The sequence below is a fragment of the Rhinopithecus bieti genome, unplaced genomic scaffold, assembly GCF_001698545.2.
Source record: "Rhinopithecus bieti isolate Rb0 unplaced genomic scaffold, ASM169854v2 scaffold_15146, whole genome shotgun sequence".
Lineage (NCBI taxonomy): Eukaryota > Metazoa > Chordata > Mammalia > Primates > Cercopithecidae > Rhinopithecus > Rhinopithecus bieti.
Genome location: NW_016808195.1, coordinates 1 through 72,089, shown reverse-complemented (window position 1 = coordinate 72,089; position 72,089 = coordinate 1). Strand labels below are relative to the sequence as shown.

At 38.4% G+C, this 72,089-nt stretch overlaps 1 protein-coding gene and 2 long non-coding RNA genes across 5 annotated transcripts; 1 reads left to right on the top strand and 2 right to left on the bottom strand.

Moving 5' to 3' along the window:
• Positions 1 to 24,760: 24,760 nt before the first annotated feature.
• On the bottom strand, positions 24,761 to 60,963 carry UBLCP1 (ubiquitin like domain containing CTD phosphatase 1). Of its 2 annotated transcripts, none has more exons than XM_017885729.1 (11): positions 60,302 to 60,963; positions 41,804 to 42,002; positions 40,883 to 40,974; positions 40,440 to 40,522; positions 39,887 to 40,005; positions 38,442 to 38,540; positions 36,167 to 36,204; positions 35,537 to 35,635; positions 32,734 to 32,850; positions 27,430 to 27,557; positions 24,761 to 25,870 (listed from the first exon to the last, which is right to left on the bottom strand). In XM_017885729.1, exons 2-11 carry the CDS (start codon positions 41,955 to 41,957, stop codon positions 25,843 to 25,845), a joined length of 957 nt encoding a protein of 318 aa, XP_017741218.1. In that variant the 5' UTR covers positions 41,958 to 42,002; positions 60,302 to 60,963; the 3' UTR covers positions 24,761 to 25,842. The 2 variants fall into 2 exon arrangements, with proteins under 2 accessions (XP_017741218.1, XP_017741217.1); XM_017885728.1 differs by lacking the exon at positions 60,302 to 60,963 and adding an exon at positions 47,504 to 47,584.
• On the top strand, positions 47,681 to 70,625 carry LOC108537951 (uncharacterized). Of its 2 annotated transcripts, none has more exons than XR_001887965.1 (3): positions 47,681 to 47,772; positions 51,742 to 51,835; positions 70,540 to 70,625. It is a non-coding gene; the product is annotated as an uncharacterized LOC108537951 (long non-coding RNA). The 2 variants fall into 2 exon arrangements; XR_001887964.1 differs by lacking the exon at positions 70,540 to 70,625 and adding an exon at positions 65,462 to 65,928.
• On the bottom strand, positions 61,828 to 70,675 carry LOC108537952 (uncharacterized). Its single transcript, XR_001887967.1, has 4 exons — positions 70,610 to 70,675; positions 68,048 to 68,244; positions 62,942 to 63,018; positions 61,828 to 62,848 (listed from the first exon to the last, which is right to left on the bottom strand). It is a non-coding gene; the product is annotated as an uncharacterized LOC108537952 (long non-coding RNA).
• Between the last annotated feature and the right edge of the window lie 1,414 nt (positions 70,676 to 72,089).

Below are 72,089 nucleotides of genomic sequence, written 5' to 3'. Positions count from 1 at the left end.
ATTTTTTGCATAATTAAAAATTAATTTTTTATAAAGTTCTATATATAAAGTAGGCAAAAGCAGAGCTGCTCTGGCTGAAGCCTCACATCCACTCATTCCCTGTCCCCTATTCACCACTGAGAGCCCTAAGGCCTCTTCTCAACAGTCCTAAAGTCTGCAGGACACAGTTTTATAGATGATGAAACTGAAGGACAGAGTTTGGTGCCATGTCAAAACACCCGGAGTCTGATTAATGCCAGGGATGAAACTTGAGCCTGGGTCTCCTGACTCCCATTTTGGCTGTTCCTGTTTGTAATTCCCAGAAGATTGCCAACTAAAGATACTTTTGTTTGGACGAACGGAGGCAAGATGGCGCACTTTCCGGTTCTTCTTCACCAACTTTTCCCGCGTGCTCGAAAATGCAGCCCGCGACCTGGGAAGGTGCAGACCAACCCGGCATGCGCCAGGTGACGTCAATCCGAAGAGACCAAGATTTACCTGGTCGCACCTGCGGAACGCCCCCTGACACGCCCGTGCCCCGCCTATTGCCCTCCCACTCCTAGAAAAGCTGCTCGGGACAGACGCCACGCGCGGACTTCCCAGCCCCACTCCTGTGGGGATGTCGGGACTGCAGGAACTCCTTCCTAGAGCTCTACGGGGCGACTCTGCCGGCCTCCTTTGCTGGAGGCTGACAGACCTCTCCCCCACACCTTAAGTGACCAAAAATAAATTTGCAGTTTTGCTCCTACCCTTGCCTACTCGCTGGTTCTTTTGTGCCCGCTCTGCTGGTCTTAGAAAAACAAATCAACTTTCTTTTCAACTTTTCATTCTGAATTCATTTCAGACTTAGAAAAATATGGCCAAAATAGTTCACAGAAGTCCCATATTACTATCACCCGGTTTCTCTAATGTTAACATAAACATGGTATAATTATCCAAAACAGGAAATTAACATTGGTCAATACTACTGCCTAATAGATAGATCTTATTCGAATTTTGTGAATTTTTCCACCAATGTGCTTTTCCTGGTCCAGGATACAATCTAAGACCCAACATTAAATTTAGTTTCACGCCCTATAATCACCTCAAGTCTGGGGCAGTGCCTCGGTCTTCCTTAATCATGCATTACCTCGACACATTTGAAGAGCTGGGAGCAGTTATTTTGGAAAATGTCCCTCAAGTGAGATTTGCCTCATGTTTCTTCATGATTAAATTTGGGTTCTACATTTTTGTCAAGAATCCTCCACCAGTATACTGTGCCCTTCTCAGTGTATCTCATCAGGAGGGGCATGAAATCAATGTCTCTCAGTACTGGTGAAATTAACTTTGATCACTTTGTTTAGGTGGTGTCTGACCACCAGTATTCTCCCCTGTAGTACTCTTCCTTCTTTTGGAATTAACATATCTTGTGGAGAGACACTTTAAGACTATGTCAATACTGTTTTTCTCATCATACATCTACCAACAGATTTTGTCATACTTAGATGATACTTGCTTGCAAGCATCAGTAATTTCGCCTAATGGTGATTTTCTATTTCCATCCTTCTTTCTACATTCATTAGTTTGAATTCTACTGTAAACAAGAATTCTTTGTTCTTCCTATATTCTTTTTAGTAAAACATTCCTAACTTTTGATGTTATCAGAGACCATCATGTTGACTCCATAGAACCCTTGGTATCTGACTCTTGGGTCTGCCCAGTTTTGAGGTATTCACTTCTGTGCCACCATAAGGAAAAATGCCTTCTTTATTTTGCATTTAAACCTTATTATTTTAGTTGCCATTAATAGAATTTTTGAGAGAGGAGTGTGCTACATGCTTTGCAGGGTGAAGAGGATGTTTTAATTATTCAAGAAAACTGCTTTTATGCAATTCGGATGTACCCATTTACACATAAAAATTAATGCTAAATAGATATAATTTCCATCTATTCATTAAAACAAATACCAAAGCAGTCCAGAAATCCTTAGTAGCCTAATGTTATTCTTAGCACTTGGAAACAAAACTACTTTTCTTAAAGAAGGAAAACCATAACCTGTGTTTTATAAAACACTTATTCCCACTAATGGTGGCCTTCTTGCTCCTTTTTTCCAAGTACCTTCCCTGTTTCCAAGCAACCATTCACTCAACAGTATTTTACTGAGAACCTACTGTGTGCCAGCCCCTTTTCTAAATTCTGGGGCCAAATCAGTGGACAAAACAGACCTGAACTCCCTGCTTTTGAGCTTCCAGTTTATTCGAGGGAGATAGACTACAAACAAATTCTTTAAGTGGTAGCTGCTTTGCAGTGACATTAAGAATCACAGGGGCAGAGAAACCTCTAATTTAGATAGCATGAACAAGGAAAGCACCTCAGAAGAGGTAGGTGTGGTGAGATTTGAACAGAGAACAGAACGAAGTGAGGGAGAATCTGTGTGTCTTGGGGCAGGAGGCGCATTTCAGGAAAGGAGCAGCAAATGCAAGCTTCTGTTTTAGGGGCAATGATTGGGCTGCATTTGCTAGTGGGAGGGGCTGTTGTGTGTCCCCTTTTGCTGTAGGTACACAGCCTTCTTTTGCTAAGTCTTTCATTTTTAGTGTCTTCCCATCTACTTCTCTCTGCTTAATTTTTTCAACATGTAGTTTTGAATATATTTCCTTGAGGTCTGATATAGGGATAGATAGATAGATAGATAGATAGATAGATAGATAGATAGATAGATAGATAAACATTAATATAATGTATATATAGAGAGAGTCTGACTCCTTTTTTTTGATATGTGACTGCGGGCAGCTTTTAACCTTGCTCTCCCTCTTACCTCTCTGTACCACACCCACACCTGGGCAAGCTGCTCAGAAAGCCTGGGTGTGCCCTCCTTTGGTAGAGCATCTGAGCCAAATTTGGGGTAAAGATTCACAACACACACCCATCTCTGCTGGTCAGTACAATAGGCGCCAACCATAGCTATTGAGCAGCTCAATTGGAAACATGGCGGGATGTGCTATACATACAAAATACACTCTGGATCTCAAAGACAATATGAAAGAGGCTGGACAACATACAGACCCTGTCTCTACAAAAAACGAAACAATTAGCCCAGCGTAGTGGTGCATGTCTGTTGTCCTAGCTACTTGGGAGGCTGAGGCTGGAGGATTGCTTAAGTCTGAGAGGTCTGAGCTGCAGTGAGCTATGATCACACCAGTATATTCCAGCCTGGGTGACCCTGTCTCTAAAATAAATTAAAATGATAAAAAACAAAGATTATATGAATGAGTGTAAAATATCCTGTTAATAATTTTTAAGTTGCTGGGCATGGTGGCTCAGGGCTATAATCCCAGCACTTTGGGAGGTCAAGGTGGGTGGATCACCTGAGGTCAGGAGTTCGAGACCAGCCTGGCCAACATGGTGAAACTCTGTCTCTACTAAAAAATTAAAAAATTAGCAGGGCGTGGTGACAGGTGCCTGTAAACTCAGCTACTTGGGAGGCTGAAGCAGGAGAATTGCTGGAACCCAGGGCGGAGGTTGCCATGAGCCAAGATCGTACCATTGCACTCTAACCCGGCCCAACAACAGCGAGACTCCGTCTCAAAAATAATAATAATAATAATATTAAAGTTGATTGTATGATAAAATAATATTACATATATCAAGTTTAAAGTATTATTAACATTAATTTCACCTTTTTAAATATTTTTTAATATGAGTACAATATTTTTGTTTTGTAGAGCTAGGGGTTCTCATTACGTTGCTCAGGTTGGTCTTGACCTCCTAGGCTCAAGCAGTCCTCCCATCTTGGCCTCCCAAAGTGCTGGGATTATGGGCATGAACACTGCACCTGGCTACATGAAAATTTGTAATTAAATATGTGGCTCATATTTGTCATTCACCTTCTACTTCTGTTAGATAGCATTATTGTATACCAAAGTAGTAACAATGACTATGTCTTAGTTCGTTATTTTTTTTTTAATTCCTTCTTTTGGATTCTTTGTATTCTCTGAGCATGCATTTAAAAATAAAAAGACGTTTCTTGGAGTTGGTGGTGGTGGAGGTAGGAAGGACTTTTGGAGGATCTGAGAAGGAAAGTTCTCCCACCCAAAAAGTCCAGAGAGGGAAAACATTTTCCAATCAGCCATGATTCTGAAACTAACATCTGCCCTCTCTCAACTGTTTAATTAATCTAAACTTGACCTGAGGCTGCCTCTGTACCTTGAGTCCCTACGTAATGAACTGCAACCTAACTTGGAATGAACTGACTGAAAGCTAATTTAATATATTTTTGTAGCTAATAGCTGAACCTCAGCAGTAAAACACAGCAGCAAACCTCCAATCAGTCATAGGCTACCAACTGATCAGACCATGCCCAAATAAATCAAACACCTAGCTGTAACCAATCAAGCTGTCTCTGTACCTCACTTCCGTTTTCTGTTCATAAATGCTGTCAGCCCATATTGTGGAGCAGAGTTGTCCGAACTTCTGCTGGTTCTGAGAGCTGCCCCACTGACAAGTCATTCTTCGCTCAATTAAATTTGGTTAAATTTAACTTATCTAAAGATTTATTTTCAACACTGCACATATACTGTTAGAGACAAGCAGCTTCTCTCTACAAGTATTGGAGGAAATGACTTTCTAATGCTGACTCTGGAGTTTGCAAATGCATTGGTGTGCCTTGGCCTGCAAGCCCTGGCTCCTTAGCACTGATGTGCTGCTGTCATCACCTTCAGGCATCACCTGAAGCCCAAGGTGTGGCTGACTATGACTTCCCTGTGTGCATCTCTAGGGTTGGCATTTGTGCTTAATCCAATCCATATCTACTCTCTACAAGCCCTCAGTGTCCCAGATCCTTGTCCATGAACCTGGAGGACCAAGCTGGGGATGGCCGTCCAAGCATGGATCAGCCTGCTTTGCAGCCTGCTTTGCAGGGTAATGTTTTGGAACAAACTGTACAGACTTAATCATGCAAAATGTTATTGTATTGAAGAGGTCAGAATTCAGAACACACATGGCTGATCCAGCAACTGAATTTTACTACTACAGACTCTGATGAACAGAAAACAACCCTGCCACCTGTACACAGGCAGTCAACTCTTTCTACCAGGAGAGGAATGGACAGTAAGAGAAGGCAGAACAGGGGGAAGAAATCAAATGGATTTAACTAGATTGTCATATAAAAACTGCAAATGTCCTCTCATTTTTCAGAAAGAGTCAATATCTGCTTTCAAAGGATTTTACTATATGTATTTTCTTTACACAAGTACATTTTAAAATTTAAGTCTGAGTACTTTCAGTTCTGTAAATTTTGAAATTTCAGTGAGTAAGAAAAGTACTGACTACTGACCCTCAAGAGGCAAGTCTACACAAATAGGCAAATTTGTAAATTTATTGCTGGGGCTCTGAAAATGATACCCCAAAGTATGGAGCTTTCATGCAGAGTGCTTTGAACTAAGAGAGAACCAAAGCCTCCCTGAACTTCTGCCCTGCTGTCTCTCACCCTCGTTTCAAAAGCACAGGGAAGGAAGGGTGCTCCCTGAACTTGCCTTATCTGCCTAAAGATAGATCTTCCAAAAAGGCACTCAATTGTCATGAGTTTCCTCCCCAGGAATCTCATTAATTAGGAAAAATTAACTGTATCACAGGAGGAGAACAGACTGAAGGTAAGTGCCACACCCAGACATTGTCACAAACTATCACCTATTCTTCAGAGGGCTGCTCCAAGACAAACTTTATGACTCGGGAGACACTTTATCTGCATAACAAGACAACTTTTATTCACCATGCATTTCCTCTCCTTACCCTCCCATAATTTGTGTTATGCCCCACCCCCAAATTAAGCTCCAAGCCCCAATTCCTTTCTGTAGCTCTGGATGCTATATAAACTTTAATCATCTAGCCTTTCTTTGAGTCTCATATTTTGTGAGATTCCCATGCCTATGCACATAACTAAAATTGTTTTTTTACTGTTAATCTGTCTACTGTCTATTTACTTCCCAGACTCAATGATCAAAGCTTAAGAGTGTAGAGAGAAAGGTTTTCTCCTTTACATTACATTCCACCCAAGATCCACAAAAAGAGAAAATTTTACTTTTAGATAACGAAAAAGTTACCCAAAATATACAAACCCTCATATCTGACTTTACTCTTCTAACTCTGCAAACTGAAGCCACCACTAGCTACTACAATTTGACCACCAACGTATACATTTTTCTAACAACTGTAATGAGGTATAGTTCACATACTATACAAGTGACTCTTTTAAAGTGTCTAATTCAATGGCTTTTATACACTCACACAGTTGTGCACCCATCACAATAAATTTTAGAATATTTTCAATACCCCAAAAAGAAACCCAGCACCCCTTCATCATCAACACCTGATATGGTTTGCATACTTGTCACCTCCAAATCTCATGTTGAAATTTGATCCCTAATATTGGAAGTGGGACCCGATGAGAGCTGTTTGGGTCATGGGAGTGGAACCCTCATGAATGGCTTAAGCCATCCTCTTGGTGATGAATGAACTCTTGCTCTATTAGTTTACATGACAGCTAATTGTTTAAAGGAGCCTGGGACCTCTTCCCTCTCTCTCACTTCCCCTCTTGCCATATGATATGCCAGCTCCCACTTTGCCTTCTACCATAATTGTAAGCTCCCTGAGGCCTCACCAGAAAGAGAGCGGATGCTGACACCATGCTTCCTGGACAGCCGCAGAACCATGAGCCAAATAAACCTCTTTTCTTTACAAACTACTCAGCCTTAGGTATTCCATTATAGTAATACAAACTAGACTAACACAACTCCCAATCCCAGTATCCCTCCTCCTCTGCATAGTCCTAGGCAACCACAATCTACTTTCTGTCTCTGTGGGTTTGTCTATTCTGAACATTTTATATAAATTGAATTATATAATATGTGGTCCTTTGTGACTTTCTTCTTTACTTAGCATAATATTTTCAAGGTTCATACATGTTGCAGCATGTATCAGTACTTCATTCCCTTTATTCCTGAACAATATTTGATTGCATTGATATGCCACATTTTATTTACCCATTTATCAGTTGATGGACATTTGGGTTGTTTCCACTTCTTTACTATTATGGCTAATGCTGCTATGAATATTCATGTACCTAAGCATAATTTTAAATTTCAGTAATTCTTGCCTAAGGCTTAGGATACATCTCCCCAAAAATGAGAATAAAGCAAAGTTTTACAAAGCAGCAAAGCAGAACTTTACTGTATCGGTGATTGCCACTCTTAAGTCACCTTTTCCCATGGAAGATAGTCCTTAACAGCCTGATTTAGGAACATCAAAAGAGATCCATCTAAAAATGTTGTGTTAGGCAGATTCAAACACACATTCTTTTATTTTTGAGACTGAGTTTCACTGTTGTTGCCCAGGCTGGAGTACAATGGTGTGATCTCAGCTCACTGCAACCTCTGCCTCCCGGGTTCAAGTGATTCTCCTGACACATGTTGAATAGTGAGTTCTACATTTCTCTTAAAAGAATCAGCATGTCAGTATGTTCAGGTCTTTGTTCTCCATTTTAAAGTTTAACTTCCTCATTCTCCTTGCCCCTAGTTTCAGTAAACAACTTGTTCCACCAGTTCTAATCAGTAGTTCACATCTGTTCCCCTGGTCACCTGCTCCATCCTGAGTCACCCCAGGTCACCTGCTCTGACCTTAATCATCCTGAGTCAACTTTTCTGTAACTGTCCTTCCCACCAAACTACTCACCCCACCACTCTGACTTGTACCCCCGCTCTCTTTAAAAGAGCTAATCAGAATTACATTAGACTGTGCGGTCCAACCCTAGCCAATAGGGGAACAAGACAGCAGTGGGGGCTACCTGCATCAGGACTAAAAACCCCCTCTACTCCCTTGTTCAGGTGTGCTCTTGCCATTGCTTCATCTGCAAGTCACACTCTTCTATAGAAGTAAAATTGCCTTGCTGAGAAAATTAAATTTATGTTTGAGTGCTATTTCTTTTGCTGCACCAAAAATTTATTTATAACACTCAGCTTCCCAAGTAGCTGGAATTACAGGCATGCACCACCATGCCCAGATAATTCTGTATTTTTATTAGAGCTGAGGTTTCATCATGTTGGTCACCCTGGTTTCAAACTCCTGACTTCAAGTCATCTGCCTGCCTTGACCTCCCAAAGTGCTGGAATTACAGACATGAGCCACTACACCCAGCCTCAAACACATGCACTTATTGCATGTCTAATGTAAGGGAGAAAAAATCATTTTCTTCTACCTTTCATGATTTTAGCTGATGTAACTAAAATTCCTATAAGAAAAGACAGATTAACAACAGAAAAACAAACAGAAGTTAATTAACATGTATGTCTCATTTATACCATGGGAGATACACAGGGAAAATGAGTAATTCTCTAAGAGGTGGTTTAAATTCCATCTACTGAAACAAAAAAATAGGGGCGGGGTGTGGGGAAGGTCCAGTTTCGCCAAGATGGCCAAGCAAAACACCATAAAATAGCTTTAGGTTTATTATGCAGATTTAAGTCAGTATCTTCGCCATTGATAGGTATGTCTAATGATGTACAGTCATCCTTCTCTTCCTGGTGCAGAGAGGAAAACACTCTTACAATTGGAGTTTTCGTTTGTAAATGTAAATTTTCCTTATAAAAGGGTAACCTCTACTCTTGTTTTCAGAGCTTCTCCTAGGTCTTCTATTTCTTAAAATAATTAGATCAACGTAATCCTTATGCTAAAGAAGCACATTTTGGGGTGATATATTCTGGTCTAATACAGTCATATTTTGGGGTGATGTGTCTTGAACCTCATCCCTAATAAATAAAAACTGCTATTTGTAGTGGGTAAATAATTTTTAAATATTTAGAATTTTTTTCTATATATGTTTTGTACCTCTTGGTCCTCCTCTGCATCCCTACCCCCATTCAGTCATTCATTGCCTCAAAGAATAGATAACTCAGAGGATGGCAGAGAACAAAGGCTTTTGGATTTGTTATTGAACCGAGCTTGGGTCTGCTCACTTGGCACAGCAAAGCCAAATGCTGACATCAAGATTTGCTGTGAGATACTGCAGCTGTAGGTAAACAGCAGTAACAAAAACAAAATAATTTATTCATTAGTTATAAAAAAGATATTCAATGAGAGAAAGAAAAGGATTTATTGTAGGATGTCAAGCAAGGAGAATTGGTCGGGTAATGCTTAAGGCCCAAACTCCCCATGGCTTATAAGCAAGACATTTTAAGAGCAGGGGTACATTTCAGGAAAGCAGAAGTTATAGGCAAAATTGTAAATCAATACATGGAGGTTATACATTGGTTTGGCTCAAAAAGACAGGATATTTTGAAGCCGGGACTCATAGGTCATAGGTAGATTCAACAATTCTTTGATTTGCAGTTGGTTAAGAAAACAAAACTGTGTCTTAAAAGTTTGGGGTCCACAGAAAGGAATGTTCAGGTTTGGACTGTGGGCGTGACTTTCTTCAGGCCCCTCAGGAAAAAATTTAGAACAAGGAATGGCAGTCAGAGTTCAGTCTATGTGACAGCCTTTGTGACATTTTCCATCTGGTGGGAATCTGGATTTCTGAAAAATAACTCAAGGACATATGTCAAGATGTTATCTCTAGTTTTTATAGGGAACCAAATATCTGTGTCTCTAACTTACTTGGGTAGCTATTGTTTTAAATTATTATTACCTTTTTGCTTATCAGGTTGCTCATTTATTTCTCAAGGCTAGCCAAGTGCCTGGAATTTCCCCTGAGAGGACTCAAAGTTTTCCTTTATTTCCATGCTTGGGGGAGGGGGCAGTGGCGCAAAAGGGACCTGAAAGGGGCCTCCTGCTCTCAGATTTTCAATCTTGGAAACCAGGCAATAAATTTGAGAACATATGTGATGAGTTCGATCAAAGTGATGCATTAGATCAAAGTTTTCTATCCTTCCCCCATCAATTAAATTAAGTTCTTCCAGAATTGAGGAAGAAAGAATGTATGAGGGAAAAGTGAGCCCAGAAAGGAACCCCTGGAGAACCACAGGAAGGTTTATGGGATTACAGAGCAAAGTAATTGTGTGTCTCTCTCCCCTGGCAGAGCCTAAAAGAGGTGCCACAACCTCAGAGAATAAATGACTTCAGGGTGTGCCTAGACAGAGGGAACCTAAACATCCTTGTAAGAGTTTCCCCTTAACTCAGCACAGAGTGATGACAAAAATGTGACTTGATGCTGCTAAGAGTGGCTCTGAAGTACCACAGGGTTTTAGCTCCACTTAATATCCTAGGGTTGAGGGAAGCACAAGAATTCTATGCATTCAGCAGAAGTATAGATGTAACAAGGAACATTCATCGACCTGACTTAGAACAAGGGATGATGTAGCAGTGACCTATGTGGATCAGTGGCCAAGGTCCAGGGCAGATTTTGGAGATCTTAGCAGATGCCAGCATGACTAGTGATATGGTTCTGTGTCCCTACCCATATCTCATCTTATAGCTCCCATAATTCCCATGTGTTGTGGAAGGGACCTGGTGGGAGATGATTGAATCATGGGATGGGTGATTCCCATGTTGTTCTCTTGATAGTGAATGAGTCTCATGAGATCTGATGGTTTTAGAAATGGGAGTTTCTCTGCACAAGCTCTGTTTGCCTGCTTTCATCCACATAAGATGTGACTTGTTCCTCCTTGCCTTCTGCCATGAATGTGAGGCCTCCCCAGCCATGTGGAACTGTAAGACCAATAAACCTCTTTCTTTTGTAAATTGCCCAGTCTCAGGTATGTTGTTATCAGCAGTGTGAAAATGGACTAATATAGTAAATTGGTACCAGGAGTGGGGTTCTGATGAAAAGATAACCAAAAGTATGGAGATGACTTTGGAACTGGGTAGTAGGCAGAGGTTGGAATAGTTTGGAGGGCTTAGAAGAAAACAGAAAAACGTGGGAAAGTTTGGAACTCCCTAGAGAGTTGTTGAATGGCTTTGCCCAAAATGCTGATAGTGATATGGACAATAGAGTCCAGGCTGAGGTGGACTCAGGTGGAAATGAGGAACTTGTTGGAAACTAGAGTAAAGGTGACTCTTCTTATAGCAAAGAGACTGGTGGCATTTTGTCCCCATCCTAGAGATTTGTAGAACTTTTAACTTGAGAGAGATGATTTAGGGTATCTGGTGGAAGAAATTTCTAAGCAGCAAAGCATTCAAGAGGTGACTTGGGTGCTGTTAAAAGCATTCAGTTTTATAAGGGAGGCAGAGCATAAAAGTTGAGAAAATTTGCAGCCTGACAATGATAGAAAAAAAAAAATCCCATTTTCTGAGGAGAAATTCAAGCTGGCTGCAGAAATAAGTAACAAGGAACCAAATGTTAATCCCCAAGATAATGAAGAAAATGTCTCCAGGGCATGTCACAGGTCTTCACTGCACCCCCTCCCATCACAGGCCGGGAAGCCTAGGAGGAAAAGACGGTTTCATGAGCCAGGCCCAGGGTCCCCATGCTGTGTGTAGCCTAGGGACTTGGTGCCCTGTGTCCCAACCACTCCAGCCATGACTGAAAGAGGCCAACATACAGCTCAGGCTGTGGCTTCAGATGGTCCAACTCTCAAGCCTTGGCAGCTTCCACATGGTGTTGAGCCTGCAAGTGCACAGAAGTCAAGAACTGAGGTTTGGGAACCTGTGCCTAGATTTCAGAAGATGTACAAAAATGCCTGGATGCCCAGGCAGAAGTTTGCTGTAGGGGTGGAGTCCTCATGGAGAACCTCTGCTAGGGTAGTGTGGAAGGGAATTGTGGGGTTGGACCCACCACACAATTGGACCTACTGGGGCACAACCTAGTGAAGCTGTGAGAAAAGGGCCACCATCCTCCAGACCCCAGAATGGTAGATCCATTGACAGCTTGCACTGTGCACCTGGAAAAGCCACAGACACTCAATGCCAGATTGTGAAGGCAGCTGGGAGGGAGGCTGTACCTTGCAAAGTCACAGGGGCAGAGCTGCCCAAGACCTTGGGAACCTACTTCAGCGTGACCTGAATGTGAGACATGGAGTCAAAGAAGATCATTCTGGATCTTTAAGATTTGACTGCCCCGCTGGATTTTGGACTTGCATGGGGCCTGTAGCCCCTTTGTTTTGGCCAATTTCTCTTATTTGGAATGGCTGTATTTATGCAATGCCTGTACCCCCATTGTATCTAAGAAGTAACTAACTTGCTTCTCATTTCACAGGTTCATAGGTGGAAGATACTTGCCTTGCCTTGGATGAGAATTTGGACTGTGAACTTTTGCATTAATGCTGAAATGAGTTGAGACTTTGGGGGACTAATGGGAAGGCATGATTGGTTTTGAAATATGAAGATATGAAATTTGGGATGGGTCAGGGGCAGAATGATATTGTTAGGTTCTGTGTCCCCACACAAATTTCATCATGTAGCTCCCATAATTCCTACATGTTGTGGGAAGGACCCAGTAGGAGATGACTGAATCATGGGGCAGGTCTTCCCCATGCTGTTCTCTTGATAGTGAATGAGTCTCACAAGATCTGATAGTTTTAAAAACAAGAGTTTCTCTGCAAAAAGTTTCTTTGCCTGCTGCCATCCACGTACGATGTGAGTTGCTCCTCCTTGCCTTCCACCCTGACTGTGAGGCCTCCTCAGCAATGTGGAACTGTAAGTCCATAAACCTCTTTCTTTTGTAAATTGTCCAGTCTCAGGTATGTCTTTACCAGCAGCGTGAAAACAGACTAATACAGTAGGTGACAACTAAAGACCAGATACTTCTTCATCTCAATCCCATATTCCCAATGTCTTGGTATGATGTAAGACCCCAGTGCTTAGACCCAACACTGGGGAAGACAGGAAACCTCATATTGACCAAGATTAAGTTTCTGCTACTCAGAAGAATAAGGGATCTTAAAATAAATTTTCTATAGAAAAATAAAATCATATTTCTGAATTAACAGTCTGAGATTTGTACAAGTGAAATTTTTAAGAGTAATTCCAAGATCCCAGGAACTTGGCTCCAATGTTGTCCAAGTTCTGATTCCCCAGATCCTAAGATTTCACTTCTTTTTTAGAGATAGCCTAACTCTTCTCATTTGACCCCAAAATCTTGCTTATCTTCCTGTGCCTCACCTCTCCCTCTTCCCTACTTTGTTATGTCCTCCTATAATATACACCCCATACTCAAAATTATTCTTTTAATACCTTAATTTTAATGGCTGTGAGCTCCATGAGGTACCATATATGTCTTATTCACCTGGCACATAACACAATGTCTGATATGTAATAAGCTGTCGATAAATGGCTGTACAACTTTTCCTACAAAACACAAAAGAGCATAAGAATATATCTAGAAGGATGTCCACTGCAGCATTGCTGGTGATAATAAAAATTACATTCAAACTAAAAGTCCATCAAGGGGGAAAGAGTAAATGAATTAGGGTAATTAGCATACCTCTGTGATATGGAATAGTATGTGTGCGCAAAACAATCAGGGAAAGAAAAAATTTTATTTCAAAGTCAAGTTAGATATTTTCCTGAATTATATCCTGCCTTAGACAATCAATTCCATCACCCTCCTCTCCATGTCATGTAGATAACTGAGTTGACCATTATCCTTTGAGAGAGTCAAGTTCAAAACTTGAAATTTCTCATATTGTGGTGAGTGCTTAGAAAGACATACATGATTTAAGATTATAGGCATCTATCAGGATACCCATTGGTTATCACCAATGATTATCATTGTTACCATCATCAGTGACATTTATTGAATGCTCACTATGTGCCAAGTACCATGTAAACACTCAATATATGTTATCTCGTTTTGAATTCACGTAACAACTCTCTGAAGTAGGTATTTTTATACCAACTTTAAAGAATGAGTTCAGGGATTGTGGCAAACAGACTGTAGCCTAATCCTCAATGTTTCTCCTTCTGCTGGCTCACACATTTGTGTAATCCCCTCTCCTGAGTGTAGGTGGGACCTGTCACTTGACACTAAGAGAATTTGGCAAACGTGGTGAAGTGTCACTTCCATAATTATTTCACGTAATACAAGACAACTCCATTTCAGTAGACTGGAGCCAGAGACTCTCTTGGGGTAGAAAAGCAGCCATATTAGAGGTTCATGTGGCAAGGATCATGGGAACCTCAGGGCAGCTACAACTGACAAAAAGGCACAGGCTTCAGACATATGTTCAGTCACACGACCTCAAGGAATTGAAGTCCACCAGCAATCCACAGGAGTCTGGAAGCAGATTCTTGCCAGTCAAGCTTTCAGATAGACACAAGCCTGGCTGATACCTTGATTGCAGGCTTGTGAGACCCTGAATAGAGGATCCAGCTAAGCTGATCCTGACTGTGGAAGCCACAAGATAATAAATGTGTGTGATTATAAGACACCAGGTGTGTGGTAACTGGTTATGCAGCAATAGAAAACTAATACAGGGAGGTGAAGTTTCTAGCTCTAGATCCCACAGGAGTCATGGGACTAGATATCCATCCCAGGTCAGTTTGCCTCAAAGCCCTTGTTCAACAGGGCATCCATGCCCTGCCCTCTTGCTCCCAGATGGTACTTTCAAGATTGTTCTACGTATGAGTCTGCATCCTAAAACATGACTCAGCTGAATTCCCCTCATCAACTCAAATCAAAGGATCTTCCCTCACCTGTATCACCTAGCCGATTCCACTATCTTTTCATATATATTGAGCTGCCTGATAGAGGAACAATAATGCGGGCTCACTTTGGGCACTATTGGGAAAGTTTTAGTAACCTGTGGCCCTGGTAGGACCTCCTTGAAGATATGGGGCTTCCATATATGTTCACGGCACACCACTGTGGGGTTGGATGTGTAACTGCTTAATTACTCAGTGAACTGGATGGGCAGCCAGCAAATGGTAGCACTTGGCTTTAAATGATTTGCTGCTCGACAGCACCAACATAACACCTACCAGTGTCCTATTAACCAGGATGGACGGTAATCTCAAGCTCCCAGAATTCCCAGAGAATAACAATTTATGATAAATAATTATGGCATTTAGATATGGTGCTGTGCCCTTCCGTTTTTTTTATTTTATTTTATTTTTGAAAAGGAGTCTCGCCTTGCTGCCCAGGCTGGAGTGCCATGGTGCAATTTTGGCTCACTGCAAGCTCTGCCTCCTGGGTGCACGCCATTCTCCTGCCTCAGCCTCCCAAGTAGCTGGGACTACAGGTGCCCGCCCCCCCCCCGGGGTAATTTTTTTTTTTTTTTTTTTTTTTTTTTTGTATTTTTAGTAGAGACGGAGTTTCACCGTGTTAGCCAGGACGGTCTTGATCTCCTGACCTCGTGATTCGCCCGCCTCAGCCTCCCAAAATGCTGGAATTACAGGCTGAGCCACCGTGCCCGGCCTGTGCCCTTCTATTATTCTCTTGTGAAAGCATTTGTAAACTACATGAATCAGTTGACTCTTACACTAAAGGCAGAATGCATTTAAGAGATGAATGAAAATACCCCTCATACATCATGGAGACATAAAACTATAGTAGTTCACCCATCCAACATTACATCAGTAACCAGAATTTTAAAATTTTCTCTTGTTATAAGCCATCATAAAAATATTTTCCTTATATCAATATATCCTCCTAAATGGTAGACTGAAAATCAATAAGCCAGGATGCAAAAGAAAAGGGAAATAAATATGTGTTATATTTTTGTCATTACTCTCATCACAGAGAGAAGCATTTAAAGAAGCAAATGTTATTAAAATAGTGACATTAAATAAGTACCTATTTTATGGCTTGTCTGTGTATACATTCATTTGTTAATTTAACTCAGGTTGATCATATATCTATCAAGTTCAAAGGCTTACTATGTACCCGGGAAGAACACCAAAAAAATAGACATACAGTCTTTGCTTCCTGAGGCTTTCAACTATATGCATCTAACAATAACCATTTGGACTAATTCAAGCACAGAGAGCCACTGAGACATACCTCTCCATTTTTGCACACATATATATATATATATATATTTTATTTTATTTTTTGAGACGGAGTCTCGCTCTGTCGCCCAGGCTGGAGTGCAGTGACCAGATGTCAGCTCACTGCAAGCTCTGCCTCCCAGGTTTATGCCATTCTCCTGCCTCAGCCTCCCGAGTAGCTGCACATATATTTTATCAGTACACATAGGCATAGAAAAAAGCCCAGAAGGATATATATCACAATGTAAACCATTGTTGCCTCTGGGTGGTGAGATTCCATGTAATTTTAAAAAATTGTATTTCTTAAACAAATAGAAATTGCCCATGAAAATAAAAATAATCATGTATAGCTATTAAAGATTGTTAAGGCTCAGAACACTATCCTCCAAAGTATGGCACTTTGGCATGCTGAGTACTTTGAACTGTAAAAGATGGGAAGGATCTCAGAAGCAAGAAGTTCCCTTTGGCCTTCTCCACACTCCTTTCTCCTTCTCCTGTTTTCCTCCCAGTCAGGTCATGGGAATGAGAATTCCTCTCCCCCAAAGCAGGTCATAGACACTAGAACCTCTCTCTCCTGAAGCAAGCCATAAAACCTAGAGAGGTCATTCTCTGACCTACCTCCTCTGAAAGCAGGCCATAGGACCCTCATTCCAGAAGGGTCTTGCCCCATACCCAGCAGGGAAAAAATTCTGTACGAAGAGGCCAAGAAGGATCCGAACAAACAGGCCTTGCTGGGGTCCCCTGTTTATTACCATTAGAACATACCCTTTTTGTCTGATCATATTTCTATATGGCTGTTCATTCTTCATTGAACCTAAGCATAAAAATACAATTTTCCCTGGGTCTTTGGGCCTTCATTTCTGAAGGCTCTTGTGTCACATGAAACTCGGTTGAGTCTGTTACACTTTTCTCTTGCTAACCTGTATTTCCTATAGAAATGTTGGCTGTGGACCTCAAAATGAGTGAGGGAAAGGTATTACACCTTTTTGCTCCAAGATCTTTTAAGCCATTAGGTCTGACATTAATTAAACAGGTCCACTAAATCCACCAAAACAATCATGCAAATTTTTCTTTGAGTGAAGAACCAACTAAGGGAAAATAAAGAATATTTAGTCCACATTCTTTTTTTCATTATTACTATCAGTTATGGGGTACATGTGCAGAACTTGCAGGTTTATTACATAGGTATACATGTGCCATGGTGGTTTGCTGCACCCATCAACCTGTCATCTACATTAGGTATTTCTCCTAATGCTATCCCTCCCCTAGCCCTCCACCCTCTGACAGGCCCCAGTGTGTGATGTTCCCCTCCCTGTGTCTATGTGTCCACATACACCCTCCCAAGACTAAATCAGGAAGAAGTCAAATCCCTAGATAGACCAATAACAAGTTCTGAAATTGAGGCAGTAATTAATAGCCTATCAACCAAAAAAAGTTCAGGACCAGATGGATTCACAGCCAAATTCTACCAGAGGTACCAAGAGGAGGTGGTACTGTTCCTTCTGAAACTCTTCAAAACTATAGAAAAAGAGGGAATCCTCCCTAACTCATTTTATGAGGCCAGCATCATCCTGATACCAAAACCTGGCAGAGACACAACAAAAAAATAAAATTTCAGGCCAATATCCCTGACGAACGTTTATGTGAAAATTCTCAATAAAATACTGGCAAACCAAATCCAGCAGCACATCAAAAAGCTTATCCACCAAGATCAAGTCGGCTGCATCCCTGGGATGCAAGGCTGGTTCGACATATGCAAATCAATAAACATAATCAATCACATAAACAGAACCAAGGACAAAAACCACAGGGTTATCTCAATAGATGCAGAAAAGGCCTTTGACAAAATTCAACAGCCCTTCATGCTAAAAACTCTCAATAAACTAGGTATTGATGGAAGGTATCTCAAAATAATAAGAGCTATTTAGGACAAACCCACAGTCCATATCATACTGAATGGGCAAAAACTGGAGGCATTACCTTTGAAAACTGGCACAAGACAAGGATGGCCTCTCTCACCACTCCTATTCAATATAGTGTTGGAAGTTCTGGCCAGGGCAATCACGAAAGAGAAAGAAATCAAGGGTATTCGAATAGGAAGAGAGGAAGTCAAATTGTTTCTGTTTTCAGATGACATGATTATCTATTTAGAAAACCCCATCGTCTCAGCCCAAAATCTCCTTAAGCTGATAAGCAACTTCAGCAAGTCTCAGGATCCAAAATCAATGTGCAAAAATCACAAGCATTCCTATGCACCAATAATAGTCAAACAGAGAGCCAAATCATGAGTGAACTCTCATTNCAGTCCATATCATACTGAATGGGCAAAAACTGGAGGCATTACCTTTGAAAACTGGCACAAGACAAGGATGGCCTCTCTCACCACTCCTATTCAATATAGTGTTGGAAGTTCTGGCCAGGGCAATTAGGCAAGAGAAAGAAATAAAGGGTATTCGAATAGGAAGAGAGGAAGTCAAATTGTTTCTGTTTTCAGATGACATGATTATCTATTTAGAAAACCCCATCGTCTCAGCCCAAAATCTCCTTAAGCTGATAAGCAACTTCAGCAAGTCTCAGGATCCAAAATCAATGTGCAAAAATCACAAGCATTCCTATGCACCAATAATAGTCAAACAGAGAGCCAAATCATGAGTGAACTCTCATTCACAATTGCTAGAAAGAGAATAAAATACCTAGGAATACAACTTACAAGGGATGTGAAGGACCTCTTCAAGGAGAACTACAAACCACTGCTCAAGAAAATAAGAGAGGACACAAACAAATGGAAAAACATTCCATACTCATGGATAGGAAGAATCAGTCTCATGAAAATGGCCATACTGCCCAAACTAATTTACAGATTCAATGCTACTCCAATCACCATTGACTTTCTTCACAGAATTAGAAAAAAATTACTTTAAATTTCATATGAAACCAAAAAAGAGCCTGCATAGCGAAGACAATCCAAAGCAAAAAGAACAAAACTGGATGCATCATGCTACCTGACTTCAAACTATACTACAAGGCTACAGTAACCAAAACAGAATGGTACTGGTACCAAAACAGATATACAGACTACCATCAGCGAATACTATAAACACCTATATGTAAATAAACTAGAAAGTCTAGAAGAAATAGATAAATTCCTGGACACATACACCCTTCCAAGTCTAAACCAGGAAGTAGTCCACATTCTTTTAAAAAAATATGTCTTCTTAAAATTAAGCATTATCTGCAATAGTGCTTAAGAGCTCCTTCATTATTTTCCCCTCAGGGGATGTTTAGGCTTATTTTTTTGTTTTGTTTTGCTTTAACTAAAATTTCAAAAGCTTTTAGCAGTATGTGTCCTGAAAGATCAGATTGCAACAAAGCACCTTTTAATCAGTTTGCAAGATGAGCCACAGGAATGCTGGAGGGAGGGGTTCGGGGCATCAGGAGCTGGAGGAAACTTCTGGCAGCAGAATTTAACCACAAACAGAGTACACGCTGCAGCCCCCATTAGGTACTGGGGAAGAAATAACGAGTGAAAGTGCACAAATGAAAAATGCTCTGTAAATGACTGTCTATTTCTCGGCTGTCCATGTGTGAAATAGCTAGAAGGGGATGTTCTTGCTGGAACACTCTGGAGAGAAAAAATGGCAGGAGGCCTTTGATCTATCTTCCCATGTGTGCAGACCTCTGCTGTGCCCATGCTGGCACAGGCTATGCATGCCCAAGCTGGACACTGAATCCTGGGTCTGGCCTCTGCGCAAAAGGGTTGGATGGAATCACAGAGGGCTTTTTCATTGTGGGCGTAGGTGGGTGAGAAAGATTTTTCATATGTTGACTTTGATATATTGAATTCTCTATTCTTCAAATTGCATCACTTACCCAGTGGTAAAGTTGGAAGGGTTATGTTTGTGGTACACACAGTCTTGTAGCTGCGTGCTCCCATAGGGCAGGAGTCATATCTGTCTTCTTTACCATGGAAGACGTGGCACCTCACATGTGGCCTGGTACAGCACAGGGGCTCAATAGGTAGCTGGAAGATGATGCTACAAGGGAGTGAAGAAATGCATACTTTCTCCTGGTCACATTGAAAATCTCTCACCTCCTAATGGGTCTTGTCCTTTCTACTTTTGCCCTTCAATAACCCATTCTCACACAAGAACCAGAATGATGTTTTTAAAAACAAATCAGGTTCTAAAATTAGCTTACAGTGATGGTTGTACAACTCTCTACATATACTAAAAACCATTGAACTACATACTGCAAATGGGTAAATTTTGTAGTATGTAAATTCTATCTCAATAAGGCTGTTAAAAAAAATTAGATTGTCATTCTATGCTTAACACCCTTCACTGGTTCCTGACATTTCACGTAGAATTCGCCAGACTGCTTATTGTGATGTACAACATCCTATCTTTCCCACAAGCTCTGCCTGCCTCTCCAACCTCACCTCACACCAGGCCACGGCTTACCTCCCACTCTTCACTGAATCTGCCTAGCTTGATCCTGCCTTCCACAATATTCTGTCCACAATATTCTTCATACTTTTTTCTTTTCTTCCTTTTATTTGCACCGTAAGATTTCCACATCCTCTCTCTGTACATTCCAAATGGTGGCTCTCATTCAGATCTCAGCTCAAATTCCATCTTCCCGCCTTAGGTCATGTAATTGTGAATCACCATCATTTTCTCTCATATTATTATATTTTTATAGGGCTTCTACTTGAAATTATCTTGTTTCTTCATTGTTTCCCTTACTCAAATATAAGCTCTGTGGGGTAGAAAATATTGTGTTTTAACCCCTGAAGAACTGCCTCAGACATAGTAGGAACTGATAAATATACATTAAATGTTGACTGCCCGGTTCCTGCATGGTTTATTCTACCAAACTTGTCAGAAAACAAACAAACAAACAAACAAACCCATGAATGTTTACACCTGAGCATATCTTTACAAGAAAAAAAGTTTTAAAACTCATTGCTTTTGAATGACTTTTCATTTTTACATGGCACAGCAAAATAAGCAAGCTTCTATCTGGGAACAATTGATTTCCAAAGTTAGAAGACTAAAATCATGTAAATATTTCACTATACAAGATGTATTATAATGCTGTTAAGGTTCAGTCGCAGTCACTTTAAGGATGGGGGGTGGAGGGAGAGGGACAGCTGGACTTCCAGTCCAGACCAATACTAAATGGCATTTGCAGACACAAAAGCAGCTGGATACTTACCAAAAGATCTAGGTCATAAGAGGTTTCCTTATTCTCTTTCCGTTGATTATTTAGAAATCTTAGGAGAACCAAGATAATATTTGTAAAATTATCAAGAAAAGTCTTCCTTTTAAAACTTCACTTTTGGTAACTATATTTCAGGAATGATAGGGCTCAATGATAGCCACATGCTCTGAACTGCTTTTAACATCTGACATTCTCATATGCCTTTGCTGCTTCGAAGTCCTTCCACAGGAACTGTCTCAATTGACTTCACCACAGCCTATGGGAAAGGCAGACAGGTGTAGAACTTTTTTTAAGGAGAAGGAAGCAAAGTTCAAAGAATTGAAATGACTTGCCCAAGGTACTGTTGCCAATAAAGAGGGATTCTAGTCACGTGTTTTTCTGACAAACCACTGGCTCTTTCAAAAGCCTTATTTAGGAAGCTACAGCAGTTCTCCTCACAGATTATCCAACAAGAAGTGATAGTGATAGCAATCAGTGTTTCAGAGAACTAAGAACTGGGAATAAAAGTAAGAGGGATTTGTATTCAACTAAATAATTGATTCACCTCATTTTAATAATGTATAGATTTCTGAAAAGTCATCAGTTTGGCCTTTAGTGTAACAAATTATACACATACACTATTTAACTTGTGTTCTTCACAGCCATATTGGTTTATGGAAAAATCATTAAAGCTTAGCAATCTTTTGATATTTTAAGGTTTTGTTTCTACTGTTTACAAATGTTCTTGAAAGCTGTAAGTTCAAGGCCGGGCGTGGTGGCTCCCGCCTGTAATCCCAGCACTTTGGGAGGCCTAGGCGGGTGGATCACAAGGTTAGGAGATCGAGACCATCCTGGCTAACACGGTGAAACCCCATCTCTATTAAAAATACAAAAAACTTAGCTGGGTGTGGTGGCAGGTGCCTGTAGTCCCAGCTACTCGGGAGGCTGAGGCAGGAGAATGACATGAACCCAGAAGGCAGAGCTTGCAGTGAGCTGAGATCCAGCCACTGCACTCCAGCCTGGGTGACAGAGTGAGACTGTCTCAAAAAAAAAAAAAATACAGCTGTAAGTTCAGGTTTTAAAGCTTTCCAGAAGCAAACCAGCATTTTAATGAGTAACATTTCATGTCAGGTAATATCCTTAGGCTTGCATTTAAGTGCTTGCTTACTTCCAAAGTGTTTTTATGAAATTATTAATGTGGGAGGCGTGTAAGATTTTACACTTTACATGGAAGCTCATTGACATTACTAGATAGATAACTGACACCATTTTTAGCCCAACAGGATGCTTCATATTGATTTGTTTCAGTTCTTATAAGGCACTAACTTCTCAGAAGTCTTTGCTAAATCTATGAAACTAATTATGAAAAGATTCTCTTAAAATTCAAGCACCAAGCACTCTAAAGAAATGTCTGCAATCGCATGATCACTGCAGCATTATTTACAATAGCCAAGATATAGAAAAAAAACAAAGTACTCATCAACAGATGAATGGATTTTAAAAAATGATGTACACATATAGATAGATAGATAGATAGATAGATAGATAGATAGATAGATACTATTCAGCCTCAAAAAAATAACAAATTCTGTCATTTGTGACATGGATGAAGCTAAAGGACATTATGATAAATGAAATAAGCCAGGTAGAGAGAGACACAATACGATCTCACTTATATGTAGAATCTAAAGAAGTCAAACTCACAGAAACAGACAGTAAAAGTGGTTACCAGTGGCTGGGGAGGGCAGTGGTGGTGGACGGGGAAAGATGAGATGTTGGTCAAAGGGTACAAAGTTTCAGTTAAATAAGAGGAATATATTCTGGTGATCTACTGCACAGCATAATGACTACAGTTAATAATAATGTATACTTCAAAGCAGCTAAAAAGGGGATTTTAAATGTTTTCACTACCAAGAAGTATTTGAGGTGATGAATGTGCTAATTAGCCTGATTCAATCATTCCACATTGGATATATGTATCAAAACACCATATTCTACCCCATAAACAATTGTCAATTAAAAATTTAAAATACTCAGCTGTCTCACCAAGACTCACATAGCAAAACTTAATCTTTACATAAATATCTAAGCATTTAATCTTCACAGACATTTCTTGGGCTATTCTAGTTCTTAAGAAGATTGAATTTTGATGTAAAATACTTCATTGGAGACCATAATGGTTTGTCCCTTGAGAGAGCTCTGTTGAGTACTTGGGATGAGAAAACTCAACAGTTTATTATTTATGTTTTATTACTATTCTGACTACCCATTTGTTATTAATACCTAAAAACCAAGCAATAACTTAAAATGCAACTAATCTGCATTATTTTGCATATCCTTTTTTCCCAGTCCCTATCCCTGTACAGTTCCTCTTCCTCTCAAGCAACTATTTTACTTTCCATGAATAAAGAATAAGTTTCAGTTGCTTACTGTAACAACCTGTTTTTCCATTCCTTACCTTTTACACTGAAGAGCTGCTATAGGTATCATTAGTCCAATAACTGATTTCCATAACAAAGACCTGAGAGGAAACTAGAAACTTCCCTCTGAATCAAAGATTTACTGATGTTCAGTAGTTTTTAGGCTACATATACTTCGTATAATACTGTTTTAATGCTTAACACATATATCTGGTAAAAATAACTTGTGGGTTCACCAAAATACACATCTGAATTGGGGAGGGGGGACGGGGGAGGGATGGCATTGGCAGTTATACCTGATGTAAATGACAAGTTAATGGGTGCTGGGGAGTTGATGGGTGCAGCACACCAACATGGCACATGTATACATATGTAACAAACCTGCACATTGGGCACATGTACCCTAGAACTTAAAGTATAATAAAAAAATTTAAAAAAATATACATCTGAATTAAGTGATCTATTGACTCAGCTGTGTGTGCCACACACATAGATATATAGAGATGGAACTGTTCAATAAGCCATGAGATGCAGAAGACAAAGGAAAACTCCCGTACTCTCTGATGGTATTAATCACATATAGCGTGTTATCTCAACAAGTTCAATAACAATGTTCTCCAGAGTGGCTTAATTAAGCACAGCAGCTAAGAAGCTTTGGTTTGGGCACCACCTAATGGCAGAAAATGTTTTTGTAAAACTCTACTTGGCTTGCTGTGACTTGCTAACTTTTTGTATTTTAGTTTACACTGCTTTAGAAAATGTCAAAAAAAAAAAAAAAAAAAAAGAAGAAAATGTCTGCCTTTTCTTGACCTGTTAATAAAGTGTTCCATTTTCTTGAGAAGATTAAGTCCTTTCCATGCGTACTTTGGAATAAGTTGTCTTTTATGGTGGGAAAAATGTACCAATGAAATGAATACTCGAAAATTTCTATTCTATCTTTAAATATTTAAATTACTTCATAATTAAGAACTACATTTTAATTGAATCGCTTTGAGTCCTCAAACTCTTCTGCACTGTATATCCTCATAATAACCTGTCACAAAGAAAACAGCATACATTTCTGAAAAAAGGTACTTATTAGAATTCAGTAATTTTATGTATCTGATTAGCTGCTAAAACTACTCCTGAATGTATAAATAGTGATATACACACCTTTAACATCACCATACACATTTAAGTTTTTGCAAGAGATCCTTGCCTGAACATAATGTTCATTTTGTCATTCAACAGAGGTAAAATATCTGTGGTAATATAGAACAGATAATCAATGTTTTAAGAAAAGATATTTATTATTTACACCACTGAAATTAGTCCTGTAAGAACAATATACACCATGTTTCTTTAAAAGGATCAATTCCTTTCAAATACAAGAACTGTATAAAGCAATATTGTCAACACAAAACAGTGGTCACATTACATATCTGCAGGCTTAAGCATTGCAAATAATATATTTTTTTAATCTTATGGCTAGATATTTTCACTGAAACAGTGTTAGCACTTAGACAAGATGTAGCTGGAACAGAACAAAAGCTTTTGTTCATGCTTTTAGGAATCAATCAGTGATATGTCCCTTTTAAAATTTATTGCCTTTAACTGCTTTTATGACAATGGTTTTAGGCAGATTATACTTAGCCACCAAAAGAGACTCATTTTTGTTCCTTAGTTTTTATTCTTCAGTCTTCTGTTTCTCATACTAAGACAGAGCTGTATCAAGACTGACGTTTTCCAGCTTTACTTGGACATGTACACACATACAGGCCTAACTGAGACCGCTCAGAATTTAGAAATGTAACTAGTGGCATACAGAAGAGAAATTGTGTCTATGACAAAGGAATAAAAAATTCTTGATAATTTTAAGCATAACAAACTGGGTTCTTTGATCAAAAACTTTTTTTTTTTTTGGTTTTAAAGGGGAAAGCACTAGTTTCAACATGGGTTTGGTCTTAGATTTAGTCAGACAATAACACAATGAGACAAAAACACAAAACATAACTTGTTTCCAAAGTCACAAAATGACATTGTTGAGCATACATTTTTCTCCAGTGTGTGTGTGTGTGTGTGTGTGTGTGTTTGTGTGTGGTTGGGGGGTAGGGGGTAGGGGTCAGCAACCAACGCTGGAGAAAATATTTTTCAAGAGTAACAGAATATTCATATAGGGGACAAGCATTTTTTTAGCATATTGCTATCATCTTCAAAAAATATAAAATTAAATTTACAAAAAACTGGAAGACCAAGTATAAGCATTATGGTATTTGCTTCAGTGTCCAGCACTATCATAATGATTTCTAGCATAAAAGCAAGAAGTTCTTGGATCTTAAGTATCTTCAATAACTGTCAGTATAACTTGTAACTACTGTCCTTGCTTCTTTGAGAGATATCTGCAAGAAATAAAATAAAGATATCAAAGCTGTATCATGCTAAATTCATGAAGATAACCTAACTTTCCTCCCAAAGGAGTTTATTCTAATAACGAAACATTTCAAGATGAGTATTCTTAATAATCACTTATATCTACCGATTATGTGCATGCACAGTTCTAAGTACAGGTATTAGCTTATTTAGTCTTCACAACAGCTGTAAGGAGTTTCTATTAGAATTATTCCTACTTTACAGGCACAAAGAAGTTAAGCAATTTGTCCAAATTCACACAGCTACAAAGTGGAAGAGCCTAGATTCAAAACAAGGCTCCAGAGGTGGTACTCACTGACTATCACTCCATACTGCCTTACTTCCAATGTGAAGGTCACTCTATTAACTAGTATTGTAACTTCCAAATACAGCTCCAACTCCATAAAGATCTTATTTTTCTTACAGCAAGACAGTGGGCAAAAGATGCTAAAGGTCTTTGATCAAGAGTGTAAAAGATACAAGACATTAACTTACTAAGCAAATGTTTTTCATTTTGTTTAATAGAAATCTACCACTAAATTAAAAATGTGATCTCTATTTCTCACATTTACAAATTACTATAATTGGTGGTGTGGGGATGGGGAAAGAGTTCCTAAAATCAGCAAACTTGAACATGTTTTGCTGGTACAATTTGCTCACTTTGTGGCACTGCACTAAGCATTTACTATCTTCTTGACTCAGTTACATTATCTGCAATGCAAAGATGGGGGTAAAAATGTCTGCTTTGTCTTCCTATTAGGATTATAGACTCTTAGAAGACTTGTGTCAAAGTGATCTGAAAAGTCAAAAGTGGAATCTGAAAAGCCAAAGTGTTATTATTACACAAATAGTTTCTTTTGGTGCTGTATTACTGGAACCAGATCCCTAAAGATCTAATTCCCCCCAAAATACTTGTAATACATAGTAACACCTTCCACTTATCCGGGGGCTTTTCTCTGTCTCAAAACCTTCATGTTTATATGCAACACCTATATAGATTTGTGTATACATTTGAGTTTAGATAAAAGACTGAAAGACTATATACCAAGATGGTAACAGTGGTTATCTTTAAAAAGGAAAATTATGAGTAATTGTTTTTTTTAGTGGGATAAAGTTTTCTACCTTTTCTGCTACACACAAGTTACTTGTAATTTTTAATAAATAAATACATGAAATTTTTACATGTGTTTTATTTTATCTTTACATTATGTTACAGTATGAGAAGAGGGATTACGTGATTCATAAAGGAGTAGCCTACCTAACATCACAAAATAATTTACAGGCGGCATCATCAACATATGCTAGTCTCTCAAGTTCTCTCTTCTAGAAGTATTAAAGAGCTTACAAGAGGTATGTTTATGAACAAGTTAGAGGTTAAGATGAAAGGGGAAAATACTTTCGGGGTAGATCACTGGATTAGAAAATGTTTTAGAAGTCACCTATTTTAAATAAAATTAAGACAGCTATATAAATACTGGGGTCACTGATGAAAATGATAATTTTTTCTTCATTGATGTAAGAAGAAAATAAATAAGCAATTAAAACTTACCTTTCCCAATATTTGTGATTTAGATCCAAAAAGTCATCTAATTTTGCTATTTCCTTGAGGTACTGAGTTAATTTTAAAAGTTCTTTGTCTTTATCTCGATTTAGGTGCGCTTTCATAAAAGGCCTTATCTATTAGGAAACAAACATTACTCAACACATCACAATGTGATAAGGAAAACTAACAAATCTATACTATCATTTCAATTAGAGTTAATGAGATTAAAATATCACCAAGAACATAAATACTAAAAATTACTTTTATATTAGCTTAAGTAGAAAGTCATGTATAATGTTTACAAATGACAAACTCTCCCACCTATTTTACCAAACATTATCTTTTCAATCTGAACCTGACAACACCAGCTTTCTTATAGCACTTGAATCCATACATAGCTACTCTACTTTGCAAAACTACTTAGCCCTTCCTGCTTCCTATCATTCTAGTTGCTTCTAATTAATTTCATTCATATTTTATTCATAAAAATTTAACCCAAATACCAGCTTGATCTAACAGTAGTGAGATACATTTTAACAATGATGATTTTATTTTATTTTCTATTAAATTTTATATAGCTGATATCATTATACATTTATATAACCTGTTTCCTCCTACACTTTATCATAAGCATTTTATCATTAAATTCTCCATTAAAATCATTTTAATTATGCAAGAGTTTTCCATAAAAGAACTGTCATATTTTCCAAATGTTTAAGGCTGATTTATTTTATGATGAAAACAGTTTAAAAAGCATTATTTCAAACCACACAAGTCAGAATAATAGACCGAGGTAGGGGGCTGCAATTAGTAAGGAATAACATATCTTGACTTGAGTGGCGGTGCTATGAATGCATATGTTTATATGCAATCTTTATCTAGATTTTTGCATATATCTATGCTTAGAAAAGACTAGAGGACTATACATCAAGATGGTAATAGTGTTTATCTTTGAAAAGGAAAATCATGAGTAATTTTAGTGGAATAAAATTTTTTACAAGAATTACCTTTACAGTTTGTTAAACTATAATCGTATGCACTTTTTCTTATTTTACAGCTTCAATAAAGAATTCTGCTGTTTTGTGAAAGACATCTGCTCAAATATCTTCATACAACTCAAGATAGTCTTTCAATAATTTTAAATTAATTTTAGATAATATGATACAACTAAGAGTTACTTCAAAATATTGAGAGGGAAGTAGGGTATAGAGTAAACAATAACCATCCATGAATTAATAAGCTAACTTAAACTGAATAATATCTACATGGGGGTTTAAGCAATTTTATATAGTTCTGTTTATATTTGAATTTTTCTGTTATCTTTAAAAGAAAATCATACATATTCCTAAAGCACACATATTCTTAAAGCACACATGTAAGCACTGATTTCATCATACTTAGCAAAGTATTAATATAGTCTTTTGATTTGGAGAAAATGAAAATTGGTCATTAGTTATTAATTTTACACAGTTAACACTGAAAAATGAATGATATTTAATCACTGTCACTTACTGAGAAGCAAGAACAATGAGTGAGCCCAAAGGAGTCTACTACCATATCTATCAGGCGTAGGGAAGGGTTTAAGTATTTTTTACATACTTTACTTCTGTCAGTGGAAAAACACCACCAGTCTGAAATGGACAGAAGAAAATTTTCCCAGGTGTTCTACTCTCATCAGAACAGCTTGGTGCCAGTGACCTCCACACTGTTAGCGGGCTCCCATACTGCTTGAAGGGCACCAGTCAGAGCTGTCAAAGGGAGTCTTCTCAGAAATCAGCATTTGTGGGAGATACCACTTCCAGAAAGGCAGTGCAGCAGTGCTGTCTCCCAGCAGCATTGAATGTGGGGGATGAAGACGATGCTTTATAGGGCCTTGCTTAGGCCCTGGGGATGGGAGTAAACAGAGGCATGATATGAGGATGTAGTGAAATGAGTTTCTGCATAATCCTGGGTGATATGGTAATGTTTTAAAGTATTCCTTCATTCACTTCCTAAGGACTGAAAGGCAACAGATTAACTTTTAAACAATACATAATGTACTAAAGTGTCCAAATTTAAACAGCAGGAAATTACAGGGTTGGTGGGTAGTAAATAAGATTTTCAACCCAAGGCTCTGCTAAGTTATTTTTACTTTCCAAACATTTGCTCTTAAGCACTATTAAACAACAAAACTAAAATATTCTAATGATTCTGGTTCTAAAATTTAAAATAAATTAAGGGTGAAAATCTATTCACCTAATTGACTTCACTTGCTCCAGTATAACCACTGTTTACTGTATATTTTTAAATATTGATCTAAGTGATCACTAAAAGGACAGGAAACCACCCTCTTGTCTCAGGTCAAGGAAGTATTTTTAGAAACTTAGATCGTCCAGATTAGCTGAATTCTCCTATATCACAATTTCCTTGTATGGACAATAAAAATGGAGTTTTCAGCCGATAAGCTGCTTTATCCGTGAACAAGATTCACATTCTTTTAGTGTAATTCTAAATTCATATTCACAGTACCTTCCATATATTTCAAACCTTATGACTGACAAACTTATGTTTAATAGAACTATTTTCAAAATAAGCAGTCTTATTTTTAAGATCTACATGAAATCTTTGAGATTTCTACCAAGCGCATTATGAAAGCATGATAACAAAACACAGTATTTGAGGATATTTCTCCATTTTAGAACTGTTTCTGGACTGGGCAAAGTCGCTTATGCCTGTAATCCCAGCACTTTGAAAGGCTGAGACAGGTGGCTCACCTGAGCTCAGGAGTTCGAGACCAGCCTAGGTAGGCAATGTGGCAAAACCTTGTCTCTACCAAAAATACAAAAAGTAGCCAGGTGTGGTGGTGTGCACCTGTAGTGCACCCAGCTACTCGGGAGGCTGACATGTGAGGATCACTGAAGCAAGGGAAGTCGAGGCTGCAATAAGCTATGACCATGCCACTGCACTCCAGCCTGGGTGACAGAGCAAGACCCTGTTTCAAGAAACAAACAACAAAAAACCCTATCTGTCTCTATGATGGTGTGGGCATATCTTTAACCTTAATCTTAACCTTTAATCTTTAACCTTAAAAGAGGTTTTCACGAAGTGTTATCTTGGGTAGATTAATTTTATAAAAAAGAGGTTTTCATGGCCAGGCGCGGTGGCTCAAGCCTGTAATCCCAGCACTTCGGGAGGCCGAGACGGGCGGATCACGAGGTCAGGAGATCAAGACCATCCCTGGCTAACATGGTGAAACCCCGTCTCTACTAAAAAAAATACAAAAAACTAGCCGGGCGAGGTGGCGGGCGCCTGTAGTCCCAGCTACTCCGGAGGCTGAGGCAGGAGAATGGCGTAAACCCGGGAGGCGGAGCTTGCAGTGAGCCGAGATCCGGCCACTGCACTCCAGCCAGCCAGGGCGACAGAGCGAGACTCCGTCTCAAAAAAAAAAAAAAAAAAGAGGTTTTCAATAAAAGACACACAAGGACCACCCGTGGAGCGTCTAAATCTACCTCTGGAATTGGAATTTAGGGGATGGGGACATATTTTTTTTAGGAATTCCTTTAGTGGGTCTACTAAGTATGGTCTTTTAGAAACCCTACTGTAAAGTAATATAAAGAAGCAGACATTTACAATAACATCTCTCCCTGCATCAAGAGATGAATGGAACTCAAATGTTCGTTAGGAAAACAAAGTTTCTTCTAAACAAACATGAAACTAATGATAGTATTTTTTTAAAAAAAAGCTAAAGGTCTCCTCAAAAATTACTCCTTGACCATCATGGGCTCACCTCCTTGCAAGAATAGGTAATAACCATTAGTTTCACAGACAAGTTTACATCAATCACATTTCTTCTCAAGACTCAAGAATACATTTTTGTACCTTATACCTGGTGAAGCACATGTAAGAAAAGCACTTCTCCCCAAACCTTAAACAGAAACCATTAAGGACAACATAATCACTTTTCTTCCAAGTCAATAGTTTTTATACTTGTGGCAATTCACTACCTAGATTAGCATTCTTTCCCTAAAATATCCTCATTGTAAACAAAAAATCAAATCAACAAAAGAAAGGTTTAAAAAATGTACTTTAAGTTTTTCCCTCTTGCCTTTTAGAACTACCAAGGACCCAGCTAGTAGAAAAGTTTAGGATTGAGGATAAAAACATCTCAGTGTCAGGACTGCGACTTCAAACGGAGACTCCATATGCAATAGTGCCATAGTACAGAGTTATCTCTTCCATTTTCATATTGCGCCAACATGTAATCAACTATGGGTACCAGAAACTTTTAAGTTTCAAATTTCACTCTTACCAATTTTACACTGTTACCAAGATGAAATGTCACATAAGATTGAATGCAATTGCATGCTAGGATTGTCACTGACCTAGGAACCAAGTCACTAGAGTTTAACCCAAATTCTGCCATTAGCCAGTTACATACACAATCTTGGGCAAGTCAGGAACTTCTTCAACCTCAGACTGTTTCCAAAGTTAAGAAGGTGGGCAAGAGATGACTGTGGTTCCTTCTAGCTCTAGCAACGTCTAATTCTAAGATCTGTACTTGCCCTCTAGGAATTTTCAAAAACGTCTTTAGTTTCAGTTTAAAAAGAAAAAACAAAGTACCCTTACTGCCATTTCTCAAGCTAACCAGAATGTTTAAAATGCCAAGATTTGTATACCTAAAAAAATAACTAATGATTTTACTTTTGATGCTAAAAGTCAATATTGGGAAGCCCATGTTGCTCCCACAGAGCTAATTAAAAATAAAATACTTGGGCCAGGCACAGTGGCTCAAGCCTGTAATCTCAGTACTTTGGGAGGCCGATGTGGGCAGATCACGAGGTCAGGAGTCCTAGATCAGCCTGGCCAACATGGTGAAACTTATCTACTAAATATACAAAAGTATATACTAGTTCAGTATATATAAGTATCTACTAAATATACAAAAATTAGCTGGATGTGGTGGTGCGCTCCTGTAATCCTAGCTACTCAGGAGGCTGAGGCAGAAGAATCACTTGAACCCAGGAGGTGGAGGCTGCAGCGAGCCGATATTGCACCACCGCACTCTAGCCTGGGCGACAGAGCGAGATTCCGTCTCAAAAACAAACAAACAAACAAACAAACAAATACTTGGATGAACTAGCTAACTATGGAGACATCAATGCAAAAAAGACAAAGGTCAATTTCTACATGAATTGTTCTTAAACTTTTCTTGCCTGTGACGTAAGAATACAGTACTTCCAAAAATATATGAAATTCAACAGTGCTTACTACAAAAGTTCTACCACACAGTCCAGATTACGTGAGCACATAACAAGTAAAAGTATGTCTTACCTTTAGTCCATTCTGTGGGTTCATTAGAAAATTTCTCCCAATGTCATCAAACATAATGGTGTTTTTCTTGCTGTAAAACTCCGAAAACTTTCCCCATATAACACCAAGAGGCTTTACCTTAGAACAAAAGTTTACATTTAACTCAAATTTTATCAATATTTCATCCTGTCTTAAAAGCAGGAATACTGCAAACTGCCTTGCAGAACAATGCCAAAGCGTTCCTTTCCTCCTGTGAGACAGGTGTGAACTAATTATTAAATGCAACCCACTTTAAAGCACAATGCATTTTGCAATACTGAAACTTCTGAAAGGTTGGTTCATGTCCAACTGAACTACACCCATTATAAAACTTTCCATAATTTTAACGTGAAGATTTTGGGTAAAATAGATTATTTAATTTTTTAAAAATCCAAAGTAATTGTTTAGATGTCTGCTATGCAGTCACATGACTTCCTTGGTTAACACATTCCTTCTCAGAGCTTGGGAGTCACATGGAGTCTGCTTTCCAAACTAGAACACCTTAGTCAAAAAAAAATGTATTTGGCTCTTTCAATTGATAATTTAAATATTTTGTAGAGGAAAACCTCATTTTATCTTTAACTCAGTGGCACAGGTGCATAATTTCTAGGGAATTTGATTGCTTAACTTCAGAAGCGCCATATTTTACAAATTCTTACTCTTATTTCTGAATTGTTAAACTGAAGCTTCAAAGAGATAATTTCTCATATAGTCTTACCTGTTGGTATTTGTGTAAAGTCTCTGTAAGACTACACAGGAAATAACACTGATTGACTATAGGGAGAATAAGTGGCTAGGTGCCAGGTGAAAGATGACTTTTCATTATGTACTTTATTCTGTTTTTAGTCATTACACATTTGGAAAACTTTTAAATTAATTTTTAGAAAATTACTTTTGCTGAAGACAAAAGTCTTATGGTATTATGAGAACAGAATGTAATAATAAATATATGAGATTAAGTGGTAATAAATAAATAGTGATAAAGGTTGTCACTTTAAAATTTTTTTCCTCCTATAATTTAATTTGGAGAAAGCTTTTTCCTTCCTATTGTCCTGCCTATTACAAAAAATATTAATGAAATATTTTAATTTACTAAAATTTTACTTTCCTGATTTTGTTTTTTTGCTACTAATCTTGTTTACTACTGAAACAGAAACCGACCACTCCAGCCCTGCGAAATAAGACAAATATATAGGAACTAATACAATAAGCCATATTTTGAGGATTTTTAGCTAACAAAAGCCTCAAGAAATATGACAACAGAGGTCACTTTTATGACATCCAGAATAAAATCCTATATCCTCATAAAAGTGCTGTCATTTGGTAATTAGGTCAAGTACCATATATATGTTCCCCAAAACACAAACTATTTTGTTCTCAATTAGAAAAGTAATATTGCTAACTATAAAAAAAACTTGAAAATACTGAAAAGCACAAAGGAAAATTTTAAATCATCAATAATCTAGTCAGTACCAAGGACAATAACTCAATATTCTGATATATTGGCTTTAGGCATTTTATAAACAAGAGCAGCCTCAGAGAGTTGACAGGTTCTTTGTTAAACTAAGAGTAATCCTGAACCAAACAAAGGTTGAGAACTATTTTCTAATGGCTTACAACAGTGTTCTCTAAAATACTTCTTTCACTTAAATGTGTCATGAAAATTTCTGAATCATTACATATCCTACCACATCAAATGACGAACCACAGTTCCTTACATAGATAATAGTAGTTTATATATCAAATTCCCTACTGCTGGATATTGAGGATTATTTTTATTCCTTTTTCACTGTTATAAAACATGTTTAACATTTCCCTAAGTAATTTTTAACGTTAAGATTTTGTAAATGTATTATTTTACTTTAGTATATAATAAGTTATCTTTTTGCCAATACATGCAGTATTTACCTTATAGAACAAGTCCCCATGCCCTTAAATCATTCTATTTATGGTTTTCATGATTTTAATACCATCTCCCCTAAGGTTTCCTCGTATCCTAAGTTCTCCTCAATTCCTATTAGTTTGGGTGTTTTTATTTTATTTTTACTTTATTTTGTTGAGATAGAGTCTTGCTCCATCACCCAGGTTGGAGTGCAGTGGCGCGATCTCAGTTCACTGCAACCTGCGCCCCCTGGGTTCGAGCAATTCTCCTGCCTCAGCCTCCCGAGTAACTGGTATTACAGGCGTGCACTATCCAGCCCGGCTAACAGTTTGAGTGCTTTCAAATGGTATGGACTGTGTCTCACTCATCTCTTTATTTCCAACAGTGCCAATCACAGGACCTGCCAGATAGTAGGAACTTAATAATATAAGTAGTTACTTGACGAGTAAAATAACTGGTTAGCCCAACCCTTTTCTCTGATTGTTCTTGTTGCTATTCTCTAGAATCACCCCAAAGTACATGCACCATGACGCATCTGCCTTTATTACCAGTTTCATACAGGGCAGGGTGAGTGTTTTCGTTTGTTCCTAATATCTTCCTTGATAATATTCAGTATTTTTCTCACCTACTCTGCCCAGTAACATTGTGCTGCCATCAACACAGGTCAATTACGCACAATCACAAGTCCCTTTCTTGACAGTCCTGCTTCAAGATCCCTAATTTTATCATTAAAATTCAAATCTTTTAACCTTAAATACATTTTGCTATGTCAAAACTCAACCATTTTATTATTCACTCAGATGAATCTCTATAGTCTTTCTTTAATTTACTCCATCACTATAAACATAACAAGTACACTGGAAAATAACCATGTCATTAAATAGAAGTAAAATGACTTCTTACATCTATTAATCCTCTCCTTGGAGTATGTACTGTTATCATAGCAGCACTATCCAACATGAAAGTAATCTTATAATTTGCATTTGTGCTCACTCCCAGCTCCTATAAACACAAATATTCATGAGGTTAAAACATAGTAATATGGAAAATTTCAGATTTTCTGAATATTCTAGCTGCAATTTCTCATAATGCCAACTTTCTAGATCACTGGCCACTGCATCTTGCTGAATAACTAGGAAGTATTTTAGTTTCACTTGGCTAAGTCAATAAACGCGAGACCAAGGAAAATAAACTAGAAATAGATTACTTCCTAATTTCCATTTTAGGAGAATACTGACTCTTTTAAGTATTACACACCAGAGCAAAAGAAGGAAAATAAAATATTATTGTAAAATTAGGAAGAATGTGGGGAGGGGACAAGCTTAGTTATACTTTTCTTAAAAAAAAAACTTACGGATTTAGTACAATCCACTTATTAAACACACTTTAAAAAAAACCTCTACTCCCAATAATGGCATTTATCTATATACTAAGTGCCCTCCAGTAAGAATAAAATTAATTCAGTTCTAGAACTTTTAACAAGACAAATGCAGTTTGAAAATATTTTTAAATGGATTGCTTTCTAACACTTACTTTCATTTTAGCTTCAATCCACTTCATATTTGTTGCAGCTAAAACATGAGGAATGATAATACAATACATATGAAAATCTTGAATTTCTTTAAAAAAAAATCTGTATAAATAAGTTTTCTAAGCAAAACTAAAATTTTAAATGCATCAGAATTAACAGTCCCTAGCATACTTATGGTAATTTTCTTTTAAATATTGATAAAAGTAAACTTACTGCAGTGTGTCTTCAAGACAGAATAAATTTTAAACAACTTTTATCTATAAGATACAGGTAACCTATGCTCAAAAGAACTCTGAACCTAGGAAATTTATAAATCAAGACCTAAACTCTCTTTTTAAATCAGCCCTGACACTCTATCACCCAAACTTAAACTCGGGTGACTGGATCACTTTTTTCCATGTTCCTACTTCTAGGCAATGCACAGGTATACACAGCGTCAATATAAGCATATTGTTATGTGTCAAAAGTTTATGTTGAAAACCAGCTAGTTAGGTTCAATGAAAATCTGCATTTTGTCAGTCTCAGCATATTAATGCTCTCTGAGTCTAGCAACTTCTAACAAGAAATCTGAGACAAATTCATAAAGTATACCTGCATCATGTATCTGCTTATTGTCAGACATTAACCAGTTTTGAGATCATTAATACTAAACTTAAATCCTCATCTTTATGTGCTTTCCTGGTTTACTGGACTAAACTATACAGGTACAACCAAGTAAAATGTTTAAAAGAGAAAAGCAATTTAATTATTTGAAGTGTGTGTGTGTAATTTTTAAAAGCAAAAGAGGAACCTGAGTTCTCAAAATAAAAAATCTTCAGCATGCACACATACAAAAAACAGAAGAATCACTTTACACATACGAAACTGGTCAGTTGAGCTAAAATTTTAAAGACTGTTGTATCTCCAATGAAACCATCATAAGACAGAAAAAAAAAATTAATTCAGTACTTATTTAGTATCTGCAATTACCAGATGAAAAACAAAAAGACTCACAGCTAATAAAAAGTTTCTAATTATTAAGTAACTATATGTCAGACATAGCACTAGTTGCTATACTGATACTTCTATTCTTACAACTAACCTGTTATATTTAGTTATCTTCATTTCTCAGATAAGGAAACTAAGGCTCAGAGAGATTAAGTGACCTGCTCAGTGTCACACAATAAGAAGAGTCAGAATTAAAATCTTAAGTCTATTTAGCTCCAAAGTGAAGTACTCTTTTCATTGAACTACCACAAAATATCAGTTTATAAAAATAATTTAAATATCCGATTATAAAAGGTTCTCAAATTTTGTAAGTCTAGTTTAATAACATTTAAAGCATAAACTTTTTTCTCAAATATCATCTTAGATGTCAAAGTTTCTAAAGAAAAATTTGCTTACCAGCAAGCTTTCTTAACCTTATCTTACTAAACCAGAAAATTACATATTTTGACGATCATTTTAATCTTAACAGCTGTGAACTCACATATTTGTGGGGAGGAGGGATGTAAATCAATGCATTGCTTCATTTTTCAAGAAAATCTTGCTACCAAAAAACGTTAATTGAACTGAATAGTGTGCTTACTATTACAGTAGATATACTTCTTGGAGCAAACTCAGTATCTTATCACAGACCTGTACATTCTTGAAATGGTCCACAGACCACAATTTCAATGTCACTGCTTTAGTCCACATATTAATTTTTCCTTAAGTAATTCAAGTTGCCTTTATTTCCAGAGAACTATATCAGTGTGATTTATTTTAAACACCTTTTCCAAGTATTTTAAAACTGGAGTCAGGAAAAAAGGAGAAAGCAAAAATATTCTGAAGCATCAAGAATTCTACAGCAAGGATCAGAAGGAAAGGCTGGGCACGTTGGCTCATGCCTGTAATCCCAGCACTTTGGGAGGCCAAGGCAGGAGGATCACTTGAGCCCAGGAATTCGAGACCAGCCTGGGTAACACAGCGAGACCCTAAAGATACGTCCCCAGTTTTTAAAAAAAAATCAGAAGGAAAAACTTCAAATCAAGGTGGGGTCATTGGGAAAATTAGTTATTTTTATTCTTATACTATAATGTACTCATGTCCTACACTTAAATTAACTATCTCACTGGTATTTGGCAAATATATGTGTAAGTTTATATTATGATACACACTTCATTTTAGAAATTTGCTAAAAAATGAAAACTATTTCATATTTAAACACAGGTCATTTTAAGTCACATTTTATACAGCACAATAATATATGGAACAACCTTATTTCCACAGAAATCTAAGCAAAAAAATACAGCTTACACCAAATAACAATGTCATAATCTTCATAGGCAGATGTTAGAAATTCATGAAGATATGGCCGCATTAACTCTACCCCAGTCTCTGCACAAGACCTGTGGTCTAAAAGAAAATTGATAATTATTAGTTTACCATCATGAACAAGTACCTAATAGCAATTATTATAAAATGTAATATATTATGAAATGTAATATAAACATTCCAGTGCAAACTGCTTCAGACTGAATTATATTGGCTGACAAAAAGATGTCTTTCAAAACATACAATTTAAAATCCTTAAGATCCAATTTTAGTTGATCAATTTTGCTCAGTTTGCAAAAAGCAATACTGAAAATACAGGCTTAACTGGTAACCTGTAAATTTTTTTCTCACCTAATCTCTAAAGTTTAGATGCTATTTTTTAATAATGAAAAACAAACTATGTCCACTTATACTCACCTTAATCATCTATCTTGCAGATATAATCACATTTCATCAAAATGATAGGGCCAATTAACCAATTAATTAAATTTTTAAAAACTATACATTAACTTTTATTTTAGGTTTAGGTTTAGAAATAAATTCCAATATCAGAAGTTAACTATTTCTTGCCAACATTATACATAAGCGGAACATCTTTCTTTTTCAATGAACACAAAACACTTTTTGTTTTTTGAGACAGGGTCTCACTCTGTCACCCAGGTTGGACTGCAGTGGCACTCCATAGCTCACTGCAGTCTTAATCTGGGCTCAAGTAATCCTCCCACCTCAGCCTCCTAAAGTAGCTGGGACTAGGTTCATACCACCACATCCAGCTAATATTTTTAGTTTTTAGTAGAGTTGAGGTCTTGCTATGCTGCCCCGGTTGATTTCCAACTCCTGAGATCAAACGATCCTCCCACCTCAGCCTTCCAAAGTGCTGGGATACAGATGTGAGCCACTGCACCTGGCCTACATGAGAAATTTTAAATTCAAGAGTCTGCTTGAATATAAACAGAAAACTAGTGATAAAATATCAAAAATAATTTTTTAAATATTCCTTATAAAAAATTATAATCAACAGGAAATCACATGGTTAAATGATGATGCATCCATAAATTAGAACACTGGCCAAAAAAAAAAATGTATATACATATATATACACACACACATACATACATCATTCATAATAAACAATATTTTACTGAGATGATGTTCAATCTGTTATTAAATAATTAGAGGAGATCCATACAAACAGTCTAGAAGATATATATCAAATTATTAAGAGTGGTCATCTTTGGGTATCACTATTACAGATGACTTCTTTTTTTGGTTATCTGTATTTTCTACAATGAGCAATTTACTTTTGTAATAAGAAAAGTTTTCAAGTATTTCATGACAACCATGAGTTGCTAAGACAAAAAAAAAAAGAAAAGAAAAAAGAGTTGTTGTGGGTAACAGAAAATGAAAAGCATCATTAACTGACTTACCAAATAATGTATAATCAACATCTAGTACCAAAAGCTTTTTCCCTTCCCTGGGAGGATTCAAAATTTCCACTTTGTACTCTTTCACTCTGCGAGAAATTTTCAGTAGGTTTTCTTCCCTAATCGAAAACATATAATTAGATAAAATATTCACTTATTCTCACATGACAACTGATTACTTCTTTTTTTTTTTTTCTTTTTGAAGACGGAGTCTCGCTCTGTCGCACAGGCCCCTGGAATGCGTTGGGCCCCGGGATCTCCCGCTCACCTGCAACCTCCCCGCCCTCCACGGGTTTACGCCATTCCCCGCTCAGCCTCCCAAGTAGCTGGGACTACAGGCGCCGCCACCCTCGGCCCGCTAGTTTTTTTGTATTTTTTAGTAGAACCGAAGGTTTCACCATTTCCGCCCAGGATGGGGGGGGGGGGGCCCTCCGATCTCCTGACCCTCATGATCCCTGCCCGTCTCGGCTCGCCAAAGTGCCTGGGATTTACAGGCTGAGCCACCACGCGCCGACCAACTGATTACTTCTAAAAAGCAAAAAAAGCACTTACCGTATTTTCTACTTCAACTACTTCATCTTCAATATCAAAGTCATTAACAACATCATCATTGTCAGGGGGTGGACCTAAGACATCTTCCTATTAAGATGGAAAAAGTTTTGTTTTACCATATTATCCTTAATATAACAAATACATGCATAGCATAAAAATCAAATGAGAAATACAATTTGAGTTACAGAGTCTTTTAAGCCCACACTGGAAAATCTCGACAATTAATAATTCATTATGTATGTTTCCTGGGCAGATTTACCATATTAAAGTTGACCATTTGCACTACTACTATACTTACATAGTTAATACCACATTCACGGTGCGGGTTTTATTTTTCATTGATTGTTAGACTGACAATTTTACCACAATTAAAACTATAATACAACAGTGCAGTATAAATCATAGTATCTTCAAATGGACAAATACTAACAAAAAGTAAACATTTACCAAGCTCTCCTCACGAGTTCCCATCATCATGATTTTAGTATTTGGTTTCAGTTTGAGAGCTCCAAGCTTAACATCATTTTCTGCAGGTTTGCCTACAATACAAGCAAATGACTGTTTTCTCACAGCTGCTGGTTTTACTATTCCGTTATACAAAACCCTACCATTAAAAGGTTTGGTACACAAGTCACAGCAATTTTGTTGTTTTGTTTTCCTACATTAACAAATTGTTTCTGCTGAATTAGTCATATCTAAGACACTAAGAAGTCAAAATTAATACAAGGGTTATTTTCTCCCCAGTTCTATGTTAGATGAACACCTTTATTCAACTACCTAAACAAAATTAATTCATGTTTTATTCTGTTGTTCAAAATGAGTATTACTGTTTTCCAGGAAGCCTTAAAAATTGAGTGCCTAAGAAAACTGTAGATTTACTGTTACTCAAAACTCACTCTTCAATATGATAATCACAAAACACCATAAAAAATGCCTTTTAAACTGGATATGAATGCTGCCTGTAATTTTTAAATGTTGTCTTTACTTTTGAAACAGAAAAGATAATTTTGGAAGAGTACAAGGCCCTTGGGAAGAGTACAAAACACTGTGCTAAAAGGCAGATGTCAGAAAATAAATGAGTTTCATAAAGGACTTCTGTGTTAAAGGTTTAACAAGCAAATACCAACTGTCTAAAACATCAAAAGTAATCTTAATAATCATGGTATTTTCAAGGACACTTTAATATTCTCACTTTTACCACTAAAACAATTTTAAGAATATTTCTACTAAAGAAATCGCGAAAGGGAAAGACTTACTAAACAACAGACAGCAAGTATAAATTATTAAACAATTATACTCAAAATAATTATTAAAATCCATAATACTAAAAATTCAATGCAAAAAAATCTGAAGAGGGGAGAGAATTACCTTTAACTTTGAGTCCAAGTAACTTTTGGCGTTCTGGAAGCACTCCTGTAAGGGTCTTGAGAAACTGTTTGAGATCGAGCACAGTATCATCTTCTGAAAGTGTGGTCACTGAATACTCCTGTCCACCCCATTTTACAATGATAGGGAGAGCCATTCTTGAAACATATGAGGAAGCACCTTTCCTTCAGAAAAAAAATACCTGGAAAGAAAGACAAAAAGTGAACAAGTTAAAATAGATACTGTATACTGAAGCCAAACTTTTAAGTTTTATGTGTACACTTTGAGCCCTATTTTACAAATGATGACACAGAGGATTTTTGTCCGTACAAGAATACTACCAGAACACCAAAAGATCCTAGGACTCAAAGTTAAATTCCCCCACACTCCTAATTTTCGGCTTAGAGTTACTACTTTCTAATACTCTGACTCTCACTGTTCAACTGGAAATGTGCAATTATGAGCTACCATTCCTCCTGCTCTATTTGGTCAGGTTGATGCTACAGGCAAGTCCTTCCCTGACAGACCATCAACGTTCATTTAACATTTGAAAGGTAATGTGGTGTAGTTAAGAACACAGACTCTAGAGCCAGATGACCTGGGTTCAGATCCCGGATCTCTCCCACTTAGCTATCTGACTTTGAGAAGTTACTTGACTCTCAGTGCCTAGGTTTCCTCATCTGTAAAATAGGGATGATGATACTACCTACTTCTTAGGGCTCTTATGAGGATTAAATTAATTAACATTTACAAGTTACATAGTGCCTAGCACCTAGTAAACACTACATAAATTAAGTATTGGTTAAACAAAAATCTTTTTAAACTGAAAGTTTATTATGTTCCAGGCAGGCACTGTGCTAAATAAACAGTAAAGAGCCATTATTTGTTTCATATTTTATGAATTGAAGTTTTTACACAATCTCATTAGAGAAAGTAATTTGGTAAGTTTCCCCTCTTTTACAATTAAGGAAACAGCAGTTTTGAGAGGCTATGTAATCTGCACATAGACACAAAGCTAGTTACAGAACAGGTCTTCTAACTAAATCTTAGGTTTCTTCTCCTCCACAATTCTCTCTCTTCAGTTGAAAGTACAAGGGTTAAGACACCAAAGATCAGTGTATTAGCCTGTTTTCACACTGCCAATAAAGACATAACCAAGACTGGGAAGAGAAAGAGGTTTAATTGGACTTTACAGTTCAAGAATGGCTGGGGAGGCTCTCAAAATCATGGTGGAAGGCAAAAAGCACTTCTTACATGGCAGTGGCAAGAGAGAATGAGGAAGAAGCAAAAGCAGAAACCCCTGATAAACCCATCAGATCTCATGAAACTTAGTCACTATCACGAGAATAGCACAGGAAAGACTGGCCCCCATGATTCAATTACCTTCCCCTGGGTCCCTCTCATAACACATGGGAATTATGGGAGATACAATTCAAGTTGAGATTTTGGTAGGCACAGAGCCAAACCATATCATTCTGCCCCTGGCCCCTCCAAATCTCATGTCCTCACATTTCAAAACCAATCATGCCTTCCCGACAGTCCCCCAAAGTCTTAATTCATTTCAGCATTAACCTAAAAGTCCACAGTCCAAAGTCTCATCTAAGACCAGGCAAGTCCTTTCCACCTATGAGCCTGTAAAATCAAAAGAAAGCTAGTTACTTCCTAGGTACAAAGAGGGTACAGGTATTGGGTAAATACAGCCATTCCAAATGGGAGAAATTGGCCAAAACAAAGCAGTTACAGAGCCCATGCAAGTCTGAAATCCAGTGGGCAGTCAAATTTTAAAGGTCCGAAATGATCTCCTTTGACTCCAGATCTCACATCCAGGTCACGCTGATGCAAGAGGTGGGTTCCTATGGTCTTGGGCAGCTTTACCCCTGTGGCTTTGCAAGGTACACCCTCCCTCCCAGCTGCTTTTACGGGCTGGCATTGAGAGTCTGCGGATTTTCCAGGTGCACGGTACAAGCTGTCATTAGATCTGCCATTCTGGGATCTGGAGGATGGTGGCCCTCTTCTCACAGCCCCACTAGGGACTCTGTATGGGGGCTCCGACCCCACAATTCCCGTCCGCACTGCCCTGGCAGAGGTTCCCCATGAGGGCCCCACCCCTGTAACAAACTTTTGCCAGGGCATCCAGGTGTTTCCATATATCTTCTGAAATCTAGGCACACGTTGCCAAACCTCAATTATTGACTTCTGTGTACCCACAGGCTCAACACCATATGGAAGCTACCAAGACTTGAGGCTTCCACCCTCTGAAGTCACAGCCCAAGCTGTACATTGGCCCCTTTCAGTCATGGCTGGAGTGGTTGGGAAACAGGGCACCAAGTCCCTAGGCTGCACACAGCATGGGGACCCTTGTCCCAGCCCACGAAACCTTTTTTCCTTCCTAGACATCCAGGCCTGTGATGGGAGGGGCTGCCATGAAGGTCTTTGACATATCCTGGAGACATTTTTCCCTAGGTCTTGGGGATTAACATTAGGCTCCTTGCTACTTATGCAAATTTCTGCAGCCAGCTTGAATTTCTCCCCAGAAAATGAGTTTTTCTTTTCTTTTGCATAGTCAGGCTGCAAATTTTCCAAACTTCTATGCTCTGCTTCCCTTATAAAACTGAATGCCTTTAACAGTCCCCAAATCACCTCGAGTGCTTTGCTGCTTAGAAATTTCTTCTGCCAGATACCCTAAATTATCTTTCTGAAGTTCAAAGTTCCACAAATTTCTAGGGTGGGGCAAAGTGTCACCAGTATCTTTGCTAATACATAACAAGAATCACTTTTACTCCAGTACCCAACAAGTTCCTCATCTCCATTTGAGACCACCTCAGCCAGGACCTTATTGTCCATGTCGCTATCAGAATTTTGGGCAAAGTCATTCAACAAGTCTCTAGGAAGTTCCAAACTTTCCACATTTTCCTGTCTTCTTCTGAGCCCTCCAAACTGTTCCAACCTCTGCCTGTTACCCAGTTCCAAAGTTGCTTCCACATTTTCGGGTATCTTTTCAGCAATGCCCCACTCTACTGGTACAAATTTACGGTATTAGTCTGTTTTCACGCTGCCGACTAAGACATACCTGAAGCTGGCCAAAGTGGCTCACGCCTGTAATCCCAGAACTTTGGAGGCTGAGGCAGGTGGCTCACCTGAGGTCAGGAGTTCAAGATTAGCCTGGCCAACATGGTGAAACCCCATCTCTACTAAAAATACAAAAAAAATTAGCCAGGTGTGGTGGTGGGAGCCTGTAACCCCAGCTAGTTACAGTTCCACAATGGCTAGGGAGGCCTCAGAATCATGGCGGAAGGTAAAAAGCACTTTTTACATGGCAATGGCAAGAGAAAATGAGGAAGAAGCAAAAGCGGAAACCCCCAATAAACCCATCAGATCTCATGAGACTTATTCACTATCACAAGAATAGCACAGGAAAGACTGGCCCCCAATATTCAATTACCTCCCACTGGGTCCCTCCCACAACAAGTGGGAATTCTGGGAGATACAATTCAAGTTGAGATTTAGGTAGGGACACAGCCAAACCATATCAGTCAGTAAATACAAAACCCATGGACACAGAACTAAGCACACAAAGATTATATAGTGGCTGCTACTAATGTAAATAACCAAACATATGTCTCATCCTGCATCAAGCTTTCTACTTTTCATAAAACTCATTCCTCCCAGAGTCCAGAGAACTGGATTTTCTAATGTCAACATATTGGTATTTCCAATGCTTTCACTTATTTGATGAAACATTTGATTGCACTCTTCATGCAACTATTAGGACCAACTGCAAGAAAGAGGGCAAATTTTTAATTTAAGCATCCAAAAATAATTTGAGAACAGTGTCTCCTACTAAGAGGCCAATTAGCAGAAGAGAGCACCATAAATTCACTTTTATATTTACTCATATATGAATACAAATATGAACTAAAAATGTATACTTACTCCTATGTTTACAACGTGTTCTACTGAAAACGTAAAGCAAGTGTGTTAGCTTAGGGTAATGTATTCCATTTTACACAGAACTGTAACAAATGTTATATTCTTCAATTAAAAGTGGACCTTTTGAGTTAAACCGAAATACAGTTGAAATACTTTCTGTAAGAGGTAAGAATAAAAGGGAATCCTAACAGAGCTAGAAAGGCAACCAGCACTAATATCGCATATACTGTGATGAGTAGTAGCGCAGAGTTTGGAGTGAGATCATCTGAGTTCCAGGTGACTCTGGACAAGTCATTGCTCTTCTAGACTAGTGGTTTTCAAAGCGTGGTCTCTGGGCCAACCAACAGCATTGACCTCACTTGGTAATTTGGTAGAAATGTAATTGGGGCGGAGAGAAGGGACTTAGGAATCTGTGTTTTAACAAGGTCCATCCTCCTCACCTCTGATGCATGCTCAAATTTGAGAGCCAGTGCTACAGGCTCTTCAATGTTTTCAGCCTTAAAAAAAAAATGCCAGAGGGTATGGGCTTTATATGGTTAATAAAGCACCATTAAAAACGTTATAAAGCACCTATCCCACAAGTGGAAATTCCAAGTTGGCAAATGCCTTAAAGGGCCAAGCAAAACAAACACCATAAAAATTGTAAATGCATATGTCTTTAAGATTTGTTTAAAAGTTACTGAACCTTATTTCATCATTATTAAGACCATTTACACCAATGAAGCAGTGTGACATAAACGCATGAGCTATTTTGCTTTCACATTTAACCTTCTTTCTTAGTATTTTGCATCATTTCAGATCCCATCAGACTTATAAACTGAGAAACGATTTGGGGGGTGGGGGGGAGTGAAGTTGGCAAACCCAAACAAGCAAGCAAAGAACACACTTCTATATGGTCAACCTAGGGTCAAGAATATCTGTTTACGTTCGAGTTCTGCCTAACATACTGCGTTGACTTTGCCTAGTCAATCTACCTCTCGACCTCAGTCTTCTCAACAAGATGAGGCTACTAATATACACTGGACAGGAGTAGTGTTAAGGCATGAAGTAACCTGTGACAGCACTTTGTAAACTGTAAAATGCAATACGAATAGTGTTCATGATGGAATAACAACATGCTAAACAATTTAATTATCTCACTGAATCTTTACAATCCTGAACCAATAGCTGTTGTCCTCATTATACAAATGAGAAACCTGAAAAGAAATTAAACTTGCCCGGGACCACAAACCTAAAAAGTGGCAAATGAAGAAATTTTAAAGTATAGCAGTAAAAATAACACTTTGGGAATTAATGGGAGGCTAACTTTCAACAATCCCAGCAAAAGGTAACCGTGAAGCACTAAGAATTCAAGGCGAGAACCGCACACCAGCAACAACTGCGAGGTGATGCAGCGTCGGGGGCTGTGCTGACTGATTTAGGGTAGCATCAGGAGGCAGGTGGAGACTCCAGACCAAAAAGGTCGGGATGCTTTCAACAAGGAGGGTGAGAGGAGGGATGGACAAGCCTGAGAAGATGGAGGGATGAAGTCTAGGGACGCAAAACCCACTGGGAAACAGAAAGCCCTAGAAATAGGCGAGACCGCTGGATAGGAGGACAGCAGCCCCCGCGACTAAGTGGGCCGGGGCTAGGGCCCTGGGCGTCGGACTAGGACAGGCACTATCCCCAGCCCGCCGCAGTGCAAGCCACGCCGCGCGGGCGGCAAAGCCACTGTCCCCGAGCCCCAACAGCGTCTCCATGGGGAGCGCGCCAGGGTGCCCCGCAACCCCTCACCTGGAGCGCGGTGGAACCAGCTGCAGCGGACGCAGAAACCTGCCGCTGCGAGACCCAAAGCAACCGGAAGTGAAAGGCGGGACCGGAACCGGCTGAAAAACCGGAAGTGGGTGGTTTGAAACGGAAATGTGCTGAGGACTGAACAGCTGCTTCCTTTGAATCTCTTCGGGTGCTAATCAAATGGCCGCTGTGCGGGATCCCCACAAAGCCACGAAGAAGCCAGGCTTTTCCGAGACTGTAACCGCTGTGCAGATAGCCCCAATCCCTGGGTACTGCTCTCTCGTTCTGCGCGTGCGCTCGCTCTGGGCCGGGAGCGGGTGGGTGCTGCGGCGTGTGACGTCTCTAGTAATGTCGGAACTGGGTGTGCTGCCTTCCCCAGGTGTCCTGAAGTCTTCGTGAGATTGAGGGCTAGGATTCGTGTGGCTATATCATGTTTCGAATGAAGCTTAAAAGGTGATCTTTGAGACTTGAGACTCCTCCATGGGCCCAGGGACAACGAACACTAATAATTTCAGAGACTTAGAATCTGAGGAAAATCTCCAATCTAAGGGGAAACGGAAGAGGGTCAGGAAAGAGAAGGGGCAAGCTTCAGTGACTCAGAATCCAGGAAGCAAGTCTCATAGGAGAGCTGCGATCGAGATTACCATACTGTATCGAATCGTCCCAACCTTCCCATCCATACTTCCATACCGCCTTTCTTCTGAATGCAAGGAAAGCCGGTTACACAAACGCTGATAAAAGAATGTCAGACTTGAAAGGAAATTCAGAGCAGGCCCCATCTGGTCCATATAGCGAACTCCCAGTGAGCACGACGGCAATGTAACTAATTCACGTTTCCCTCTTGGCAGTGAGGGAAAGGCAGCAAAGAGCCAAGTTTTGTATCTTAACAGTTCTTTAGTTAAGAGGCACACGCTATTTTGCATTCTTCCCTACTTTTGATAATTTTGGCTGCACTAGTAATGCATATGAGTATCTGCTCATTTAAAAAACTCAAAACTTTTTTTCAGTGAAAAGTATGCCCTTTTCTTCAGAAGAAAGTCTTAATTTAAAAAAAAATCATTGCCCAGACCAACATTTTCAAGCATTTTCTCAAATCATTTTCTAGGAATAGCTGCATGGTTGTGGGTCACTTTGAAGTTAGGTGCTCATATGTGGGAGAGCTAAAAAAGTTGACTCCATGGAGATAGAGTAAAATTGTGGTTACCAGAGGCTGGGAAGGATACAGAGGGAGAGGGAGATGAAGAGAAGTTAAAAGCGAAATACGGTTAGACAGAAGAAATAAGTTGTAGTGTTCCACAGCACAGTAGGGTGACTATAGTAGTCAATAATTTATTTTATATTTCAAAATAGAGGAGAAAGGTTGGAATAGTCTCAACACAAATGATAAATGTTGGCCGGGCACGGTGGCTTATGCCTGTAATCCCAGCACTTTGGGAGGCCAAGGCAGGCAGATCACTAGAGGTCAGGAGTTCAAGACCAGCCTGGCCAATATGGTGAAGCCCCGTCTCTACTAAAAATACAAAAATTAGCTAGGTGTGGTGGCATGTTCTGTAACCCTAGCTACTCGGGAGGCTGAGGCATGAGAATTGCTGGAACCTGGGAGGTGGAGGTTGCAGTGAGCCAGGTTCATGCCACTGCACTCCATCCTGGGTGACAGAGCAAGACTCTGTTTCAAAAAAAAAAAAAAAAAAAAAACAACTTTTGCCTTCTGTTGCTCCCTGAAGCCTCTCTTTTAATGTGTGGAGGATAATATACTTGTCCTTCATTCAGGCATCTCTGTAGCAGCTAAAGATGCCTGGGAATTCCTCCATAGATTGTCAGGTCCAAGAGTCTAAAAAATGTATAGAAACAATTTCACAACATCAGATGATAAACTGTTAATATTACTAAGACCACATTTGCTTTGGAAGACAAAAGGACATTCCTGCACCTAGGCCAGAAATCCACCTCTACTCTGCTTTTATTTCCATCTCCCCAGACTTTTCTCCCCTTTTCTCTCTTTGGCCATTTTCTTTCTCTAGCAAGTATGTTCTCTTGCCCAGCTCAGATCTACTCCTCTCATAAAGCTTTCCCTCTCTTCCCAGTTGGAAGACAATCCTCTTTAAAAATTTAGTTCCCTTTAGAAGTTTGTCTCTCTTTCTTCTAAGACCTACTCATTTGCCTTTATCTTGCCTGCAATAAGAGAGCTGAAAATATTTAGAATCTGCCCCATGTGACAGAATACAGGTTCTTAATGAAGCATGCCCAGTTATTGCCCTTCTCTATTCAGCATGTTTTCCCCAAACTAATACTTAAAAACTCCATTCTCTTCAAACCTCAGAACTTGCAACATATGCCTTTGCTCTAGGCAGATGACATTGTCCCATATTTTGGCAATTCTTCAAACCTCTAAATCTACAAACTAAGCTATATTTTCAGTCATCCTCACATTTACTTATTTCAGTTGAGGCAGTTCCCTTCTATTTGAAGCCAACCCTTTCACTTGGTCTCTGGCTTTTTTATTCTAAGGAAGCTTTCTATAAATCCAGGATTCCCTTCTCTTGCTCTTGTATTTTTAACCTCTTTGTACTGGCTCATTCCCATCAATAATAAACATGCCACGGTATCTTGCCATCATAGCCATCACCCTTTCCTTTCACAGATGAATATTCACAACATTGTTTACAGTTGTCTGAACTTGACATAATCTATAGTTTTATACTTCTTGGAAATATTATTTCTTTTTTTTTTTTTTTTTTGAGACGGAGTCTTGCTCTATGGCCCAGGCTGGACTGCAGTGGCCGGATCTCAGCTCACTGCAAGCTCCACCTCCCGGGTTCACGCCATTCACCTGCCTCAGACTCCCGAGTAGCTGGGACTACAGGCGCCCGCCACCTCGCCCGGCTAGTTTTTTGTATTTTTTAGTAGAGACGGGGTTTCACCGTGTTAGCCAGGGTGGTCTCGATCTCCTGACCTCGTAGTGATATTCTCTACCACTATATTATAAGCATATTACTTTTCACATTGCTATAAAGATGCTACCTGAGACTGGGTAATTTCTAAATAAAAGAGGTTTAATTGACTCACAGTTCCACAGGGCTAGGGAGGCCTCAGGAAACTTACAATCATGGAATAAGGTGAAGGGGAAGCAAGGCATATCTTACATGGCAGCAGGAGAGAGACAGAGCACGCACGCAGGGGAAACTGCCACTTTTAAACCATCAGATCTCATGAGAGCTCCTCACTATCATGAGAACAGCATGGAGGAAACCACCCCCATGATCCAGTCACCTCCCACCAAGTCCCTCCCTCAACACGTGGGGATTATAATTTGAGATGAGATTTGGGTGGGGACACGAAGACAAACCATATCAGTAAATTTTGTTAGGAAACAATTTATTCACCTTTCTATTCTCAGAACCTAGCATGATATTGGCTAATATAGGTGCTCAATAAATATATGCTAAATGAATGAATAATGAATGTTAAGTAATAAGAGCTTATTATATAACAGTTGTCCTTTGGTATTGGTAGGAGATTGGTTCTAGGACCCCCAACAAATAACAAAATCTGAGGATGCTCAAGTCCCTCATATAAAATAGCATAGTATTTGCATATAACCTATACACATTCTTTCATATACTTTAAATCATCTCTCAATTACTTATAATATCTAATACAATGGAAATGCTATGTAGATAGTTGGTATACTGTATTGCTTTTACTTCCATTATTTTTTATTGTTGTCTTATTATCTTTGGTTTTTTCCCCTAATACTTTCGACCCAAGGTTGATTGAATCCATAGTTTTGGAACCTGTGGATCCAGAAGGCCAGCTGTACATATTACGCTTGTAACATATCAATGAATGATTACAATTTGTATATAACTCTGGAGGTACAGGAAAGTTCTGAAATGCACACTAAAATCGTGATAGATCATAGCTCTGTAGAATGTACTCAGTAAATATTTGTTAGGTGAATTAATGAAATTATCTGTGGCATCATAGAACAGGCGATTTTCATCTTATTTATGTTTCTATGTATATCTGAATTTTTTACAATGATTTTACATTACTTTTTTTATATGAGAAGTTCATAAAGGCATTATTTTAAAAAATATTCAAGTAATACAGATATATTCATAACTCTGCTAACTTTTTGTAGAGCCTATCATTGCTTTTCTAGACTTTGTATACATACATACACATATGTATAGTTTATGTGATTTTTTTTTTTTTGATCTTGCTCCATTACTCAGGCTGGCGTGCAGCAGCACCATCATGGCTCACTGCAACCTTGAAGTGCCAGGCTCAGGTGATCCACGTCAGCATTTCGAGTAGCTTAAACTACAGGTATGCGCCAACACATCCAGCTAATTTTGTGTGCATGTTGTTTTTCTAGGGCAGAGTTTTGCCATGTTGCCCACACTGGTCTCAAACTCCTGAACTCAAACAATTCACCCATCTTGGCCTCTCAAAGTGCTGGGAATTACAGGCATGAGCCACCATGCCTGGTCTTTTATGAGGCTTTTTTAACTCTATTTTAGATAATTGTAGATTCTCCTGGGAATCTACAGTTATCTAAATCTACAATTATTTAAAATCTACAATTATTTAAAATAATTATAAAGATTGTATACTTATAAATGATAATTATAATTATAAATATACTTCTATTTATAATTATACTTACATTACTTTNTCAAACTCCTGAACTCAAACAATTCACCCATCTTGGCCTCTCAAAGTGCTGGGAATTACAGGCATGAGCCACCATGCCTGGTCTTTTATGAGGCTTTTTTAACTCTATTTTTAGATAATTGTAGATTCTCCTGGGAATCTACAGTTATCTAAATCTACAATTATTTAAAATCTACAATTATTTAAAAATAATTATAAAGATTGTATACTTATAAATGATAATTATAATTATAAATATACTTCTATTTATAATTATACTTACATTACTTTATAATTATAATCTTTAATTATTATAAACTTCTGCGAAAAGAAAAGTCATTTGTACCCTTCACTCAGTTTTTCCCAGTGAATTGCATCTTACATCACTGTAGTATATCAAAACCAGAAAATTGACATTGATGCAATGAGTGTACTTATAGCTCTACGCCATTTTATCACATGCAGATTCATGTAATTACCACTATGATCAACACAAAGAACTATTCCATCACCACAAACATAGCACTTGTGTTACTTCTTTGTACTCACATCCATTCCCATTCCTCTGACCGCTCCTAATCACTGGCCACTAATCTGTTTTCTACCTCTATAATTTTGTCATTTCCAGAATGTTATGTAAATGGAATCATACAGTATAAGTGTTTTGAGATCAGCCTCTTCTTTCATCATAAGGCCCTTGATATCCAGTCAAACTATTTTGTGTATCAATGGTTCATTTCTTTTTATGACTGAGTAAGATTCCCTGTGTGGATTTATGACAATTTGTCTAGCCATTCACTTACTGGGCATTTTAGTTGTTTCTGAGTTTTGCCTTTTAGAAATAAAGTAGACTATTTGTTTGTAAGGTAATTCGTAATCTGTTGAGACTTAAGTCTTCCAACCCATATTTTGTTTTCTGTTTGTTGCTTCTATTTTTAGCTTTTCTATTTTTTCTTGTTTTTCTATTGATTTCTTGAATATTATTTTAGAATTCCATTTTGATTTGTCTGCAGTGTTTTTCAGTATATCTCTTTGTAAAATTTTTTTCAGTTTATCTCTTTGTGTAAATTTTGTGGTGGTTGCTCTAGGTACTACACTATATTTACATAACTTAAAACAATGAATTAGCGATAACGTGTTACTAGTTCAAGTGAAGTGTAAAGGGATTTATTAGAGGGATTGGCTCACACAATTGTGGAGGCTGAGAAATCCTTTGACAGGTCATCTGCAAACTGGAGGCTCTGGGATGCTGGTAGTGTGGCAGGGTCTAAGCTCCAAGGCTGCAGAACCAGGGAAGTTGGTGATGTAACGCCTAGTCTAAGGACAAAGGTTTAAGAAGCCAGTTGGTTGGGGAGGGAGGGTGACTCTGGTATAAGTCCTAGAGTTCAAAGGCCTAGGGAGCCTGGAGTTGTTTTTCTAGGACAAGGAAGGAAAAAGCACATTCCAGTTCCAGCAGATAGAATGACACATTCACTCTGTTTTTGTTCTTTCTGAAACCCTAGCAGATTGGATGGTGCCTGCCCACATTGCGTTGGGTCTCCCCCAGCTAGTCCACTCAGACTCACACACTAATCTTGGCTGGAAGTATCTTCACAGGCACACCCCAAAATAATGCTTTACCAGGTTTCTAGGTATTCCTTAATCGAGTCAGATTGACATCTAAAATTAACCATCACAGTAGGTCAGCAAGCAACAAAAGCTCTTAGTCTTCCTTCATTTTAGAATGTCTTGATTTCCCCTTTATTCCTGAAGCATATTTTCACTGGATATAGAATTCTGGGCTGGCTGTTCTTTTCTTTTGGCACTTGAAAAATGTGCTTCTTTCTTCTAGACTCCAATGTTTTAGATGAGAAATCCTGTGTCATTCTAATTGTTTTCTACTCTACTCATAAGCCATTGTTTCCCTTTTGCTGCTTTCAATATTTTTATTTTTTTGTCTTTAGTTTTCAAAAGTTTGACTAATGATGTGTCATGGTGGGGATTTATTTGTGTTTGTTTGGGGTTCACTCAGCTTCTTTAATCTGTAAGCTTATGTCTTTAGTCAAATTTGGGCAATTTTCAAACATGAGTTCTTTAAATACTTTTTGAGGTCTACCCTCTTTCTCCTCTCCTTCCAGGGCTCTGATAGCGCAAATGTTAGATATTTTGGTATAGTCTACAGGTCCTTGAACCTCAGTTCATTTTATTTCAGTCTATTTTTTCTCCATTGTTCAGATTAGATAACTTCTCTTGTTCTATCTTCAGGTTCATTGATTCTTTCTTCTGTCCCCTCCATTCTTCCATCCACTGAATTTTTTGGGATATTGTATTTTTCAGTTCTAAAATCTCCATCTATTTTTTCTTTATACCTTCTATTCCTTTGCTAAGACTTTTTATTCAATTTGAGCATGCTCTTAGTTGTTCGTTGAAGCATTTTATGATGACTGCTTTAAAACCCGTATCATGTAGACTAGGATAACATCATTCCAACATCTGTATTATCTTGGTGCTAAATCTTATTAAATGTTCTGTTTCAGCAGGCCTCCTCTGACACTGAATTGTTAGGAGAAGGGAGATGCCACCTTCAACCTCTCTGACTGGGGAGAAAGTCAAAGCTCTCCATCAGGCCTCCTTTGACAACCTAGGTTGGTGGGGAAGGCATCTCATTACTGCTAGGCAGGGTTGGGAGTTCAGGCTCCCCGCTAGGCCTCCACTGATACCACCCTGGTTGGGAGGGAGAGGGATGCCTCATTACTGCCCTATGTAACTGAACCTAGGCTCAGCTGCTCACTGCTTGAAAGTCAGACATGAAAAATGATGGTTGGTGGAAGGAAAAGCAGATTTATTCAGATAGCCAGCTAACTGAAAAGATGGTGGACCATCATTCTAAAGTACCATCTTAAGTCAGTACACATTTTAGGCTCTTTTTATGTTCAGGGTAAGGGGACGAGGAGGGAGTTGAGATCAAGAGATGACCAATAACCACAGACATCTGGGCACCAGTGAGGGTCCAAAGTGGTTGGGAACTTCTTTGTCACATGACAAATGTTCCTATAAATCTTTAACAAAATATAGTTAGCTGCTTACATACTTCTCCTTTAATCCTAGAGTTAGTTTTTAAAACTACGTGATTGCTGTTTTTGCATATTATCTCAGTGTTCTAAAATTATCCTAGCCTACATGCAGGAATGAGTAAAGGTCCCTTTAAAAAGTTGATTAGTTATGTCAGTTCTTTTGCTGTTTCACTGTTACATCCTCATGTGGCCTCCAATGACACGTCGGAGGATGTGTTGGGGACTCATTACCACTGGAAGATGGTGAAAGTTTGGCTTCCACTCAGCCTTCTCTGAAACCAGCCTGGTGGGGGTTAAGGAGACCCTATAGTCCATCAAGGGTGAAAGTCTAGGCTTCCCATTCGGCTACTACTGATTGGTGGGGGTGGGACCACTCCTTTTTTCTGTGGTATTTGGTTGGAGTATGGCAGTGTGTCAGGGATCTCCAAGAACACTCCCAGGTTCAGCGTTTCACTAGGACTCACAGGACTCAGCATATAGTTGCAGTCACAAATAAAATGAGCAAAAGGAATAGCCTCATGGAAAGAAGTCTGGAGGAAACCAAGCACAAGATTCTAAGGATTCTCTCCCAGGGAAATTATACAGAGCACACTTAATTTTGTTAACAGGGGACTGTGACAACAGGCATGAATCGTGTCTATAAAGAAAGATTATTAGAGACTCTGCCCTAGGTTTTGGGGACAGTTGATTATTATATTAGTCCATTTCACTGCTGCTGCTATAAAGAACTGCCCAAGACTGGGTAGTTTATAAAGGAAAGAGATGTAATTGACTTACAGTTCCACATGTCTGGGTTGGCCTTAGGAAACTTAACAATCATGGCAGAAGGTGAAGGGGAAGCAAGGACTTTCTTCACATGGCAGCAAGAGAGTATGTCCAAGCAGGGGAAATTCAGACCCTTAGAAAATCATCAGATCTCATGAGAACTCACTCACTATCACAAGAAGAGCATGGGGGAAACCACCCCTATGATCCAATCACCTCCTATCAGGACCCTCCCTCGACATGTAGGAATTATGGGAATTACAATTCAAGATGAGATTTGGAGGGGGACACAGACAACTGTGTCAATCATGTAGATACCCACTGTCTTGCACCTATCAAAATTGCAGACTCTCAGAAGGAAAGCAGCTGTGCAGCAGAAGCTACATTGTTTGCCAACAGTCTAGGCTCAGTGAGCCATTCTTATCATTTGGGGAAAGTTTCATATCTGTGTAGGAACAGTAGGATGTTCCCAGATGCCAGCCAAAGACCAATCTTGCAAGCAAGAATTTCTAAGGATAGCAGGCTCAGGCCTCCCATGGTAACTTTTCTACACAGGTGGTTATTAACTAAATGCTTTCTGTCTTACTAGGCTATTCCTTCCTGGTCCTTTGTCTAGAGAGAGCAGGCTTGGGGTAGGGATGGGGGGGCGTTATATGAACCCCCTGGCATTTCTAGATTGCCTGTATTGCCAGTACCCAGTCTGGGATATATGAAGCAAAAAGAAATCTCAAGGAATTTGCTAGCGTGTCTTTTAAGGTAAATAGCCAATCTGCCTTATTTCTACCTTCCAGAGTCCCCTTATATTTACTTTACATATACTGTCCAGGGTTTTTAGCTATACTTAGCAGAAGAATAGGGAGACGTACAACTGGAACTGGCTTGGAACTGGAAGTCTCTGTATTACTTTTACAATGAGAAAAAAAAGGCAATTTTTTGTTTTCATCTTGAAAACAAAACATATCTATATATGATATAGCAAACAAAACAAAATAAATATATATGATATAGCAAGCATAACCTAAATATAGGGTTGAAAAGTTACCAACAGGAGTGGAAAACATTGTCATGATTTGATTCTACTTTTTCTGACAGTAAAATGCATTTTCTCTCATTTATAAAAATAACATGTACTCGGCTGGGTGTGGTGGCTCACGCCTGTAATCCCAGCACTTTGGGAGTCAGAGGCGGGTGGTTCACCTGAGGTCAGGAATTTGAGACCAGCCTGGCCAACATGGTGAACCCCATCTCTACTAAAAATACAAAAAATTAGCTGGGCATGGTGGCAGGCACCTGTAATCCCAGTTCCTTGGGAGGCTGAGGCAGGAGAATAGCTTGAACCCAGGAGGGAGAGGTTGCAGTAAGCCAAGATTGCACCATTGCACTACAACCTGGGCAACAAGAGTGAAACTCCATCTCAAAAATAATAATGATAATATCTACTCATTATAAAAAACTGATCCTACTTTTCTTTGACACAGATTAATATATTAGTTTTCTTTATTTAGTAAACAAAATGAAAATTTCAAAGTTAGTAAAGATTGCAGGGTGGCAGAATATCTACATTCATTTAATTTCATTATGATTTATAGAGAAGAATATAGAGTAGCAATTTTCCCACAGTCGAAGGGTGGGACAGACCTTCCATGATGTCCCATGCACAGTTTTAATAGGAACAATAAAATGTGTGCTTCTCTTTTATATCCAAAATCATGTGCATTAGAGATAGTATCTTCTTACTTATGGAATAATAATTACAATGTCCCAACCAACAAATTCTAGACTAATGAAACTATTTCTGAGATGAAAATTTTAGCATAATGTATTGCTGCCTAATCAACATTCACTTTGAAATCTTAAAAAAGAACATCAAATTGTTATGCTGTAGTATTTAACATTATGAGGGTAATTTCATTTATTTGTTTTTTTACATCCACAGTGACTCATAAGTGAACAAATTAATATCTCCCATGCTTCAATAAATGTTAATGAAATGTCTAGACAGTTACAATCTAAACATTTACAACACAACAAGGCAAGCTTTGATTACCAATAAGATATCTGTAATGAATAGGCTACCTTGTTTTATTCATTATGCTTCCAATCTTCAGGAGACATTTCTTTAGCAATGTGTTTATTTCCAAAGAGCATTAGACAGGGTTCTAGAAGCAGCCTTGCCTAAAATTACCCTCCTGACCTTGAGGCAATCAATTTCCCCTGACCTCAATTCCAAATTTGTAAAAATGAGTTTATTGAATAGCCAAAAGACAAAAAGATAAATATGTTCTGTATTTCATAGCCTCTATGGTTTAATAGTTCTCAAACAACAGCCTATGGGCCTGGGCTAGATTTTGACAGTTTCCATCAATCTTCCATTTGCAAAATGAGAAACATAAGAATCATGTAGTCCATAAAACCAAATGGAAAATTCATGTTCTTCCTCTTTATTGATAGCTATTATTATTTCCCTGATATTTGCATTTATCTCTCCTGGAATTTTCAGAGCTTCATCATTCACACTTAAATACATTTTATAGAATCTAATTTACATTTAGTATGTAGAATTTTATTGAAAACATCAAAGTAGTAAATTTTTTCTTAATACTGTATAAATATTACCTCAAGTGACTTGTTTTGAAATATTATTTATGGTTTTAAATAACAGAAACTTAAACATGCTAGCTTGAGCCTAAAGGGGGTTGTGGAGAGGAAGCAGGAGAGCAGTATTAGAAAGGGCACAGTACCAGACACAGTTATGCCTGTTGTTGAACTAGGAGCCAAGGCGAATTCAAGATCCTCAACAATAAATTCTAGATCCACAGACCTTCTCTCAAGAACACTGCCATTTATATGACTCTGACTCCCAGTTTCTGTATTGCTCAGCTCCAAATTCCAAACTCCCGAGATGGAATCTTATTGGCCTCATTTAGGCCACATGTTTTTCTCTGAACCAATCAGTTCTGCCTAAGGGATCAGGTTCTGCCTGAGCTTGCCCCTGTGTACTGGGGAGGGTTCTCAGGGATGAGATCCTCTCTGTAGGCCTATTAGCCACTCCTGAAGTGATTTTATACTGACAGTTAACAGTGTTAATTATTTTCCTAACAAGTCTCAATATTACTCCTTTCCTTCTCTTAATATTCTAGTTAATTTATTATTCATTCACCCACTCTGTTTTTTAATGATAGTCACATTTTATCCGTAAGAAAATCACTCATTTTCTTCCTTTCCATTCATATCTTAGCTCTTTGGATTTACATTAATTTTAAATTCTACCACTGGAAACGTATTTTCTGCTGTCACTGCTACTAGCAAATGTAAAAAGTAGTAAATAGTTCCACATTAGTTCACGACTCTCCAATCTTGAAATGCTCCGTATTTTAAATCAACAGTGATTTCTACATTAATTTTTTTCTTAAAATTACTCTTTCTGAGGTTGGGTGTGGTGGCTTACTCCTGGAATCCCAGCACTTTGGGAGGCTAAGACAGGAGGATCACTTCAGGCCAGGAGTTCCAGACCAGCCTGGCCAACAAAGTGAGACCCTGTCTCTATTAAAAATAGAAAAACTTAGTCAGGAGTGATGGCGCATGCCTATAGTCCCAGCTACTCAGGAGACTGAGATGTGAGAATCACTTGAGCCTAGGAGTTCAAGGCTGCAGTGAGCAATGAGCATGCCACTGCACTCTAGCCTGGGTGACAGAATGGGAACCTGACTCTAAGAAAAAATTAATCTTTCTGAATCTGATTATATTTTAATGCCAATTTTGATGTAATTCACAATTATCATCATTATTATTATTATTATTATTATTATTATTATTTTGAGACGGAGTCTCACTCTGTTGCCAGGCTAGAGTGCAGTGGCACGATCTTGGCTCACTGCAACTTTCGCCTCCTAGGTTCAAGCGATTCTCCTGCCTCAGCTTCCCGAGTAGCTGGGACTACAGGTGCATGCCACCATGCTCAGCTAATTTTTTTGTATTTTTATTACAGACGGGGTTTCATCACGTTGGCCAGGCTGGTCTCGATCTCCTGACCTCGTGATCCACCCGTCTTGGCCTTCCCAAAGTGCTGGGATTACAGGCGTGAGCCACTGCGCGCAGCCGTATTATTATTTTAAACATGGTGAATCTAACCTATAACTTTTTTATCCTCATGACTTTCCCATAATATTCCCAATTAACATTTTAATAATAAAAGCTATTATTAATGCATGTAAATATAATAGATGTGATATTTTATTTAATTCTCACAACCTTACGGGTATCAAAACTTTTTGTCTCAAAACAAAAAATGGGCAAACTATAGATTCTGTGTTTTACTTACGGTTTGAGAAAATCACTGGCAGCAATCTGTTTAAAATCAGATTTTGTTGCTTGGTGCTCTGCCTCTGATGTTGGCTTCATTCAGTTTCTGCATCCTCAACAAGGCTGGGGGATGAAAACCTAAGACTCCAGTTAACAGCCACTGATGTATCACTGTCCTTGCTTTGTAGATGTATTTATTTTTATTTTCAATCAATACCTGACATCATACCTGCCAGGTCAGCATACCTGACATCTGGCACTATTTCCTCCAAATTTCCTCTGTAACAACTGACATAGGAATGATGCTTTCATGACCCTGGAAAATGTAACTTTAAACATTAACTAGTTGCCTGCTTGTTTTGTATTGTTTTTGTTTGTGTGTTTTAATAAACTTCTCTAGTGATCCTTCCATTTTTCAACTATATCCCACTTCCAGTTCTGTTCTGTCTCTGAACAGGCTCACTCTGATAATTTTGCTGGTACCCTTGCTATTACTAAACACTGGCACATGCCAACATCAGTATGTCTAAGAAATGCTCTTAACCCTTTAAAGCAGGGGTCCCCAACCCCTGGGCCACAGAAGGGAAGCGGGCCGCACAGCAGGAGGTGAGCGTGGCACGTGAGCATTACCGACTGAGCTCTGCCCCGTCAGATCAGTGGTGGCATTAGATTCTCATAGGAGCGGGAACAGGAACCCTATCGTGAACTGCGCATGCGAGGGATTTAGGCTGGGCACTCCTTATGAGAACCGGAGATGGGACAATTTCATCCCGAAACCATTCCCCACCCCACCCCGTTCCGAGGAAAAATTGTCTTCCAAGAAACGTGATTCCTGGTGCCAAAAAGGGTGGGAACCACTGCTTTAAAGTATTGTCTAAATTTAAGCCCATTGTGCACTTAAGGAAACTGAGACATAGTGATGTTAAGTGTGTAAGGTCACACCTCAGGTTTGTGGAGGATTTAACACCCAGGCAGGCTGATTCTAGAGCAACATTGTCTGATAGAAATATAATACAAGCCACATATGTGTAATTTTAAATTTTCTAATACCACAAAAAAAGTAAGGAGAGATTGTTTAATAATATTTGGGTGATAATGATATGTCAGTACAAGTTCATCGATTGTAACAAACGTACCACTCTAATGGGGGATGTTGGTAGTAGCAGAGGCTGTTCCTGAATGGGGTAGTGGATATATGGGAAATCTCTGTGTCTTTTTTTTTTTGGAGAGGGAGTCTCACCGTGTCACCCAGGCTGGGGTGCAGTGGTGCAATCTCGGCTCACTGTAACCTCTCCCTCCCTGGATTCAAGCAATCCTCCTGCCGCAGCCTCCCGAGTAGCTGGGATTACAGGCATGTGCTACTACCGCCCGCCTAATTTTTGTATTTTTAGTAGAGAGGGAGTTTTGCCATTTTGGCCAAGCTGGTCTCGAACTCCTGGCCTCAAGTGATGTGCCTGCCTCTGCCTCCCAAAGTGCTGGGATTACAGGTGTGAGCCACTGCACCCAGCCATCTATGTACCTTTCAGTTTTGCTGTGAACCTAAAACCGCTCTAAAAAAAAAATAGTCTATAACAAGTACTATCTCAGTCTTTGTTTCTAGAATTCCTAAAAACATCTAGTGCTTAAGCATATTCTTTCATAATATTCTGTGGGTTTTTGTGCTTGCCTGGGGTTAACAGTTGAACAGATTATTTATCTTAACAGCTGATTCATTCTCCACTCCGCCCTACCCTCCCACAATCAGCAGTTTGCCTAGATTTGCAAGCGTTTGTCCTGATGGCATATACACAGAATTGTGATGGGGAGAACGAGAACTGAACCCTCACCATCAACATGCAGGAATTATTTTTTGTGATCTAGCGTACTCTACAGTTCCTTCAGTCATCATAGTCTTTTTCAGGTAGCAACAAATCACACTTTGATTCTGTCTTCTAATTGTTGACTAGATTGAGTGAAGGGAGAGAGGGAGAGAAGTTTGAAGGATGATGTCGATTGGCTAACCAGTCCTTCTGAGTTTTAATATGATGTACACAAGATAAAATCAGGACATATGCTTACATTTGAAATTATCTTCCTCAGCTAAAAGAGAATTAATGAAGAACCATTTGTGGGTACAAATCAGCTCCCCCACTTGGTGTATTGCTTTGAACAAGTTACTTCACCTCTTTTTGATTCATTTCTCATATTAGTAAAATAGACATAATGGTATTTCTCTCACAAGGTCATTGCCTAGAAGGTGGCAATTGCTCAATAAATGACTTTTAGAGTCTCTATTTTACACTTGTGATTTACAAAACAACCCATGGGCCTTCTACTAATTGAATCAAATACATAGATTATTATGTTTCTGAAAAACAAATGACTGGCAAGGTAATTAAGTTTGCTCAAATCTAACTTAACCTAATTCTTGAAAAATTCTTGAAAAAAGAGAATAATTTCCAATAATCACATGACATTGCACTGATCCAGCAAAACCCCTCCAGGCAGTCATAGAATCTAGAGTCATTCAAAACACAGTGTTTGATACATTGTACCCAGTACCTCCTGTTTCTTCCATTCTTTTTTCCTGGAAAAGAAAAAATAACGGTTCTTGTTGATCACCTTCATTTTTAGATCTTGCTTAACCTCCTGTCCTGTAGTGCTTGTGTTCAGTCCTTACCTATGTGACTGCTCTTAATGTGCCAGTATTCAAAGGATGAGGCATCCCCTGCCTGTCTGAATGCAAAAGTAGAGTTCCTATGGGGAAAACAGAGAGATTTCACAGACTTTTCTTTATACTAAATCATGTTAAATCCATTGTGTACTTTATACTCACAATGTATCTCAGTCCATGATAGCCATATTTCGAATGCTCAGTAGCCACATGTGGCTAGTGGCTGCTGTACTGGACAGTTCTGGAATCTGTACTTTTAATGCTTTAGTCTGTCTCCCATTTACTCTTCTATGCTGTATATTTCCTCATTATAATTTTTATAAAATTTCTTTTCAATTCCTCCAAATTTTGTATCACATTGGAATTGAAATAATCCAAAATGTGGCCACAGGAAATTTGAAAAATCAAGCCACCCCCCGAATATGGTTTTAAGCACCCACTCCAAACTTTCTGAAAACTATTTTATTCATCGTTTGTGGAGAAATATATAGTCATTGGTCCTTTTTCATCTTTAAAACATCACTTAAAATAAGTGTAATTAGTATCTCTGGGTTCAAAATGAAATTTAATTCACTCAACATTTCTTGGGCAACTGCAGGGACACAAACTGTAGTAGTTGCTAACATTAAGACAAAGAACCCCTTAAAAGAGGGCCTGTATATGTGAGAAACAGACTGTCAGTGTGAAAAAAAAATTGTTACCTGCTTTTTTCTATTGCCTTCCACAGTGAATTTTCAATCTTAGCTATCAGTGTGCAATACTACCTCACAGAAGACTTAAAGTAGATTATAGGCAGATTTTTCCCCCTTTATTTTAAAGGTATGTTTTGCTGTTTTTTTAAAAAAAAAAACATTGACACAGGGTCTGGCTCTGTTACCCACAGGCTGGAGTGCGCTGGCAAAATTATAGTTCACTGTAGCCTTGACATCTGGGGCTCAAGCGATCCTCCTTCCTCAGCCTCATGAGTAGATGGGATCACAGGCACGCACCACTACACTCAGCTAATATTTTGGTTTTTTTGTGGAGACAGGGTCTCACTTTGTTGCCCAGGGTGATCTTGAATTCCTGAGCTCAAGCAGTCTTTCTATCTTGGCTTCCCAAAGTGCTGGGATTACAGGTGTGAGCCACCATGCCTAGCCATGTTTGGCCTTTAATAGGTGTAAGATTTTGATCCCTAAAAGAAAACCCAGGTCCCTAAGGATCCATAGCATGGTTGACAGAATAAAAGAATGTAGTTTTCTCCTAGATTGCCTCTTTTAAGTCACCCAGGAGAGGAAGTTATTTTAAGACAGCTCTTTTTAAACTGACATTTGTTTAGATAAATATATTAATTATTTAGAGTAAATTCAGCCCCTGCTATATACAGAAATAAACTGAATTTCAAATGTCTCCATGTGTTTACTTACACAACTGCTCTTACTGCAACTACAGTTTGTGTTACTGGGGACTTGTTAAACATCAGCAATTGAAATGCCGTCTTCATACTATTTAGAGATTGAAGAAAATAAAATTCACTTGAAAATAAGTTCATAAATACTATCCTAAAAATGATGATTCTATTGAGCTTCCATTTGAGCAATTGTGTAATCACGTAACTACTACAGAGAAACTAAAGAGAAATTGAAAAATAGAAGATTATTGCTATTTTTCTGGACTAACAGAAGAGACTTGTTAAATAGCAATGTTGAAAAGAATGTATTTTATGCAGAAATCAAATAAAATGGAGGCAATTTACTAACAAAACTTCCATTTATACGATGTGTGTTTGTAAAACACTATCTGAGAATTATAATTCTATCATGTTTCCACTTGAGTACTTATATAATCACTTAATAGCAATAAAACTAAAAGAAAAAATATTCAAAATTATATTAGAAGACAAAGTTTTTGCTGTGTTTATGAATTATTTTAGTGGACTTAACAAGAAAATAGTATAATTACATACAAATAGAATAAAATGGAAACAATTTGCTTAAAATTCACATTTAGGTAATCTACAGTTATAAAACAGTATCATAAGAATTGTAATTCTCTTTAGCTTTCATTTGAAGCACGGACTGATCACTTAATAGCAATGAAACTGACAGAAAATATCAAAATTGCTTATGAAGAAAGCAAAAATGCATTTTATGATTCTGATCTTTGGAAGTAGGCTTCTTGGGAGGCATGATCAATTCTGAAGGTGCATTGCTTCTGTTTTCAAGTTGTGTGAACAGAAGACAAAATCTAGTACTTGTGAAGACACATTTTTTTGTGGCCAGTGAAGGATGTGCTGGGCCATGGCCATCCCCGAGGAAAGAATCCTTGGGGAGGTCCATGATGGCTTTCCAGAGAAGAGAGCATGACAGAAGGTTTGCTTCTCAGGAACATTCCCCTGGGACACATCTGTGCCATCTGACAGGAAGATGAGGTAGAAGAACAGAGCCTGGGCAGCTGCTTCCTGTCTAGGTGAAAGGGTTGAATCTGGCGTAATTAAAGGACCAAGATCATGTGCATTGACTTTCCTATTGGTCTCCATTTCTGAAGGTGCATGTCTCTCAACATCATCAAAAGAAGGTCTTGAGCATTGAAAGAAGACAGCAAAGGAGCACCAGGAGAAACTTTCCCTGTTGTTGTGGAGGAATTTATGTGTCCTGGTGGAGGTGGCCTGATGGAGGAATCTGGTTCACATGAGGCACAGATCTTGGATCCCTGAGCCGTCCCAGCCTAATGCTCCGCTGTCTTGGTATCAGGGATCCTAGTACTTCCCATGCCTCAGCCAAATTTTCCTTTTGGAATATGAGGGACATAGAGATACTTTTTAAAAAGCTGAAACTTAAGTTCTTCCTAAATCCTTATTTCTCTGAGGTACGGATTTTATTTGCTTAAGTTATCAAAGTTTTTCTCAGCCAATAGACCTCACAACCAACTATCAAGAGCTTTTTTTCCCTCATGATAATTTATAAGACCGAATGGCTTTTTCTGATTTTTCTAGAAGAATTTTAATTTGGGCTGGGTGTAGTAGCTCACACCTATAATCCTAACACTTTGGGAGGCCAAGACAGGAGGATCTCTTGAGCCCAGGAGTTTGAGACCAGCCTGAGCAACACAGGGAGACCCTGTCTCCACAAAAAAATAATTTTAAAAATATATTAGCTATGTATCGTGGTGCATGCTTGTGGTCCCAGCTACTTGGGAGGCTGAGGTGGGAGGATCATTTGAGCCCAGGAGGTTGAGGCTACAGTGAGCTGTGACCATGCCACTGCACTCCAGCTTGAGCAACAGAGAGAGAGGCCCTGTCTCAAAAACAGAGAGAGAGAGAGAGAGAGAGAGAGAGAGAGAGAGAGAGAGAGATTTTGGCTAGGATTCTGAAGATGTCTAGCACTTCAGATGCATGACTGATTTTTTTCATCTGCTTTGGAAAGATTTTTCTCTTTCCATAGTCAATCACTTTAAATTGAATCTTGCATAATCATTTTATTTTATTGATGCAGTTTAGTAATGACTAAGTTTCAGCTGAAGCTCTGAAATCTCACTTTCAAACTGGATTTTTCAGACTGCAATGAAGCTAGTACATTTTTGAGACTTTTAACATTATCCATAAATGCATTTGTTATTTTGACTTCTTCAATAATTTAGTGTAGATTTTATTGCTTTTCCTTCAAGAGTTTTGAAGATACATTTACCATAACCATATAAATCCAGCTTCTTCAGAACTTCATTTTAATAACATAGGTGTTAATCTTCATGACCTTGGATTAGGCAGAGGTTTCTTAAATATTACACCAGAGGCACAAGAAAAGAAAAAGAAAAAACTTGGACTTCATCAAAGTAAAAACTTTTGTGCATCAAAGCACACTATCAAGAAAGTGAAAAGACAACCCACAGAATAGGAAAACATATCTGCAAATCAGAAATCTAATAAAGGTTTAGTACCCAGAATATATAAATAACTCTTACAACAACATAAAGAAAACCCAATTAAAAATGAATAAAGGAGATAAATGCACATTTATCCAAAGAAAATATAAAAATAGCCAATAAGCACATAAAAAGATGCTCAACATCATCAGTTGTTAGGGAAATGCAAATCCAACCATAGTGAGAGACCACCTCACACCCACTATGATGGCTGTAACAATAATTTTGTTTTTAATGTGAAATAAGTATTGGCAAGGAAACCTCAAACTTGAACCCTCAAAACCTGCTGGTGGGAATGTAAAATAGTATAGCCACTGTGAAAACAAAACAAAAACAAAACAAAAAAAATTCCCTAAATATGTTACAGAGTTAACTATAGTATATGACCCAGAAATTACCCACCTGGAAATATATCTAAGAGAATCGAACCATGTGTTCAAATAAAATCTTATACATGAGTGTTCATGGTAGGCATAGTTTATAATAGGCAGAAAGTGGAAACAAGATACGTGTCCATGACTGGATGAATGGGATGAACAAAATGTGGTAGACCCACACATTGGGATGTCATTCAGCCATAAAATGGAATGAAGCGCTGATACTTGCTACAATATGGATGAAACTTGGAAACACTTTGCTAAGTTAAAGACCCCACACAAAAGGCCACATAATGTTTCAATTTATATAAAATGTCTAGAATAAGCAAATCTATAGAGGCAGAACAGATTAGTGGTTATCAGGTGGAAGTGGGGGCAGGAATTGGGAGTGACTGCTTAATGTGTATGGAGTTTCTTTTTGGGGTGAAAAAAATCTGAAGTTAGATAGTAGTGATGGTTGCATAACATTGTGAATGTACTAAAAGCCACTGGTTTGTATACTTCAAAGTGTTTTTAAATGAATTTTATCTCAATAAAAAACTTTATTTTATTAATCTTCAACACAATCTCCATTGTCTGAGGCATTAATTATTAATATCTTCAATTCCCAGATCTCATTCTCCTATATAAAAACAGCAGCTCAATCTCTCATCTTCTGCAAGCTTTTTTCAGTTTATTCACTTTACTCACTCTTTCTTTTTATCTTAGCTTCTTGTGAAAGCAAATTTATGCTTTTATGAAAATATGCTTTCATCCAGGCCATCTTTTATTGCCACTTTAAGTTTTTTTTTTCATTTATTTGATACATTTTAAAGGATGTTTTCGTTGCAGCTACCTGAACTTGGTGTCCGATGCATTTTCTAAAGACCAGGTCTCTCTCGTAAATCTCTTTTAACCCAGAGTAAAGACTTGGGTATTTCCAGATTTTTTGCTTATGGCCACCAGTTTTTGTATATATTATCATTGTTCTCAAGTGTGGCTTCCATTAAAGCAGATTGAAATCTTTCAAATTCTATTAGAATGAAGCTAAGCCTGAAAAAAAAGAAATTGACGTTATTCCTCCAGGAAGGTAGAAACTCCAATAGTCAGTCCTTTAAGTTTACCTGCATAAAGTTCCATTTTAATAATTAAGAATCTGACTATGATTGAAAATACCTTTATATCCCATAGCAATTGGTGGGGATCTGTGCTAAGGTTTGAGAAGCACTGCTCTAAACTGTTTCTCATGCTTCAGGTAACAGCTGACGTGCCCTTTCCTCAGGAAGGCTTTTGTAAGGCCAGAGTCTGAGTCAGGCCCTTAATTATAAACTTCAGATAAGCTCCATCCTTTCCTTCAAATATTTATCATAGTTTATTGTCACATGCTCACCTCCACCCAGAGGTAGCTATTATCCTAAATTTTGTGTTAAGCCTATGTTTTCCTTAGACCTTACCACACATGTAGGTAGCTCTAAACAAACTGTTATTTGATTTTGTCTGTGTTTTGAACTACATCTATTAAGTCACATCATATGTGACCTTCTGTGACTTACTACTTGGCTTTCACTCTGTGTTGTGAAATTCATCCATTTATTATGTGTAGTTGTAGTGTATTCATTTTCACTACTGTATAAAATTCCATGATATGGATAGATGACAATTTTGTAATCCATTTTAATGTCAATAGAAATTTCAATTGTGTCAGTGTTGTTTGCTATTATAGGTGTCTCTTGCTTCACATGTACAAAGAATTTTTTTTTTTTTAGTTTAACCTTAGGGGGAGAATTGCTTGGCATATGACACATGCTTACTTGACTTTACTGGGTGATGCCAAATTGCTTTTCAAAGTTGTTGTAGAAAATCACACCCCCACTAGGAGTGTGTAAGGTTACACTGCTCTACATTCTTGACAAAACTTGGTATTGCCTTATTTTTACGTTTATGCTAGTCTGGTGGATTTAAACAGTTTCTCATTGTGGTTTTAATTTGATTGCTAATGAGATTGAATCTTGTTTTCTGTGTTTCTAGGCATTTGGATTTCCTCTTCTGTGACGAGCCTTTTTCTCATTTTCTACTGAGTCATTTGTCTTTTTCCTTATTGATTTGTAGGAATTATTCATAGACTCTAGATACTAATTTTTGTGCATTATATATATTATATGACTATCTTCTCCCAGTTATAGCTTCTCTTTTCATTCTTTTTATCATGTCTTTTATTGAAAAGAAGTTGTTAATTCTTATGATTTATTACCTTTTGCTTTATGGGTGGTTCTTCTTGTACCTTGTATAAGAAAATCTTTCCTAATCTAAGGTCATAAAGATATTCCAGCTGGGCATGGTGGCTCACACCTGTAATCCCAACAATTTGGGAGGCTGAGGCAGGCAGATCACCTGAGGTCAGGAGTTCGAGACCAGCCTGGCTAACATGGTGAAACCCCGTCTCTACTAAAAACACAAAAAAATAGTTCACGTTGTGGCAGGCGCCTGTAATCCCAGCTACTTGGGAGGCTGAGGCAGGAGAATCACTTGAACCCAGAAGGCAGAGGATGCAGTGAGCCGAGATCGCGCTGTTGCACTGCAGCCTGGGCAACAAGAATGCAACTCCATCTCAAAATTAAAAAAAAAAAAAGCTTCCATATTTTCTCTTAAAAGTCTTAAGGTTTACATTTGGAACTTCAGTGTTTGATCCACATGAAATTGAATTTTGAATATGGTGTGAGGCAGGAATTCATTGTCATATGAGTCTTTTCTGGTGTAAAGCAAGCCTGAGGGTAAGCAATTCAACCATTCTACTCTGTGGTATATTTTCTAGAAAGACACTCTTGGGCAGATGAAGCAGGAGAAATGTATGAACAAGTTCATGGAAACATTATTCATAATAGCAAAACACGGGAAATGTCCCCAAATGTCCATGAATAATACAGTGGACAAATATTGGGTTGTTGCAAAAGTAATTATGGTATTTACCATTACTTTCAATAATAATAATAATAAACTGGTATATGTGCCTACAATGCAACACCATACAGCACTAAAAATGAAAGATCTATAGCCACACATATCAAAATAAATCCTTCCAAAACACCTAATTTTGAGTAAATAACCAGACTGTAGAAGAACTCATAAAGCAAGATTCCATGTATGTAACATTTAAAAATAGAAAAAATTGAACAACATAGAGATATGTATGTGCTTAAACTATAAAGAAAAGCAAGAGACTGGTTAATAAAAACTTAAGAGCAGTGATTGCCAATGGCAGGGAGGGAGGTGCCTGAAGTCAGGAATGGACACACAAGGTGCTTCAGAGCTAGGAGATGGGACATGTCTCCTCTTTCTTTCTAATTCCAGCTATTCCATAATATCACTCCCAGTGCTGACTTCCTGAAGCCCAGGTCTAATTATGCCTTAGTGATCTTACCCTCCAATCATCCTGTAAGTATTGGAGTTCCTAGAATTCTTTCCTTGGCTCTCTTTTTATCTCATGTTACAGGGTGATCTTAGTGGGTGATTTCATCCATCCCCATGACTGTCAACTGCCCCTGAAGTGGCATTGACTCACACATTTGTCTTTCCTAAACTCCAGACCGACATACATAGCTACTGAGTAGATATTTCCGCTTGCGTGTTCCATAGTGTCTCAGACTCAGTAGGCCTGGTGTTCTCACAAAAAGGGGAAATTTGGACACAGAGATGCACACATAAGGAGAAGACCATGTGAAGATGGAGGCGGAGATTGGGTGATGCAGCAGAAGCCACGGAGCACCTAGAGAGCCAGCAAACCACCAGAGCCAGCGGACAGGCCTTCAGAAGGAACCAATCCTGCTGACACCTTGATCTTGAACTTTTAGCCTCCAGAGCTTTGAGGCCATACATTCCTGTTGTTTAAGCTCCCCGGTCTGTGGTATTCCAGCAGCCCTAGAAAGCGAATGCCATATGCATGCTTGGTATCCCAATTTTCACACCCAGTAATTGATCCTATAAATATGATTGCACAAGTGAGCAAAGGAGTTGTCATAAGGATATTGACAACAGTAGTGTTTATCATTTACAACAGAGAAAACAGCGTAAATGTCTTAAAGTGAAAGAAAAGTTCATAAATTATAGTACGTTCACACAATGGAAAGTCATGTAGCTTTTCAAAATGATGTTGTCAGTATAAAGCTTGAGAGGGAAAGACATTCACAATAAGTTGCTTAAAAGGGACTACAAAAGAGTATGTATATATACACTGCTGGCCATTTTTTGCAACTTATATATGTGTGTGTGTGTGTGTTATAAATGCATAGGAAAAAGTCTGAAAGTATATCAACATATTTACAGTGGTAGAATTTTAAGTAATTTACATTTTCCTCTCTTTGCTTCTCCATATTTTCTTAAAGAGATGTGGTTTAAAAATTAGCCTGTGAGGGTTCCTTGTTTTCCCTCTCCCCATTGCCCCCTTTAAGATTGACTGAGTAGGTTCACAATCCTGCCATGCCTTGGGAAGGAGGAAGAAAGAATAGGAAAAAAGGGGAAAGGACAGGAGAAAAGGAAACATAAATTATCTATTAAAGAACTAGGGGATAAAAAAATTATTTGTTTGTTTATAAGAGATGGGATCTTGCTCGATCACCCATGCAGTGGCACCTTCTTAGCTCACTGCAGCTTTGAACTCCTGTGCTCAAATGATTGCACCATGGCCTTCCAGCCTGAGCAACAGACTCTGTCTAAAAAAAAAAAAAAAGGCAGAACCAAGAGGGGCTTTTGAGTGCTTTGAATGTTCTGTTTCTTGACCATGGGTGGGCTCAGTTTGTGGTAATTTATTGATAATGTTTTGAGCTTAAAACTTTGTTCAGTTTTCTGTATATAGCCAATACAATGTTTACAAAGTAGGAAGTCAACAAAAGAAAACAATTTCC

Excerpts from the sequence above, each read along its gene's own strand:
- UBLCP1 (XM_017885729.1), bottom strand. The coding sequence starts at position 41,957 with ATGGCTCTCCCTATCATTGTAAAATGGGGTGGACAGGAGTATTCAGTG. Across the intron at positions 38,541-39,886 it reads TGTTGATTATACATTATTTG|ACCACAGGTCTTGTGCAGAG; the intron begins GTAAGTCAGTTA and ends ATTTTCTTTTAG. Across the intron at positions 27,558-32,733 it reads ACCCACAGAATGGACTAAAG|ATAAGGCCTTTTATGAAAGC; the intron begins GTAAGACATACT and ends GTTTCCTAATAG.